Raw genomic sequence first — 72,089 nt, 5'->3', positions numbered from 1 at the left:
TAGAATTGCAGTAGCAGCAGCGACATCAGTTAAGAAAGTTAACCTGCTGCTGTATCCACCTTTATTCGATTAAACCACTAAGAAACACAATTTCTTTGTAGAGCCAGCTAAAGCCTTGTAGCTAACATACCTTACATAGAATTCTCCTAATAGAAAAAGCTGCTATAATATGCTACACTTTTAGAATGCAAAATAGATCTTGTTTCATTTTCATATTTGAAAACCATGAAATTCTAAATCAATTGGTAGATTCTTTGCCACATAGTATAATATGTAAGTATTTAATAATATATAAATACTACAATATATTATAATATATGTTAATATATTCATAATACAAATAGCACATTTTTGGAGGTGATAAGGATGTAGGGAGTCCTACTTGGGCACAAGCTGAGTACATGAGAATTCCCATCACTAGCTTCCATTACAAAAATGGCATTGAAAACAAAATGTTTTCAAAACATTATATTTGTAAAGACAACCCCAGCCCTTCGTGTTTATCATTGCCTTAGTGTAACTACAAATAGTATACATTTTTATTGAGCTTTTGTACTTACTAAAAGCAAAGCTGTAGATTCTTGGAAGACAATCTTCAGCATCCTGGGAAGAACATCCTTCAAATAAATGTGACTTTCCTTTTACTACACTATAACACAAAGCAAAGATTGTACAATTGTTTCATAAAACAGCTTCTGAATGAATCGGTAGAATTTCTATAAAATCAGCCTGTTTTTAGATTTATTCTTTATAGCAAATCATGCATGTAAACCATTTCTTAGATTCTGGCAGATTAAAACTTACCTGCAATCTGATGAAAATCTTTACGGTAACATTGCTTGCATCTACACTTTCTATTTTACTCTTCAGTATATTAAAATGGCAGATAATTGCGCAGATTTCAGAAGTGTTACAGAGAAAGCTGTCCTTTGATTCTGAGAATTGAACAGGCCTACTGTGAGCTCATCTCTGAGTCATTGAAAAAAAGTGTTGTTTTTGCCCTTATGACACATCTTTAAACAGTGTGAACCTCCTGTGTTGCCTCAGAACATGTGTCAATTCACAAATATTCCCCAAGCTTTGCACATTCCTACTTCTCCATAACAGCATTTGTAAGGAAATGAATTTTATTTTCAGGTCTCCAATAAAGAAATTACAAAAAAGGAAAGTATTTCTTAATTGAGGCAAGAACATGGCAGTGCTCTTAACCCCCAAATGGAAATTGCTGATGTATTCAAGGAAAATTAATCTACAGATTAAAAATCTGGAAAGCAAAATCGCATTCCTGATAAAAATGTGTATTTTCATATACTTATATAGTTTAAAGAATGTGTATGCCTTTGCAATATATTGATCCATTATCTTGCTTTTGAAAAAGCTAGATATTCTTCTGTCTAAAGCACGTATCTCTAAAATAATGACACAGTACTAGAAATAATATATATGGAGCAAAAATGCAGACAGTTACTTTGTTTGACAATAGCAAGTTCAATTTTTGTGAGTCATCTCACAGGTCTTGGATATTTAATACTGATGCTTACACAGGAGGTGGAAGTCTTATTAAAAAAAAAGGTTTACTACTCTAGGCCAAATGGAACACTGATATGGGAGTTACAATGATTATAAATACGTGCCTCAAAAACAGACGATTTCAGAACACAGTGATTTCAGCTTTTTTCCTGACAGTCCTTCTACTCGTCTCTCATGGTTGAAGACTCCCTGCCACATAACTGTTTGCCACTCTCATGTTTTTAGTTTATTTGCTGGCTGTACCATATGAAACCGATTCCAAGTATCAAAATGAAATATTTTTGAAAGGAGAAATCAGTCACAAGTTTTATGTGCTTAGAAGAATTATAATTCTTCTATTTACAAAAATACATATTACAATGACAAATATATGCATGGTCCAGAGGGGAGTGCTGAGAATGAAGGCTCCGAGGTTCTAGGCCTTATCTAACTACAAGCTTCTAATAACACTAAAATAGCTGTTTTTCACTCTCCTCATCTCTAAAAAGGAACTAACACTAAGCAACTTCATAGGAATGCTGTAAGTTTTGATCACCTGATATTCTAAAAATCTTCAGGATTCTTAAAAGTGGCAAAATGTTCTGATTTCTTTTTAGATTAAAATTTTTGTTTTTCTTTAAGAATGTATTTTTCGCCAGTGCACTAACTGGCTCCATATGGGTAAAGCCTGTGCGAGAGGCAGTGAAGACAATAGCATAAATCAGGGGTAACGTTAAGGAACCTTACAGATGATTCCAAAATTGTTAACAAATGTGATCTTTTGCTGTGGGATATTTTCTATGGTGTGTTTCCACTTAGCAGTCGGATAGTTTACTGCACTCGAGCATATGAAGTTCTATGGATGTGCGTTTCCTGAGAGGCCTGACACTGAGAGCAGAACTTTGCCTAGATTAGAGACAGTTGCATCAGCAAATGCTCTGCTACACTTCACTCCAGCACGTTGCACTAGACAGTTGCACAAGATTACATGAATATAATTATATGAGAACAAATACCTCTAATTCAAGCACAGCTGGAAACCTCCCGCCATGTCAGCTTCATTTGGTTCCCTTATAGAAGCATTCCTCAACCTTCTTAATCAGACCACCTAGCTTCTTTAAAACACATATACACACACCCACACACATGCACCCACCCTTCTACTGTTAAGCAGCAGACAAGGGAGCTCAGAACTGCTGTGTGTCATGTAAGTAAAAGTTATTGTTATACAAAATTGTGTATTATTTCAAAATTAGAAACAATGAAGTATAGAATACAGATAAAATAGAATGGTACATTTGGCCTGGGATGCCAGAAGATACTGGCAGCAATCATGAACTGGCTCCTAACCTTCCCTCAGGGCACTTACTATTTCTTTGATTGCAATATTTTTATGAACTATCTTCTGCTGTCTTTTGAGTAATTTATAACTCACGGGTAATGTGCTAAATGACACTGCCAATGTACTAATGAGCTCCCACTAGTAGAAAAGAAATATACTTAACACCTGATATTGAGTTGGAGTAGAGAGAGGGCTTTAAGCCCTCAGGGGTGTGAGGGAAGGAAGACGTACACAGTCTATGCCCAGATCCTTAGAAGGGTCCATACTGGCCTCCTCGTACAATCAGTAAGATACTCAGCTGACAGCAGTTTCAGGACATGTTGTCTTATGCTTCCTTCAAGGGGAATCGGTAGTTTCAGAGAAAGATCTAAAGGCGCAGAATGCAAATCTTATTGGTTTGTAAGAGATACAGGACTCAGTTCTCTAGATCCTCAGGGATCTTGGAGGCAAGTCCACTGTGACATAAAATGCGCTTCTATCATGCTAGCACAGAAAATATATGATTGAAATCTTTAAAAGAAAAAGGAATCGTTGTCAGACATGTTTTTTCTGTTAAATGAGCAAGTGACTCCCTACGTGGATTCACAAAAGCTGCTGTTTAACCTGGAAAAGGAAATAAGAGACAGGGCTTTTTCATTTTTTCCTTTTCGCCCATGAAGGAAAGGAGCCATATGTGCTGTCACTTTGGGAATCATAGAATCATAAAAGAAGGTATGTCATTTGTTTGAAAAGAATTACATATACAAATGTCTGTTTTTGTTTGTCCCCTCCATCCTTTGCCATATTTGCATGAAAATAAAGAGCTTACAAGAATGTTTGCAGTAAAATCTTTATCAAGCCCCTTGCTGAAGGGGTCCCATGAAGGAGAATACTTCTAACTGGATCCTCAAAAAGCCCATCAGTTTTCATACAGGGATAAAGCATTATTATTATTCACACGCTTTTTGAAAACATATTTAACTATTATGACTGGCTATATGTAAATAGCAAGTGTGAGGGGGAACATGCTGTGCAAAATGACTGCTCTTCCTGTCCGTCCCTTATAGTCATGCAAAATATAGAGAACTCCAACTTTGTATGAAAGGAAAGAGGCTTCTAAACTGACTTAAAAATGCGCTTATACTCTAGCAGTTCTAGGACTGCTTTGTTTTTTTTAATGCTTTCTGAAGCTCTGAAGGTAAAATCCAAGGTTTGATATTAAAAATAAATACAAAAAAAACCTATAAAAGAACCATAAAGTAAAGCCAAATAATTGTCCAAGAGAGAATTCTGAAAAATGGTGCAGGTGTAAACACAGCTGCAAGGGAAACAACTGATTCTATTAAACTTTAACATGCTGTGTACTGGAGGCAGATGTTCATAACTTCTAACTTTCTCAGAAAAGGCCTTAATTGGCTATATACCACCATAATTCACAATTTCTCTGTACCTGTAATTTATAGCGATATGCTGATTGAGTATGCTGTGAGCATATATATTCATTTTCATTAATTACCTTGGCTTTTTAAAGTGCTACTTTGTTAATCACTAGCTATTAGTGATAGCTTTTGACCAGTATATATTTTAGGATGCTTTTCTTCAAATTGAAAGGGATATTCAAAATAACAAGTAATTTATAGAATGATATTAATATTCCCGTAAAAAAAGATGAAGCTATTTCTCATCATGCACTGCAAACTGACAACTGGAGCTAGTTTTTTTCTGAATGGAAGACCCTCATGGGAAATACGAGTCCCAGGGCAAGCAGTGGTGATGGTGATGACCACCCTGTTGCAGGAAGCCACTAAACACAGCTTGTAATGTTTGGCAGTACGTGAATATACCAGCCAAAGAGAAGTGCTGGAAGTGTTTACAGAGAAATGGTGGGATAGCTCACGTGACTGGAATGCTGTCATGGATGGCTATGTGCTTTTTAGGAAAGACAGGCCAGGAAGGCGAGGTGGTGGAGTTGCTCTTTATGTGAGAGAGCAACTGGAATGCATCGAGCTCTGCCTAGGGGCAGAGGAGGAGGAGGCAGTCAAGAGCTTACCGGTAAAGATCAAAGGGCAGGCTAGCATGGGGTACACTGTTGTAGGTATCTACTACAGGCCACCTGACCAGGAAGAGGAACTTGATGAGGCCTTCTACAGACAGCTGGAAGTAGCCTCACAATCACAGGCCTAGTTCTCATGGGAGACTTCATCCACCCTGACATCTGCTGGAAGAACAACACAGCTAGGCACATACAGTCCAGGAGGCTCCTGCAGTGCATTGTTGATAACTTCTTGTCACAGGTGATGGAGGAGCCTACGAGGAAGGAGGTCCCTCTGGACCTTGTCCTAACCAACAAAGGACTGGTTGGAGAGGTGAAGGTTGGGGTCAGCCTTGGCTGCAGTGACCAAGAGATGGCGGCGTTCAGGATCCTGCAGGAAAGAAGTAAGGCAACAAGCAGGATTGCAACCCTGGACTTCAGGAGAGCGGACTTTGGGCTTTTCAGAGGCCTACTTGGAGGAATCCCATAGGTTAAGGCCGTAGAAGGAAGGGGGGTCCAGGAGAGCTGGCTAGTATTCAAGCATCACTTCCTTCAAGCTCAAGAGCAGTGTATCCCAAGGAGAAAGAAGTGCAGCAAAGGGGGCAGGAGACCTGCATGGATGAGGAAGGAGCTCCTGGCAAAACGCCAACAGAAGAAGAAAGTACACAGAATGTGGAAGAGGGGACAAGCTGGGAGAATTATAGGAATGCAGTTACAGTATGTAGAGATGCGGCGAGGAAGGCTAAGGCCCACTTGGAATTAAGTCTGGCAAGGGATGTTAAGGACAACAAGAAGGGCTTCTTCAAATACGTCAGTAGCAAGAGGAAGACTGGGGAGAAAATGTGCACCCACTACTAAATGGCGTGGGGGTTCTGGTGATAAAGAATACAGAGAAGGCAGAATTACTGAATACTCCTAAGGGCAGGAGTCTTCACTCCTAAGGCAGCCCCCAGGAATCCCAGAGCCTGGAGACAAGGGAGAAAGTCTGGAGAAAGGAAGACTTTCCTTTGGTTGAGGGGGATAGGATTAGAGACCTTCTGGGCAGGCTAGACATCCACAAATCCATGGGCCCGGATGGGATGCACCCAGAGGTACTGAGGGAGCTGACGGATGTTGTTGCCAGGCCACTCTCCATCATCAGGTCCTGGAGAACTGGAAAGGTGCCTGAGGACTGGAAGAAAGCCAATGTCACTCCCATCTTCAAAAAGGGCAAGAAGAAGGACCAACGAAACTAAAGGCTGGTTAGCCTCACATTCATCCCTGGAAAGGTGATGGAACAGCTCATTCTGGATGTCATCTCCAGGTATATGGAGGAAAAGAAGGTGATGGGGAGTAGTCAGCATGGCTTCCCCAAAGGGGAATCCTGCTTAACCAATCTGATAGCCTTCTCTGATGGAATGACTGGCTGGGTAGATGAGGGGAGAGCAGTGGATGTTGGGTACCTTGACTTCAGCAAGGCTTTTGACACTGTCTCCCATAATGTCCTCAAAGCTCAGGAAGCTAGATGAGTGGACAGTGAGGTGGATTGGGAACTGGCTGAATGGCACAGATCAGAGGGTCGTCATCAGTGGCATAGAGTCTAACTGCAGGCCCGTGGTTAATGGAGTTCCCCAGGGCTCAGTACTGGGTCTCATCCCATTCAACTTTTTCATCAATGACCTGGATGAGGGGACAGAGTGCCTCCTCAGCAAGTTTGCTGATGATACCAAGCTAAGAGGAGTGGCTGACACACCTGAGGGCTGTGCTGCCATTCAGAGAGACCTGGACAGGCTGGAGAGCTGGGCGGAGAGGAACCTCATGAGGTTCAATAAGGGCAAGTGCAGAGTCCTACACCTAGGGAAAAATAACCGTAGACACCAGTCCAGGCTGGGAGCTGACCTTCTGGAAAGCAGCTCTGCAGAGAAGGACTTGGGAGTGCTGGTGGATGACAAGTTGACCATGAGCCAGCAATGTGCCCTTGTGGCCAAGAAGGCCAATGGTATCCTGGAGTGCGTTAGGAAGAGTGTTGCCAGCAGGTGGAGGGAGGTGATCCTGCCCCTCTACTCAGCTCTTGTGAGGCCACATCTCGAGTGCTGTGTCCAGTTCTGGGCTCCCCAGTACAAGAGCGACATGTAGCTACTGGAGAGAGTTCAGCACAGGGCTACAAGGATGATCAGAGGGCTGGAGCACCTGCCCTATGAGGAACGGCTGCGAGAGCTGGGCCCAGCTTAGGGCCTGTCTTTAGCCTGAGGAAGAGAAGCCTGAGGGGGCATCTCATCAATGTCTACAAGTACCTGAAGGGAGGGTGTCAAGGGGATGGGGACAAACTCTTTTCAGTTGTCCCATGTGACAGGACAAGAGGCAATGGGCAGAAACTGAACCACAGGAAGTTCTGCCTGAACGTGAGGGGGGATTTCTTCTCTGTGAGTGTGGCAGGGGACCAGGTTGCCCAGAGAGGTTGTGGAGCCTCCTTCTCTGGAGATTTTCAAAGCCCACCTGGATGTAATCCTGTCTAACATGCTCTAGGTGACCCTTCTTGAGCAGGGGGGGTTTGACTGGATGATATCCAGCAGTCCCTTCCAGCCTTACCGATTCTAGGATGCTGTGATTCTATGTTTCAGCCTCTATGCTCTTTTGCATCTAACACCTTAAATCACTGTTATAGTTCAGGTTCTATTCTTTTACTAAATGTAGTACATAGAAAGTGAAAACTGAATCCTTTCCCTTTAAGTGGTGGAATATGTGATGTTTAAGGTCAGGGGTATAGGCCACTAATCACAACAATCAAAGCTTTTCTACTGCCCAAGTACCAGGCCTGAGACCAGGTTATGGCTCAAAAACCTTTGGTTTCACACCAGAGAAGTGAAGGAACAGTAGTATTAGCAGTAGATAGACTTAATTGGTAAAGACAACATTAGCTGAAATTCCAATACAGAAAAGATCTTGTTTGCAGCTATATACATTGGAATCTTTCATATTTACATTTCTTCTCTTGAGTAAATTCAAATTTAAGTAAATATGTTCTGCCTTCTTGACCTTTCTCAGTATTTCGAATTGCCTACACTATATTCTTTATCTCATCTGTTAAATTATGCATTCTGTTGTAAACTGTTAAACTACAACTATCTGCAGTTCAGTGATTAAGTGATTCTTGTAATAAAACATGGGTAAGTAGTGCCCACTACAGTTAAGTCTGAGTTCCTATTTCCATTGCTTAGGTGTGTAGTAAATAAATTCATTTAGGGATTACCTTAAACAAAGTAGGTTCTGTGTTTATAGAAGTCAAATATCATCTTTGTTTTTTCTTGTTTAAGTTGAACTCTTGCATTTGGGTTGCTGGCACCTGTAACTATTTACAGGTTAAATCTGCAATTTTCTGTCGACAAGGATTATTCAGTATTTTAACTTAGAGATTTTTTGTCAATAATTTCTACAGCTAAAACCCACTAAGAAAGCAGAAGAGATGCGTATATATATAAAGCAAAGGGAATTTAAAAATATGGAACAGTATTAATCAGACTTGTCCCATATTTGTCCAAATCTGGATCTCACTCAGTTGGTAAAGCCAAATTTTGATAATAATATAATTTTCACAGCAATGTTTCTTTTCCTTCGATTATCTACTTGTCCTGAAATGTAAACACAAGCAAAAGCCTAGCAAAGAGATAGAAGTGTGAGTGCCTTGGAAACAGAGCATAAGGTCAACTTTGCTGCATGCCTGCAGCATTGTTGAACAGTAAGTCCTGCCTCAATCATTTCAGAATAACTGAGGACAGTAGAACCTTGTGAAACTATCTTCTTTATAAGTCCTCTCCCATCAGAAACCAGCTGAAGGGGTTACTGGGTCTTAAACAGTGATCCAGACTTTTTTAATCACTGCTGTTAGTCAATAAGGTTTCCCATAATGCCTGTGTATGCATTCTCCTTAATGCTGACATCCCTTTTCAGAATGAAAGCAGATTATGTTTTGAGTTCTGCATAGGTGTCCTGCTTCCTTTAATCCTCCAAGACCCTAATATGGGCTTACTTTCAACATTCCATATTCCATAGCTTTGGTAGACTGCATATTATGAACAGAATCAGCATGTTCCTTAATAATAAGGATATTCAGTGAACCTCTGTGTCTCATCCTTAATAAGATGATGTGTGGCTATGTAGGAAGTATTTTAATTAAATAAGACTTCTAGGGCTCCAGGCTCTTAATTTAAAGACAGCTGTAGATAAGTTTTTTTTAAACTACATATGCCTACTGTATAGGCTCCACATCCCACCCGTGTCCTTGTCCTGACATGTTCTCAGCATCTGTGGTTCTCATTACAGCTGAAGGTGATGGAGGTCACTGACCTGCCTATTTCTCTGACAATGTCAAAGGGTGCCCAGCACAGCTGAAAATTTGGCTATTCACTTTAAGGTAATCATTTTTAGATAATCAGCTTTGAAAAATTTTGGCCTGTTTGTTTGCTAATACATGCCCTATTACACAGCCCATACATCCTCTGTGTTGCTGAATGTATCAATATCTTAATTTCTGAAATTCATAAATCCATAAATATTCCTGTACTTTTCAAGTAGGAGTGTAGGGCTATACAGTATACTTCTTTCTACAACACTTAACTAGTAGAACCCTCTGCTATAAGTAGAGAGACCCCCCCCCCCAAAAAAGGTGTTTTTAAAGGAATTTGAGCATAGAATGGTCAGTTTTGAGTTATAGGGATAAAGCTTTTGAAACTCCTACAGTGGGTTAGGAAATTAATTGGCTTAATCTTTTTCTTCTGACAGATAAACCACTACATAACTATCAGTCCTTTATATGAATTCCAAAGTAACTGATGCAAAAGACTGTCAGGTGCTGGACCTGACCATGTTTTTTTTTTTAAAAAAATTGAGTAACTGGATACAGTTTTAACAGGTCTCATTTTTCTTTTATATTGATTTTCCATGATCCTAGCATTCCCAATTAGAATGTAATTTGTGACTGTATTAAAAAGCAGGCATTTTTCATTGCATATTTAGATCTTGAGTTTGAACACAGATACATCTAAGCTGGCTGTACTTGAATTAACATGGAAGCAGAATTTGCTATTTAAAACAGACATATCATTGAGTGCCACGCTCGATCTGATGTATAACTCTTGATTATCAGATGGGGTACTGTAATATGTATGTACATAAAAATATGTATCATTCTCTAACTGTCTGTGGTTTTTGTGAAGTCAACACTGCTGTTTTTATTTCATCTGTAATAGCATCTGTGAAGATACTGTGCCTATATGGAAAGGGCAAAGCTGTCCAGCATGGAATGGCTACTTTTCCACAGAAAACATTGATCCAGAATATTTGTATGTTCAGTCAGTTATACAAAACAAGTTCTTGAACCCTAATTCTCCATTAGATTCCAACTATATGGTCCTCCATTATTCTTGCTCTTTGAATGAATTTCAGAGATTACTTTAGCAGTTCTACTGAGTCAGTGACCAGACACCGCATATCTGTAACCAACATTAACTGGAGCTCTTGTTTGTCCTATGTGTTGCAATACAGAGTTGACATACCAAGCAACTGTTCTCTAACTGATACAGAAGCTGAAATAGGCAGTACTCCAGAGGAAGATGCATGTTCAGCTGACTTTTCCTTGTCCCTTTCCCAACTATGAAGCAATTTCACATCGAACAGCAGAGAAAAACACTCAAGCCAACTAGTCTTTACAATTAATCAGAAAAAACAATCTTTTAAAATGTTTGCATGCTAATCTGCCAGGTCTTCTTTGACTACACTAACAACTCAATAATAAGCCTTGTTATTCATTAGCAATGAAACTTTGTTTTTAAAAGGATGTCTATCGAGGTTTGGTTAAATCAGCTATCGTATTTCCATACACTTAACAGTAAAGCACCCCATAAAGAAGTATTTTGAGCAGAAAACCTGACTGGAGGTCTACCCCCAGATGAATTGTATAAAATACAAAAATAAAATGTGCCTTCTACCTTCTACAGTTCACACAAGAGCAACACTTTGTTCCCTGAATGACTATTGACTATCGTACTTACATATGACCTACTTGACAGATATCAATAGATATAATGGAAATGAAGTCTTTATCATTGCTCAGATAAATCTAAAGTAAATTCACTTAAAAACTCAAATTCTCACACATTTTTTAATGTACCGCTCTTACAGCTGCACACAAACTAAAGCCAAACCAAATTGAAATTTGCTTCCACAACTGCTTATCAAAAGTGGGAAATTATCCCATATCCTGCAGCTGTGGAATACAGAACTACATGAACTTTCCTTTAAGTATGTTGGCCTGCAACTTACCACTCATGGGCATTTACATGATACAAGCAGTTCCAGTTGATGCATTTATATATATCTCATGGATAAATGCTTTCACTTCCGTCACTAGCTTTTGCTGTATATTTTTGTATGTCACAAAGTACATCCATAACAACATTCTGTAATGCTAGATGTAATAACTAATTTTGACCTTTGCAACTTTTGCCTGAGAATTAAGCAGACGGCTGTAACAGCTCAGTACTTCACATCTTGCTTTTTAATACTTCCTTGATATATTCAATATTTAAAAGTTGAATATAAATATTTAAAATATTTAAAAATTCTGCTTTTCAACAATTTTCCTGAAAAGGACAGAAATATTTTTTCTTATATTGAACACACTGCATCCTGTAGTATAGGATGTAGACGTAGATGCTTCTGGTAAGGAAGTGAACTATTCATCTTCTAGGAAGAAAAACATCATGAGCCTATAGTTCAATGTCCCTCCTTCCTGTCTTTTCCAAAACAAGTCAAGTTTCTCTGCAACAGTCTTGCAGAAAAATCTAAAATTCAGTTATATTTTAAAGAAGGGATTATGAAAAAGGCATTCGATATGCTAGATATCTAGCAGCAACAATAAACTGTTCTAGTAACAGTTTATTCTGTTACAGACAGAAATATTTCTAGATGTACCTACAAACAGCAGATTAGCAAATAATGATTGTAAAATATATCTAAACAAACTATCATATGGAGAGAGCAGATGCTAACTGATCACATGAAATAAACTAAAAAACACAGGAAATTATAATTATGCAGCTTTTATTTCTATATACACATGAAGCCGCAGAATAAAAAAATTTTGTAATTTTTAAATGGTTGTTAAACCATTTCAATCTTGCTCTCAGTAACACTTCACCATTTCTATGGTGATAACACTTTATATACAGCACAAATGATTGTCCTATTATTGTGAAATATGTTGAAAGCCAGAGAGAGAAATAAATCTGAGTACTTTGCCAGCTAGAAAAGATTAATAATATCTCACTTGTCAACAAGTATAAGTCACTGAAATATGTTGGCTGATCATCCTGGCGCAGAGAGATAGATAGATAGAGATTGAAGTTGATATTTTTATTTAGGAGACATTAATAACGACACCATAGTAAGGACTGTTTTTTAAATTAAAGAGGTGTTTAAGATATCACAAGTGACTGGCACAAGAAATAAAACATAAATTGTTACCAAGGGAGTGGGTGAAGAACAGGAATACACAGCAGCACATGATGTATGGAATCCCTCTACAATGACTAGTAAATATTCAGATCAGAAAAAAGAAATCTAGTAGTACTGAAGACTGAAAACAAGACTTTAAAGTATATCACTGAATACAGTTTAAAGCAAATCTAATAAAGTATAACAAATCTAAAATAGTCATACTTACATAGATGCTATAAATGGAACAGCTTCCAAACATGATTACTGTGTTGCCTGCCACTGCCAAAGCATGTCCATGCCTAAGCTGAAAAAGAAGATGGAGAATAACATGGCTTGCTTAATTAAGGGCAAAAAATGTGAATAAGCTGAAGGTATAACTTAGGATGCCTGAGTGGTAGACGAGATGGATTTGAACATCCAGTCTGAGTAGGGAACTGAACTCAAATCAGTAGTTTCTGAGAAGTGCTCTGTTAGGTGTTAGTTAAAATGATGTGTTGCCACCACTATTCTAAAGAGGAGTCTGTCAAGTTAGCTGCCTGCCAATAGAAAGGATTCATCTCTCTACGTTCTCAGTGAGTGGCTGCATCTCAAGTGACTGCATCTCTGTGAGCAGTAAAAGATCACATGCTCTTCTTTACATAGCGACCCCTCCTAGATAATTCTACGTACATCCTTGTTTAGAACAAGGGAAGCCTGTGCTGCCATTTGGAAGTTTAATTTCTCCTGTTGAAAGCACAGAAAACCTCCATGACCAAAAGAGGTACTTGGAATCACCTTTCTGAATGACTCCCAGAAAATTCTTAATTTTCAAGGTCTCACCTTAAATTCTTCTGCAGTTCTAGCGCTTGTCTTTCTGAAAGCTCATGGCCTGGTCCAGTGAACATATCTGAAAGTTTCTGCTGAGTGGCATCTCCTTGATCTCAGTTTGGCTGTAAGAGTACTCTGGTGGGAAACGGACCTCTACGTCCCAGTGTGGCAAAAGAGCCAGGCATAAGTAGAAGATAGGCATAAATTCTTTATTCAAGGAAAAAGATGGTAAACTTTTGGTGAGTTTTTAGCTTTTTATTTGTACAGAAGCCAATTCAGTAGTTCTAAACCAATCAAACATACACATTCAAAGTGGCTAAGCCAACAGAAAGAAAAATTGTTAGTGAGAAAGGTGCTTCTGTATACTTTCACTATTAAAACATAAAGATCTTCACATATGCTAAGCACCTGCTAAACACCATGTCTATTGTATAAAAAGTAGATATAAAAATAGCTAAAAAGAAGTTTTGCAGAATTTTCCTGGAGGCTAGCAAAGCTATTCTGTTGCAACCTATGAAGCAGAATAATATCTGCCTATGGCATTCTTCATCTGGAGGGGTCCCGAACCACTCTGCTGACTGTTTATACATTCAAGATTATTCCAAATATGTACTTATACATTATTTTAATATGTTACATTTGAGTGTCACTGAATAGTGGTAAGAACAGGTAAATTTTTGGAAACAAACAAAATCAGATTTTGATCAAACCATGATGCTAAACTCCTTAGTTGCATAATAACTATAGTATATGTGTGATCTCAAAAATAACTGTAAATGATCAGAATAACAACTTATTTCTCATGTAAGAGCCAAGAGATTTTTAATTAATGTTAAATTTAATCTTAGGTTGAAACAAGTGCAACAACACAAACAAAAGTCAAAGCTGAATTATAATGTACATGCAGACATACAATGGGAAGGCATTTGACAAGCAAAGGGTAAATAACTATAATACACTTATGGCTAGGAGGGTCTCCAATGACCTCTTTTGTAATTGAGTGTCCACTTGCTAATGCCACCTTTGAACTAGGGGAAAAACACATATTATTAAAAAGGTTCCACAAGAACATTCTGAAATTCATTCAGTGGATGAATCAATGACCTTGATTATTTTATTTAAAAGGGGATTTAAAAGAAAGCAACCATTGTTTCTTTACTATGTCTGTGGCTATTCTTTCAGACATTAAAGCACTGTATTTATGACAGTTTTCAAGATCAAAAATAAAAAGTTTAAAGACTGGCAATCAGCAAGTCAGAAGTCAAGTCAAAAATAACCTCTTTTGTTATTTTTCTCTTTTCCTTCAACTCATATTCCACCCACGTTTTGAGCCTGTTTTTTTCACTCATAGTGTAATTACTTTCTGTAGGTTCAATGTATTGCCAGAAACTCAATGCTAGTCTGATTTATCCAGCTCCAGTTCATTCTTTATCTGCCTTAGTAGCAGTTGCTATAACACAAGGTACACTGAACAAAGATGCACACTTGCTGGATGATGTAGCACTATTTACAGGTTACTGGAACACATGGCAAATTACACAGATATCTGAGACCTCTGTGTTCATGTTGATATGTCTGTAGCATGGCACTACAGTAAACAAAAGTATTTTATATTATTATTAGATTGCACTAGAGAAAAGTTGCATCAGTTGATTGGTAGCTATACTCGCTGTTAATTTTAAGAGTAATTAATCTTATCTACTATATACAATTGATGATCCCCATTATCAGTTAACTGTATCACCATATTTGGGATTTCTACAAAGGAGCAAAACTGAAATTTGGGCCTAAGCCCAGGAATTTACTGAAAATGAAAGAGTAATATACTGAAACAGTTTGGGATTTTAATTCCAACACAGTATAATTGTTCCAGCAGAAGCATGTTGGCTATAAATGGATTATACTAAACTTAATTGTTCCTTTGAAATACAGTTCCAATTTTGAAAAGGAATTCAGACTACAGAAATTGAACATAAAATCATGTTTGTTTCTTCATAATACTAGAAACTCAGTTCTCCAATATAGCCCTCTCTTTGTTTTCCTATACAAATGAGACTGACTGGCAATTTGGGACCCTCAGATATTTATTAGAACTTGATCGATAAATATGGATAGTCATCAAGAGATGCCTCCGCTATTGCATGCATATGGAAAGACCCTGAGAGTACATAATTTACATTAAGGCTTTGCACCATTTCAGCTTCAGTATTTATACTAAATGAAAGCTCATACTCTGACTAGGGAAGCTACATGTCAAAGCATTTTGTGCAGGGTTTTGATATGTTTTAGATCATAAAAAAAATATATTTTTCCATTACCTCTTACAGTTGGTGCAAATCACGACATCAAGCTTATCACTAGATTACTTTTAATTTCCGTGTCTTCCTGTCCCTTTCCATTCCTTCTCACCTTTTTGCTGTCCTTGTAAAGGATAATTTCATTTGGTATTCTTTGTTTTAAAAGTTTTAGATATGGGTGGTTTAGCACTAATTAATTTCAAATAACTTCATCAGATGAAGAGTGGGAATGACCCTTGAGATGTCTGTCATCATTCTTAAAGCAAAAATTCAAAGGCATTAGTATAATTATTACTTAGATTGATATAAAAAAGTAAGTGTGCCAGCACAATAACAACATCACCCCCATGCTAACCAGTCTTTGTTCATAAAAACAAATAAAAAAAATAAAATCTTTCTTCCAAATATATCATGGTATTGACTATGTTACTAATTCCAAATAAAGATGACTTGTGCTGGGATTTTTTTCTAAATGATGTATGGGAAGCGTATAAAATAAGGACTAGTACTAGAGCAGTGCTGGGCTAAACCATGCTAAACAAAAATATACTCTAGTTTGGCCACTGAAGTGGGAAGACTGCTCAGAACACTTCAATAATTTACTCAATTAAGCCTCAAATAACTTATGCTGAAAGACTATGAAATAATTAAGAAAGCTCAAAAAATTTGAGTTTATAAACTGAAGAGATAAAAACAAGCTAGTCTTCACAGAATTAGGTAGATAACTTGAACAAAATAAGAAACAAATCTGTTCTCAAGCCAGATTAAAAAAAATCCTTTTAATTTGAAACTATAACCCCATCTAGTGGGACTCCTTTTTAATAGCTATGCGATAGGATTTGACCTGTTTCTTACTATTACTCTGAATATTTTCTGTTAGTAAACACCACAACAAAAAAGCTGGAAATCTTTGGGTTTTGCTAGCAGTATTTTTTTCCTTTCCATCAAAGTTGTCTGTGGTCATGGAAATTAATAAATTGTAAGTGGGGGGCAAGATTATAAAGGAAAATCTCACTGCAGCATGTTACCTGCTTAGCATCCTTGCCTGGGAACAGTGAGTGGTGCAGCCTAATTTGAGTTTGTCTGTGTACACAGGTAAATTGCATTACTAGCACCTTCCACTGGCTTTGTTCCTCCTGCTTTTTATAACAATGAAGAAATTGAAGAGGAAAGATGACTCCTCAATTCTAAACTCTTTTTGCCAGGGGCACTGTAATGTATGAAGCAAGCAGAGGGTAACTGGTTTTTCAGGTGTGTAATATTTATAGCTCACTTTATTGTAATACATAGCTGGGACTAAATGCAGAAGCCACGGTGTCTAACCTGCAGAACAAAGTGGCATGCACTACTGCTTCACTGATAGAAACCCTCAAGCTGTTTTTGCTGACAGCTCATTTAGTAAGAGCATCTTCACCAGCATCCTGCCAAGACAGCTTGTACACAGCATTTTCTCACAGGCTGCACAGAGTACTTTCCTCAAGCTCCACACAGCTGGGCCCAAACAATATTGTTACTTTCTGAAGACTGTGCAGATCATTACATGATCTTTCATATTTCTTTGATCAGTAGTTATGGCTATCAGTGTTGACACACAAATTATCTCCAATTAACTAGAGAGCATACACCCATTGACACAAATGAGGCAGTCATAGTTCTCTCAGATCTGTCGCTGGATACTGCAAATTTAGCCAGACAGTGCTATTGTGATTTCTGTTTCAAAGACTTCTGGTCTGTTGAGACTGGCAAGACTTGAGCCTTAAAATGTAAGAACAGATACACAAGCCATACCAAACTTCCACCCATCCCAATATCCCGCCGCTGTGATATTAGTGAATACAGAAAGAGTGGAAAAAATGATCAACAGCAGAGTGATCTTTCTTCCAATAAACTCACCGAGCTTGCAGCAATCTGGAGCTTAGGGATTTTCTTTTGCTTAATAGCCTTTAATGGTGTTTTCTTCCATGAATTTGTCTAACTGCCTTTCAAATCACTTATGCTTTTGAAAAAAAAAATGGCGGAAATGAGTTTCAGAATTTAATTACACTTCGCCTGAAAAAAAAATTTGCTTCTGTTGTTTTAAACTTGTTACCTGATCATTTTATTTAGGACATGCACTTCTGCATAACAAGAAAATAGCAAGTAATGGTAACTTAGTCACTTTCTCCACATCAGTCACAATTTTATATACTTCTGTCATATTCTTCCCTTCCCTCAGTGTATCTTCCACATACTGCAGTTATTCAGTAGACTCTGCTCATCCTTGTCTCCGTGTTTTACATTTATTTTAGTTTTATTATTTTTTGAGGATTTTACACCACAGAGAACTCACAGATTCTTGATATGTTGACATAGCAACATTTTCTTTTTTTTCCTCATCTACCTGTTTCCTCATATCTCCTATAGTCTTTTCTGAACACTGATGAGCAGTCAAAAAAGTATTTACAAGGTTTCTAATATTTCCTAAATAGGAATAATGAATTCAGAGGTTTACATACCCAATGGCTAATTAGAATCCCTTTCTCCTAGATGAATGATCTTCATTCATCAACAGTTAATTTCAGCTGACATTTTCCCATTCACTCAAGTTCATGATATTCTTCTACCACTCCTTATTGTTCTGATGACACGGAATAGCATTCTGTAATAAACTTAATCTCTTCATTATTAATCTTCGCTTCTAGATCACTTAAGAATATTGCTTAAGAATATTACAAACTACTAGTATGGAGCACAGAATCTAGGGGAACTCTACTGATAAATTTTTCTTCATAAACTGACTACTTATTCCTTTTCTTTCCAATTATTTGTTTTAAAATTCTTAACAAATATTATATACTTCGCTCAAGATGGTTGACAAATAAAAAATATGGGACTCATGCTGAATCAAAAACAAAAAAAAAAGACAATTTTTCACCTCACATTTTACTCTATTATGATATGGCTAATAAATCTAGATTTGAGCATACATGAGTTGAAGACAAACTGCTTTTCATGAGAGGAGTTTGCTCATGGAATGAACAGAACTTTTTGACTAAACTGCAAATATCCGTAACAAATCTCTTCTATTGTAAACAAAACACCAACTTTATATATTATTCACAGAACTTCCTGGAAGATCTTGCATGGCTGAATGAACAAATAGCAGGACAATTTAGAAAGCCCTCTGCAGAATTCATTGTTGTGCAGCTCTAAATTTATCGTACTTTATCTTGGGCCAGACTCCTTTCAGTGGTGTCCAGTGATAGGATGAGAGGCAATGGACACAAACTGAAGTACAGGAACTTCCAGTTGAACACGAGGAAGAACTTCTTTCCTGTAAAAGTGACTGAGCACTGGAAGAGTTGCCCTGAGAGGCTGTGTGAAGTCTCCATCCTTGGAGATATTCAAAAGCTATCCAGACACAGTCCTGAGTGACATGCTCTAGGTGACCCTGCTTGAGCAGGGGGGTCGGACTAGATGATCTCCATGGGTCTCTTCCAACTTCAACCATTCTGTGATACTCCAGTGACAAGCCTTATGGGTAGTTTATATCCTTATATAAACAGATAGATCTTGACTCTACAAGCTGCTGAATAATTTGGCCATAATTTAAAGATGAACAGTATGTACTTAACTTGTGCTATACCAAAGACAAAAGATAAAGCTCTAGTGTGTTTAAATCAATGACAAAATTCTAACCTCTTTCAATGAAACCAGATTTCATTTAGAAAGCTCAAGCATTAGTAAGTCCACTGTATAAGAAATACACAAGGAAATAAGGCAAATGCAAAAATCTTCTGTGAGAAAACCTAACTTTAAATTCTGTGTTATGTTACAGCCTTCTCTGAGAAGAAATTACTAGTAGTTGTCTTTATGAGACCTGAATCAATAGCCATCAAAGATGATGGAGTATCTTCTATTGATCTGGATCCAGATTGGATTAAGTACATAACAGAGACTAACGCTGACGTTCTCAAAATACAACAGTGACTTCAAGTAATTCTTCTTATATAAATCTGAGGCAGTAGATTAAAACCTGTGATCAGGTTACAGAAGCTGATGTATTAGACTTATAAATTCATACCTTGCTACCTAAGAAAGCTGTTAGAATGCCCTCCCCCCCCAAAAAAAAGAGTATCTTGCAGCCTGTTAGAAAAAAACGTAAGGAATGAAATCTTTGTTTTCAGGTCAACAGAAAATTTGTCATGAGTTCAAAGGACCCAAGATACTACCTGTATTTCATAGTACTGCCTACTCTTAAAGAAATGAAAGGTTTTCTAAAAGCCTGTAGTCTGTAGGAATAAAAAAGTGGAAGGAAAGCATGAAACTCTACACAGAGATTGGCTTGGGTAGGCTGTGAAAAATCATTTTAAAGAGTATATGCTGGTTTATTAATCTCTATGCAATAAAGGATTAAATTTTGAATATCTATTCAGTTCATGGTCCAGCATTCCTCTTAAAATGCTGATGTCTAGTTTGAACAAAATGTACAGCTTTAAGAAAGGTCACATAAAGAAGAGAAATATAATTTTTCAAATCAATACTTGCAACTTTGCTAGAAGAGAATGTTTGTTGAACTGTAGCATACTGTAGAAGACAAATTTGCACAGCATGCTACACTTAGCAAGTGTAGTTTGTTATATACTCCAAAAATAGATATAAAAAATGAAATACAAAAAGGCCTTTAAAAGTAGTAATTATTGTAGTAGCAAACAAACAAAACTGATTCTGTAAATACTTTTGTACTTAGCTGCGAGCCAACCAGGTGAGAGCAAACAGAGCTCCCTATTACACCTTCGCGGTGATAAAACGCCGGGATCCAAGACGGTTTAATGAAGCTAACATCAGAGCGCGTGACTCTGGCCTTAGGCACACTCTTATTTCCCTCTTCAGAAGGGAAGAACCATAACTGAATGCGTCTCTCCCGGGACCTGTTGGACAGGTAGGGGCCCCTCAGTCCGGAGCCCAACGCCTCAGCCGCGGCCGTTAACCGCCCCTCCCCAGCAGGGGGCGGAGCCGGCGCCGAAACCCCGCCCACCCGGCGCGCGCCTCTATTTATGCTCCGGCGTTGCCACGCCCCCCCCCCCCCCCCCCACGCCCCCTTCCCGCGTGCGCGCGCGGGCGCTCGGCTTCCGGCAAGTTCCGGGGCCGCGGCGTGGTGTAGTTCCGCCGAGGGGAACGGGGCGCGGGCGGTCACGTGGGCCCGGCGGCGCGGCGGAGCCCCGCCCACGCGGCGGAGGCGGGCGCGGGCGCGGGCGGGAGGCCGCCGCCGCTAGCCCGCTCCGCTGCTCCGCCGGCCCGGCCTCTCCGCGACCATGGTGGGAGCGAAATGAGCCCCGAGCCGGAGCCGCCGCCAGGCTCGGCGCGGGAGGGAGAAGAGGAGGAGGAGGAGGAGGAGGCGGCGGCGGCGGCGGCGGCGCCGAGAGAAGGCGGCGGCGCCAGGCGGGGCGGCTGCATCATGCTGGTGAAGAGGGTCTGCCTGAAGGCGGGCGGCGGCGGCGCGGTGAGTCGGGGCGGGAGGAGAGGAGCCGGCCGCGCTCTGCGGGGCCGCGCTGGTGCCCGGCGGCGGGCGAGCCGCGCGGGACGCTGCTCGCCGCGGGAGGTGCCCTGATGCCCGGGGGAAGCTTGGCAGATGCGGCTGCCGTCGCGTGCCGTCCGCCCCCCCTCCCCCCGGGCCTGGGGGCCGTTAACGGCCGGCGCTGAGGGGGCAGCGCGCGCCGGTTGCTGCTGCCTTCCCTGCCGGCGCGGGCGGGCCTGGGTGAGGTTGTTACCGAAGGCATCTGTAGGAAGGACTACTTTCGCGTTTGTAAGCGATGCGTGAGGAATTTCTAGCAGAAGCGTATTTCAGATGGCTTGAGCTTTTCCTTCGTACATCCTTGCTCATAGGCTATCTTAAAAACAAACCTGAGATCGCACCAGCTGAGCTTTGTGTCGTTGAGGCCAGGTGACTTATTCCAGGGTGGGTGGGCCGGGCTGAGAGGATATAACGTGCTCCTGCTTGTAGCAGGTGAACCCAGGGCAAAGAACGGGAGCAGAGGAGTTTAGGGAAATGCATAAGGTAACAAAATAGATGATTATGTCATTGACAGCTTTTAAAGGGGCCCAAATACAAAAATGGGCAAAGATGATAACTCATTTCACTTTCTATGGTATGTAATTCCAACCTTACAAAAGAGATTTAAACTTACTTGAAACCTGACTTACTAGCTCTTAATATATGTGTGTATTTATATATTTAGACTCCTTTCATGTTCAGGTGTCCTGAATAATGTATTTAGTGCTCGTTTACTCACCAAATTAGATGTGCTGAAAACATCATTTATGCTGAAAGTTTTTTTTTTAACATCCGTACATTTTGTCGGATGGCTGACCTCTGCTACTCGTGTTGTTTCCTCTGTCCTTCCATGTTCCATGTGTAATGATCCCTTTCCCCTGCCCCCAACCCCAAACACACGCTTGTGCCCTTAAGAGAGTTTGTGTTCTTGTAATGCATCTCCTACAAGACAGGAAGATATCAGGCTCTAGCCCTATCTTCTGTACATTGTTATAGCTGTAATAAAGTTATCCTTGCATCAGTTTAGGGCCTGCTTTATGATTTCTGACTAAATTGCCTATTTCTGTTTTGTTACTGCAGTTCATATACCTCCCTGTGACACTCACGTGGTTGTCATATTGTTAGAACACTTGCTAAGGCTTTGAATGAGCTTGTTCATTCTAAAATACTAGGGGCCAGATCATGGCTTTAGATATGAATGTAGAGATCTCTGAAACTTGTGGGAATGCAGCTCTGGCATTTGAAAGTGGAAACTTGCCCTTGGCCTGCTGATGAAGAAATAACAGAAATGAAATTTTGGTGATCTACTTTGGTCTATAAAAGATACTTCATGTAGGACAGAAGAATTCGAACAAAAATTAAGCTAACTTGATGTGACAAAGTGAAAATAATTATGAAGTTATCTGTCAGGTTGCACAAGGCTTTCTCTCCACTCTCCTCCCAGCTTGAGAAGAACAGGTTTCTGTTTCAGTTTTTCTGTAATTAACTTCTTCATGTTGAAGTCTTCTCTGGCATTGACTTTCTCGAGTGGAAGAACTAAAGAATAAATGCTGCACAGTGACTTTTCACAAAAGTCAATCATTGGCTCAAAAAATAATAAGGCAAAAACTGTGTTTAAGTAAATTCCATTGGAATTAAATCAGTTTCTGTTGGATGTATTACTTAGATTTCAGCAAGCTTCAAAACTTGAAGTAAATGATGCCATGGTCATTGTGTTACTGGTTATGCAATGTTGTTCCAACTAGATTTTGAACACTGATAGTATAAAACTTGGTATGGGTATTTTAAACTTTATGCCATGTACTTAATTTTTATACAGACTATCAGTAGCATGCTGCCATGCTAAAGAAGCTTTTTAGCAAAATACAATGCCATACTGTTCAAATAACTTTATTTTATAGGAGAAAACTTCAAATGGAATATGTAAGGAGAAAAAAATACTTGTGTATCTTTTTGTAAATCAAAACAGTCTCTGTTTTCAGACACTACAAAATGACACAGCTATTGTGGAGACAAAGACCTCTGGTCAACAAAATGAAATGTTTAGCAACAAAATAAAAAGTTTCTGAACCTTAAAACTGTGTGTCTTCAAAGAAAATTTACTAGTCATTATTCGTTAAACTCTGCTTTACAGAGTGATATGCATTCAGTGCATACCCAAAGAATTGCAGATTTTTATTCTTAGTTTTACAGTTTTTCTAATATTTCATAAAAGAATATAGCATCATAAGATTGATAAAGCACTATTTAAGGGTTAGGAAATTCTTCTGATATGCCTTTCAGTCCAGTGAGCTGGCTTCTTTCTTGCATGTAGGATTTAGAGACTTGCTAGTAGTAAATAGGTGAGTTGAATCAGCAGTTTGGTTATGTAGTTCCTTATATGGATCACATTTTAATCCTACAAAAAGAGTCATTTTTCATAGACTGTTAAATTTGAATAGTCAGAGATAAACTGTTCTGTCTTCTCAAGGTTGTTAATGCCACTCTGAATTTTCACACCATGTTAAATAAAAATAACACTGCTTCTGGACTTTGAATCATTGCAAGGAGTAATTAAGCTACTGTCTTAAATACAAATCATTCTCGTTTCTGTTCATATTGAGAGGTCACTTTCACTCTTTCAAGTTTTCTGTTGTCAGAGCCTAGATGATTAGCAATCAGTAACATTTTGAGTTGGGGGAGAAGTATGCTAGACTAGAGCAGTGAAAACTTGACTGTGTAACTGAGATTTGATTCTTTAGTACTGAAGTTCCAAGCTTACACTCATTGCCCAGTGGCTATTGGCTATCTGGTGGAGAAGCATGTGAGGTATATAAGTATGTTATGCCTTTGAACTAGCACCTGTACTTTTGAGAGAAAATTCTCCATGCCTTATGTGTGCCTATATTTTGTGAGGAAAGTTAAAGTTCAACACTTGGTAAATCAGCTGGCAGTTTTATATAGTGTAGAATGTTTGTGTATTTCTAGAAGTATTTTATTTTGACAATATGGTAGTGTCTAAAGCAGAGCTTTTACAATGTGGCATGCCTACGGTCATTATTATGTTGGATACTCTTCCTATTGCCCAATGACTTGGCTAAAAGACTGAACCAGGTAAGTGTTTTAATGTTTACCGATCCTCAGAGGTTTTCTGTTAACCAGGCTTCTCTCTTGTACATTTAAATGCAAATATGTTCCCAGTATCCCCAAAAAGGACATGGCAGGACATTTTATGCTTTGAGAGTAAATGATGTGAAATGCCACCTCACTTTTTAAAACCTAATGTCTCAGTTTTGCTTAATTCTCGATATTTAATATCATAAGGCAATGACAATTGATTTCTCTTCATCTTATTCAAGTTGCTCTCAGTTTAATAAGTTGCAGTTACATCTTTGCTCAGACGTTTCTGTTGCAGCTTGGACAATCCTACTTCATGATTCTTCCATACCTTTAACAGCCTTTTTCACCCTTTAATGGGCCTCTTCCACTTGTGCTTCTATAAAATATACTGTTCAACAATGTGCATTGTTTCAGACTCTGAACAAAATCAGCAGTCATGGGATAAGAGGAAAGATCCTTACAAACGAAAATGGGTAAAAGCTCCGGAAGCAGACAGTAAGAACAATCATGCAGGCACATCACATGCTTATGCAATAATGTAATGTTTTTCTTTCTAATAATGCTTATCACTAAATATACTTTAATCACTGCTGGATTATTAAGGTGGTGTTTTCCATGGTCCAAGGTGATCCAGGATAACATTCCTGAGTGGTAATCATTCTGTATGTGAGGCTAAAATTGTTTCTTCATATTTGCGTACATTAAAGTTACCTGCATTAATTTACTTGCCATTCAATTTCCCTGTCATTGACTCAATCAGCTTTGACTGTTTTTCATAATTGTCCTTTACCTTTTCTATCCTGAACTGCATTATATCAACCATGCCACACTGTAGTTCACACTTCTTACAGCTCATCTATGAATATATTGAACAAAGATTCTAGAACAGAATGCGAGGATTCATTTAATGTAACTTCTCTCTCCTATAAAATTTTTCTTAAACTTGCCTTGCTTCTTAAGTGAGTTTTTTTAACCCCCTGCAAGAACTTTGCTTCATTCTCTTTTCTTTAAGAGCCTTTGGTGAGGGACCTTGAGTAGTTTACTTGAATTTTCAGAAAGCTTATTAACTTGATCTGCCTTATCTATACATACATTTTATTCTTTCAAGCTTCTAAAGCATGTTTTCCCTTTAAAAAATCTGCATGGAATTTTTCCATTTCAGATGAGTTGTGGTTCTGATACTGTAGAGTTCTAGAATATGATTTATCTTATCTTTTTCTTGAGAGAGTGCATCACAATCCTAAGCATGTCCAGATACAGATTTATTGAAAGTATTTCTTTTGATGATGGAAACACGAATTTGATCAAAGTACAAACTGAATTAGTTGTGATCTATATTCCAGCTTGTATGCCATTTTTAAAAGTTTGCGCTTGAGTTTGAGTGAATTTTTGCCAGTTCTAACAAATGCAAAAAGATCACAAGACTTCTGTAGGGACCAGGGTATAATTAAGGTGACTTCTAAATAGTCCTTTTTGAATGCTAGACACTAGAATCTAGGAAGGGGGGAGGGGAGCAAGATAAGCAAATAATCTGCCTAGAGAGCTAGCTGGGTAATACAGGCAGAGAAAAGAGCCTCTATAACTACAAATTTAGTAAAAACTAAAATACAGTGGTACCATAATGCTTGTGCCAGAGTAAAAATGAATAATGAACCAATGATGCCGTACCAAAAACTGTTTGCTTTTTATCATTGGTCTTGAAACCATTGAAGTTCTTGGCGGGAGGGGGAAGGTGAGGAGGGAGAGAGGCGAGGGAGACTGAGGAAGTAATAGTGAAGATGTATGTGAAAATGGAATGTGCTTGATAATTTGGTATCACCTTCAAGGTCAAAATGATTCATACAAGAAAGTATGCTTCTGAATAAAAATTTACTTTTGTTCAACTGTTTAGTTTCTTGAAAATACAACAGTTGACCTTAGAGTACAGTGCAGGTGCTGTGCTAAAAGTTTTACTTGTAGCAGTTAATATTTGTAGGGGGAGAATGTTTCTACAGGCTTTTTTTTAAGGCTTTTTCCTTAAATAAAGTAACAATACTCTTAGTTATGCATTTAAGTGTTGGTTTAAAGTGCTGTGGAAACACTCAATACCCTTTGCCAAATCTCATCCACACTGAGATCTTACTATTTGATGGGAAAAAATTTGGGGTAGGGGAAGGAGGGAAAAGGAAAGTTTCTGTAATTATTAGTTCAGAAGTTCAGCTTCAATTTGATGTTGTATTATCCCTGAGATAACAGGATAATTCAGGTTAGAAGGTTCTTCAAGAGGTCCACCTTCTGACTCACAGCAGGATCAGCTCTGAGGCCAGATCAGGTTTCTCAGGGTTTTTATCCATTTGGAGCTTGAAAGCCTCCAAAGACAGAGCCTGCACAACCTCTCTGGGTGACCTGTTCCACTGCTTGATTGCCCTCAAGGAGGGGGAAAAAGTATGGTGTATTCATCTAATTAAAGCAAGTTTTTTTCTTAATCTGCCTAGTCCTCATTCTCATGCAAATTTGAAAAGTTTGAAAAGGAACTTTGGAGGGCTTCCTCATTCAAAAAGTGAGAAGTGGTTTTGTTCTGGCATAAGCAGATTACTCACAGATGCAAAACAGTAGTGAAATGTTTGAAATTTGCTATTGACATTCGGGGTGCTTTTGCAGCCAGTTTGAGCAATGAATGTAAGTAAAGTACAAGCTTGATTTTTGTATAGGTAAACAGTTGGCCTAAAACTTACCATAGAATCATAGAATTGGTAAGGTTGGAAGGGACCTCTGGAGATCATCTAGTTCAACCCTCGAATGAGTGTCCCATACGGGGATCAAACCCACAACCTTGGAGTTATTAGCACCATGCTCTAACCAACTGGGCTAAACCTAACCCCGTAATATTCATATACAATTACTATAAATTTGAACTTTGTCCTGAAGATTTAGAGTAAAGCTAGCTTTAAAACCTTACCTTAATGTGAAATATTTTAGGGTGAGCTGTAGTTGTTTTCCTTTAAAATCACTAAGAGAAGGTATACTTGCTGCTGCAACATAATAATTTCTTTTGCTTTGTCTGTGAGCAGTGCCTCACCAGCTGGCTTTATAATCTTGATATCTTCTCATGGATTTGTTCATGTTCAACAGCTGTGTTCTAACTTAAGTTTTTCACATCCCGGTAGTTCTTGCTATTGTCCTCAAATTAACATGTGGATTTTTATCCAGCTTCTTAGAATTGGATGTAGGGGGAAAATAAGCTTAAAAGGAGGAAAAACATTGCAAAATTGGAAAAATAATAGCTATTTTGTTAACTTGTGTGACATCTGGCACTCATTTCATAGTGATGGCTTAAATTTTTCCTGTTAAGCATTTGAGATTGTGTAATATTTTGCTTGTTATTGATTATGCAAGTGTAATAGTTTTACCAACAGCTGCATTTGAAAATGAGCATAATGTTCATACATAATTTCTCAGCCCACACACTAGGCAGTTGTAGGAAAGTCTGCATGGACAGAAAGTAATCCTGTAATAAATTTTAAAGCATTAACATGTTAGAAATGGGGTGGCCCCAGAAAAGTTACTAAGAGTGAGTGGAGGGAGGAAAAGAAAGCAGTTTGTAAATTGACCAGATCCCTGCTACTTCTATTTATATTTTTGTTAAAAAATTTATTTTGCCCCCTCCATATTTTCTAGTTCAAGAATCCTAATGTTCTTTGTGCTTCAAATTGCTACCCATTGTGCATCTGTAGGTCTCAGATTCTCTCTATGCAATTTGCATACAGTTGTCTTCTGTTGCAAAACGCTTTCTCAGTACAGAAATGGACCCTACCCATTTCTTTTGGATAGATTCTTCTTAAAAGGCCATGTCAAGAGACTTGCTTTTGGGAAACTCCTGAAGCTCTTTTTTGAACCTAGTAGAGGCATTTTTGCCCATTTTAATTAACAGTTTTGGTTGTGTACCTGTTCAGTTGTAAACTTCTTCTTTCAAATATCTTGACACAGATTTACAAAAAAAAATAAAAATTTGTGATGAGAGTTTTTAGAGCCTACTGAAAAGATACCTGCCCTCTGGATGTCTATCTGCATTAGTCTGTTGGACAAAATCAGTGAATTTTTCTTGTTTTCATTATTGTAGTTATCTGATAGTCACTTGCCTGAGTGTTCTTCAGGTAGTCTAGATGGCTAAAGCTCTATAAAGAAAACTGAAAATCATCAGTTACAGTCTATGCAGATCACTGACATTGGTATATCTTAAACTATTTTTATGTCTGTTTTGGAATGCTTGACTTGATTTTCACAGGCATATATTCCTTTCAGGATTTAAATTTTACTTTTCCAGGTTATCTTCTAATTCCAAAAGGGTATAGAGATACTTGCTTTCTTACAGTTCAGTATAACTATCTGCTGCATAACACTGCCAAAAGATGACACTGCCAAATTTCTTTTCATCTCCAAGAAATATTCATTTGGGATCATGGCATTTCTTTCACAGAAGGATCTACGTGGCTACTGAAAAATAGGCAAATATTTTTGAATATGGAAGTGCATCTTTTTGTTCAACCATCTAAGTCTCAGATGAAGTCCCCATGCAATAAAAACTTTTGGTTTTGTTATGCTCTAAGTCTGGTGCTTAAAAAAGCAGCAACAAAACCCCATAATATTTAGTGTCATTGGAACTGTTTGTGGGAATGTAAAATACCATTGTGTACGGTCCAGCATCACACTTAGTAATGTAGAGGTTGGGGGAAGTAGAATAGGAGGGAGTAGAATAGAGGTGGGGGAAAGTTGGGGAGTCCTTTACTAGTCTCTACTGTAAAGTGTGCTTTTTTCTGAGGGGAGAAAAGTGAGAAGTGGTGAGAAGGTTCTTCAAACTGAAGCATCATCTGTCTTAAACAATATCCTTACTGACAGACATCTTGGCAAAAAATATACTCTTAAAATTATTACCCTATTTGATTATCCAGAAGTACTTGTAGACTTCTTATATGAATAAAATATATGTGATCTTTAAAAACTTGGCTATTTTGAGATTAAAAACTGCATGGTAACATTTTGCAGAAATGGTAATGTTTGAAAGTTATCAGTGTCTCAGCGACAGTCTTTGATCTAGGACATGATATTTTCCTAGAGAGGTAAATATTTTCCTTAAAATTGTAGCTTTTAAGCAGGCTAGATATATATATATATATATATAAATCGCATTAGTTGGAAAAGTACCATCTGCATTAGCTTGAGTTTGCTACTACAGACTTTGAAATCTGGAAAGTGTAAAATTATTAGAAGTAGGCACCTAAACTGTCTTGGCAATAGGGATTTCTTTAAAAAAAAATCTTTAATATAGGCAGCAGACTTGAATCTTGTTAAAAGTGCTTTCTAATCCTATCATGACTAGTAATTGAGACGAAAGATACTGGACAGGAAAAACTAAGTGTATGATTGTGCTCTGCCTTTTGTAGTAGGCTGTCTGACTTCTTCAGATTTAGTGGGAGATCCCAAGATTCATGTTCTCTTTGTTCTCCAGCTACCCAAATGTGGTGATATAGCTGACGTGTCACTAGGTGGTGTCTCTTGAACTGCACCCAGCGTTGTTTTATTGTGCAATTTGCAAGAAAGCATCCTTTCATCTATTGGGTAAACTTGAGATTTTTATGGGAGTACTAGATGAGAACACTCTACTATTCCTTTCTAAGAGTTACTGATTTCTTGAGTGGAATGGCTTTGAATCAGCTGGAAACCCCGAAAAATCAAGCTTCTACAGGGCAAATATTAATGTAAAGGGAAAAATAAGTTTAGATCTTGAAAACTTATTAAAATGATTGCTATGGTTAAGGATAGATACAGAAACAAAAGAAAACAACTATTCTGTTGCACGAAGGGTTTTGTGTAGTTCAGCTAAAGAAAATGCTCCTAGATCTGTCAGCTAGGATCCAGTCCTTGCGTGTTGCATGGCTGTGTGTTCACAAGCAGCATGAACATTTCTGTGCTAGTTCTTCCTGGGAACTATATATTGACTGGCAGAGTAGCTCCTGGATCTGTAGTCTGTGGGCATAATTGGTCAACAGAAAACTTTACAGAGTGCATAAGCTGCCAGTTCTTATACTTTGGCAGTTTCATATACAAAATTCTGTTCTCTTCTGCTTATGCATGTTGTCATAGTTTTGTCGTAGTAGTGACATAGCCTTCATAAAAGACTACAAAATAGACTAAGGTGTATTTCATTGCCACTGGTTTGAACCTTATGGAGTTAGCAAGGAGAATTACAAAGCCTGTAGCACTACTGCAGAGGGTTGGGAATCCTTCAAGGAGAAGGGAACCCAAATACAGACTGAAGGGGAGAATAGTGTAAGGCAATGTCAGGAATGGATAAATAGTTCTCTTCGGGCAGCAAGAGACTGAGGGAACAATCTTTGCAAAGTTTCTTGGAGATCTTTAGTCATTTTGTAATAATTCTTCACCCTTGTTTGGTTTATTATTGTTTCCAAGGGCCTGGCAGTAGGTCATCTTGAAAGCTGATTATGTTCTCAGAATACGCTTGTAGAACATCTTTGCACATATAATGGACTAGATGTGTATAGCCACTGCAAATGTTTTTCTTTTTTAGCAACAAGGTATTGGTCGGCCAAGCGTATACCATGCGGTGGTGGTCATATTTCTAGAATTCTTTGCCTGGGGACTGTTGACAACTCCAATGCTAACAGTAAGTATCACTGGTCTGTCTAAAAGTAATGACAAAGGCTAATTTGTTACTTACAAAAAATAATACTTTTTTTTTGTTTTATACTTTCTGCTGAAATCTGAAATTCAGAAGTGGTCTCTTTTAACATTCACCACTGTAAAGTGGTAGTATTCTAAAGCTGAGATCTGGACTGCTGGAAGACTAAAAGATGGTCTGAAATATATTACTATATTTTAAGTATTTTTTTTCACCTTTTAAAGGAGCTGAATATGTGTAAGGTTCTCTGTAGATTTTTTTTAAGACTTCATAGCCCATTTCATCAGCTAATCTTAACCATTGAATAATCAACACTTTCCATAATTTTGTACTCTAGTGTGGGCTGGTTGTTGTGTCAGCATATAACTTGAAGTAAAATATAAAGGCTTTCATGTAAGAAATGGATTTTACAAGTATTTCATCTGATCTGGATTGCAGGTATGTTCTAGATGAATAGGTAATTTGAATGTTTGGTAATAAGATATGAAGCCTTTCATCTGAACATATGGATCTTATTTGTTGAAATCAGATGTGCCTAAGTTTAGTTATCAAAAGTCTGTTAGCCCAGTTTTTCACCAGGTGATACGAGGATGTTTTGAATACATGAGTGGCATGGTTTTTGGGACAGGAGACTGTTATTTCCAATGTTCCTTCCCCAATCTCCAGGTAAAATCAGCTACATTGCTCTTAAAAGGTGTTTGTGTAACCTTCTTAAAGATACTTGATGATCTCTTTATGATAGTCTAATAATAGAGCACATATAATTGGTTAACAGATTTCCATAAAGTAGATGTCTCGCTGGATTGCTGTCCTGTCTTGCCAGAGTGAAAGTATAAGGAAGATTGATGGGTGTTCATTATTTTATTTTTTAAACCAGAGTGCTTAACTTCACTTTGTGCTTGATTAGCACCTACAATTTCAAGGGATGATGTTCTGACAGTATTTCTTGCTTAGTCTTCAAAAATTCTGTAGTAAAACTGTATTTTATATTAGGTGGGTATCTTCTTTAGTGTTGTATGCAGTTTAAAAAGTTCCGTGTAGATTTGTGCTGTCAGTCATATGCAGCTATAATTGTAATTTTTGAAATTAATATTTCTCAGCGCACTGTATTTAATGGGAGTGTTATAAAGTGCTTCTAACATAAATGAAAATTATTATTTAGACTTAAGTATTTGGATTTTACACTTTTAGAAATAAGTGGTGGTCTTGAATGTCTTCCTGTATTTTGAATGTTGTACCTCTACACAATCTTAAATACTTACGAGGCTGTTGCATTTGATTGAAAAGTAAATGTGAAGCACTAACTTAAATATAATGGTGTAACATGACACAGGCGACTTCTGTATGCTTGTGGCTTGTCTTTATATTTAATCAGCTCTTCAGAACGCATGGTGCTTGTTTTAAGCTGTTTCAGATCTGGTTTGATATTTGCACCCCTCTCCTTCATTACATGGTCGTGATAACTTAGGTTGGCATGCTGATCGGCCAGTAGCACTAGAGGTCACAGAGAGCCTTCTTAAGAACAGGTCCAGCCTTTGAACTGCCAGCTGCCCATTTGTGTTCAGCTTTGTCTACTAGCAAGAAAAGGGCAGAACTGTGCTGATCAAAATTCCTGATCACTCAGGTTTTGGTTGTTGTTTTTCAGATACGCCGGGTCATGCTCAACACTCAGATTAAAATGTTTTGTTGTCTATTACCAAAATAAATTGCAGGCAGTTCATCATAGCTGAGATTATTTAATGTATTCTAGAGTTCTTTTCACCTTCTTTTGGCATCTGTTTGTCAAAGAAGCTGTAGTGCTTGTATGTCATACTATACTTGGATAAGAAAAGATTTAAAGTGTTTACAAAACATACACAAAGGAGGTATTGCTTACAGAATGGCCAGTACTCGTGCCCATTACTCTGTGAGCTTGTAAGTGAATATTGGTGAATTACCATAAATGGTATTAATCACTTAATGTCTTCAATATTGTATTTTTTATAAATAGATAAATATCTAATATCAAATGCTTTACTCCATGGCAATTCTCTCTATTAATTTCTTGGTTTTTGTCTTTTGAAAGTAATTTACTGACACAAACTAGAACCTATACCAGCGCTGGTAGCTTTCTAGCAGAATACTGGAAAATGCTTACAGAAAGATAATTAGACCTGAGCTTCCTGCTTCCCATTTTTGCTAAGACTTGCAAGACATCTGCTTTCTAGAGTACCTGTATTGATCTCTAGCTTTTTCTTCCACTTGCATCAGAAGATCAATGGCCGAACAGGTGCAGAATTGTTTTCAATATCTACACAAATGGAAATATCAGTAGGAAAAGAGGTGTATGTAAGCACCCCTTATAAGCAGATATTCTAACATAACAAGAATTAATCTGAGCTTTTTTTTTTTAAAAAAAACCTATGGTTTGGCTATCTTGCCCATTCCTGAAAAGATGATGCTGATGTCTTTCAGTGACACTGAAGTTTTCTTCAAGTTAGCGAATTTCTCAATATACACATCTACAATTTTTGTAGATGTTGTCACTTCTATTCATAGATAAAAGCAGCAAGCCAGTTTGAAGACATCCTTTAAGAGCTTGAATAAATGGCTAGTTTATGTAGGCATTACTTACTTACCATCCATTTTTGAAAAGTTTGTGTATACGTACTTTGATTATATCCATATATATATTTTTTAAAATCATTATCACCTGCAAGCCTTTTAACTCTCTTCGACCTTTATGGACAATCTCTTTATTATAGATTAGTCTTAATTCAATGGCAAGCTTGTTAAAGCCCCTTAAGTGAACTCATAGCAGTATTTAAAGACTGTATTAACCACTCAGAACTGTTGCTAGTATTCATAAATGTTAATTTTTTGTCAAAACTGTTTCTAATTGTGGTCATTGGAAATCTGCAGTTTGTGCTCATAACAGTAAGTTGGCTGTCATACTTTTCTTTCTTCCTCTTTTCCATCCCTAAGTCCAGTTTAAGGTTGTGATAATTCTCTTAAGTGGGGACTAATGTAATGTGAAGAGGGACAGGAAAAGGTGGAGTCTATGGATGCATACAGTTCAGGAAGTTTGCACAGTACCTTTTCAGGTACTGAGAATTGTGAATATAGCATGTGTTTTTTTCTAGGTATATGGGGGATTTTTCTGGTTTCATTTCTTATTTGGCAGACTAACAGTTACTTGAACCTCATTTTCACTCCTACTTAGTAACAGTAGTCCAATCAACCGTATGAAGAAATCATCTGCTAAAGGTCTGATTTGTATGATATGGACACTTTTTCCTTATATTAATACCCTTTCTGAGCAAAATATCCCAGACAAAAATATCTGTTCATTTCCCATGTGTGCACACAGAAGCATTTATGCTGGTAAATCGGTATTAAAACTTACATATTTTTTTCACAAAATGTTGATAAAAAATATAACATATAATCATGGGATAAAATATTTTTTTAAAAAAGTCACAGTTGAGCTATCCTGTTTTACAAATCAAATCTAAACCTTGAATTCATTTTTCTCCTGTCTCTCCTGATTCTTTTTTTTTTCTCCTTCAGGTCTTACATGAAACATTCTCTCATCATACATTTTTAATGAATGGTCTTATTCAAGGAGTTAAGGTAAGATAGCTTAGAAACACACTGAGCTAAATATTCTTTCTGCTATTGCTTTCTTTCTAGTGCAGCATAACACTTGTGAGTAACATTTAAAAGCAATGAGTGGAGGGTTCCCTAGCATCAGAGGCTAACTAAAATTGGCTGGAGTAAACTTCAGTGTAAGTACATACCTTAGGTACTTGCAGAACCATGTTTTTCTAATTTTTGGACTTTTGGCAGATCTGGATCGTTGTGAGAACACTGCTATTTAGGAGGTAGATACCTCTCTTCTGGAGGTTTTGCAGAGCTCAGATCTGTGAAAGAGCTTGTTTTAATTCTGCACTGTAGTACAAAACAAATGAGTCCTAGATTCTAGGGCTTTATGAACTGTTTTGTTACCTAAATGTAGTAATCTCACGATTAATGCAATGGAGAGAACATACTACTTGCAAATATGTTGTATGTTCGTTTGGACTTGCCCTTTGATCTCTAGTTAGAGATGCCTAGACACTATTGCATAACTTGAAAAATCTAGTGTTTGAGAATCAAACACTTTATTCATGGCCACTTCACATGTAGTTCTGTGTTTTGCCACCAGAACGTCAGTAGTATGATGTATTGCTGTCTCAAGTCTGAGCTCAAGTGGTCTGCATAGTTGTTGCAATGTACAAACGTCCTGTATGTGATAAAAGTATAGTATAAAGCAGAAATCAATGTTTTCATACTTCTGTTTTATTTGTTTCAGAGAACAGTTAATTTATCTGAAACCCTGTCTTAGGACAATCTTGTTTAAGTTAGAGGGTGTTTGGCTTGGGACTCAGTACTGAGAAGCCTTTCTAAAGTAAGGCTGAGAAGTTTTCCTTTGTGCAACTTGGCTGTAGATTTTGGATGTCTTAAAGATGCTTTTGCCATCTGTGATAATTCTGTATTGAATCAAATTGAGGTTGAAAAATTTCTCCCCCCTGTCTTTTTAAATCCATTCAGGATTAATAAATTTAAAACAAAAAGATCTAAATCACAGAGAAAAGCAGACTGTGGAAGAAACTGCAGTCTACATTAATTTTTTGTAAGTTTTTTTGTATTTAATTTCTTTGTTGCAGTTAAAGTGAAACTTGAAAATATAAATGAAGATATTAATTTTGTTTTTCTTCTGTCACAGGGCTTTTTATCCTTTCTCAGTGCTCCACTAATAGGTGCTCTGTCAGATGCATGGGGAAGAAAATATTTTCTTTTTCTCACGGTTTTCTTCACTTGTGTCCCAATTCCATTAATGAGAATAAGTCCATGGTAAGTGGTACAGATTGCAGTAGGGAACTTGTTGGTATAGCAGAAAATTCAATTGCAGGAGTAATAGTTTGGGGAAGTGGGAGAGGGACAATAAGGCAAGAGGAAAAAACTTCTTTTAAGATGTGATTACATTATTCTGGAGATTTTTTGTTCAAGGGCTGTTAAAAGTATTGGTCTTAAAAGGTTTTTTTTGTGGAAGGCAGTAATTGAAATGGTTTGATAGCACTATCTAATTTGTAGCTGTAAGCTCAACTGAATTTTTCTCTGAGGCCTCGTAAGATGCTGTAATAACTGTATTAAGATGATTGAATCTTAGTATTTATTTGACCACATTCAGAGTTTCATAATCAAAATGTTTAAACTTAACTGACTGGAATAGACTTCAATTTCATTTACTTAGTTGTGAAATTAAAGATGGTAACACAAGAACTTTGTATACATTGAGTGCATTCAGACTTCAGCTTCTGAAGCATTAATATGTGACTGTTTATTCTTTAACTGGCTGATAAATGGCCCTAGAATAGATTCTGAAGTTAATCCTAAGATGATTCCTCCCATCTTTAACTTGTTTCAGCTTTGACAGTGTGAAAATGTATAATTAATGTCCCTAAGGGGACACATCTCCTTTCACATTGATGTAAAGAGTATCAAAAAGTAAAGTGACAATTTCCAGTATTTAAACTAGACTACACAATACTGGACTTCTTTTATTCATCTCCTGTAGAGCTCTGAGTGGTTCTAGGTGAACTACTTTCATAGGCTAGATAGAAACTCACTTGGTTAGTAAGAGAACTAAAGGTCTTTCTCAGCTTAAATTTTCTAATTGTTGCTTTTAAATCATTAGGTGGTACTTCGCTATGATTTCAGTATCTGGAATCTTTTCTGTTACCTTTTCTGTAATATTTGCCTATGTAGCTGATGTAACACAAGAACATGAAAGAATTACAGCCTATGGACTGGTAAGAAATACTAAACTTAAATTTGGAAAAAAAAGGTCAAATTGTGACCTTTTTATTGAACTTGTGTTTTAGTACACAGATTGTTTCTCAATACATGTATCAAGGCTGATAAAGGAATGAACCATGCATCAAGGCATTGCATTAGAATTTGGGAGGTCTAATTCAATTTTTCTGTTGCTGCATAACCACTTTGTGCTCATAGCAAAGCAGAATCGATGTTTGACAACTCTGCCTGTACCTAGGGTGTATTTAGCAAAACATGTTGTTTTAGGCTTTGCGGTCAGAATAAGCAGTGATTTTTGACAGCAGTACAAATTATTTGATGCTGGTTCAGCCATTTCTTCCCCACTTTGATTTGTACTTCTGCATATATATGGCTACTTTTTATTATAGAATAGAACTGTATAGAATGGCTTTTCTATAGCCATATATAGGGAGGAAGGAGGGGAAAACACATTATGCAGTCTTTCTATTAACTTATGACCTTTATTACTTTGCAAGAGGGTGAGGAAAATGCTTTAGTTTATACAAACTGTCTTTTCCAGAAATAATGGAATTCTTGCCTAGCTTGCTCTTGTGAGTAGCTGCATTGGTTTAGATTTTATGCAACCAGAGACTTATTGGTAGGTGCCTTTAATCTTTCAACATTATTTATCCCTGCATCTTTTGTGCATTTGTTTTCATTATACAATTTTTCATGGACTTGACTCTTGACTGACAGTACTGTATTCTGTTGTCCTTTGAGCTGTTAAGGGGTAATCTAAAAATAATGGAAAACTTCAGGAATTAATTATTCTCAGGTGTTGATTTCAGAGTTAAGAAAATAAAGAACTTAGTTCTCTTGCATCAAACTTATGCGTGTTGTAGCAGAGTACAAAATAGGATTACAAGTTCTGAAACTTCCATTTTTTCCTCCTGCCTGCAAAGGGCTGTAAGTGTAGTTGGAGGATCCATTCACCTGCCTTTAAACCATGAAAGTGTGGGATTTTCAGGGTTTTTTTGCTACCCCATTTTTCTCCCTAAAAATCTATAAAGCAATAGATCCTAAGGTGCAGTTGTTTCAATGGGGTCTGTGTCTGGTTGGTTCATCTGTTATACCTTCTTTTTCTTAAGATTTTTCCTAGGTGTAAAACTAAACTTCTAGCTTAAGTTGCTATTTTTTTTTTTTACAGAATAGTCACGCAGAGGATTTTTGTTTTGGTGTGGAAAAAAAGTAGGAATTGTTTTTTTTTAAAAAATCCAACTTTTTCTAACACTTTCTGATTGATTTCTGTAGTGAAATTAAACAGCATCTCAGACCTTCCAGGAGGTTACTCTGTATGTGAATATAAGTGATTTGTTAGTAGTTGTGTGTCCTTACAACATAATATGAAGCAGTACTGTTGTTATTGAACTTCTTGTCATAGTAATGGTCTCCTAATTTGCTGTGCTGTCCAGTACAGTTGTAGCTATATGTATTTATAATTCAAAATGCTGACAAAAGTATTATCTGTTACTCTGTTCATCAGAGTTCTGAGGCTTAAGGTCATTTATGTAAGCATTTAAATATACTGACAACTTTTTTCAATCAAATCTTGTCAGATTCTTAATTGGAAAACTTTCATTTGGACTAAACAGTAAGAACTGTTTTCCTTTCATCAGCCAAATTCAATTTTCAGTCTTTGACTGTAAATCCCATCTTCCTTGTGTATAGGAGGGTGGAGAAACTTCTTATTTGGACTCATATTCCCAGCTATATATGACTTCTGAATGAAATCAGTTTAAATTTGAATGCTGGACTGCTGGTGTTTTCATTAGCAAGTTAGTCTATTACCATGCAATGACAGAGTAACCAATTTGACAACTCTGTGAACTATGCTTGTGCGTAGGTATCTGCCACCTTTGCTGCGAGTTTGGTAACTAGTCCTGCCATTGGTGCATATCTGTCTGCCAGCTATGGAGATAATCTTGTTGTGCTGGTGGCCACAGTGGTGGCTGTTCTGGACATCTGTTTTATCCTGCTAGTTGTACCAGAATCTCTACCTGAAAAAATGAGGCCTGCTTCATGGGGAGCTTCTATATCATGGGAACAAGCAGACCCTTTTGCAGTAAGACACACTTTCATAAATATTTAAATAATTGTTTTTTGTAAATGTTTAATTGGTAGCTTCAATACACCATAATCTCTGCTCTTGTACAAGAAGGTCCAGCTAAATAATAAAGTACTTTAAATATTCTTTATGTTGGAAAAAAGTTTTGATGTGAAATTCAAAGGGAAATACTTTATTCTTCTAACCTACTTTCTCTGTCGTGATAAGAGAAATGCTGAATTCTTATACTGCTGCAGACCCAACAATTGATACTACAAGACTTTCTATATGAATTTTATGCTTTCTGCTTTCATAGGGAAGTTTATCTCTGTTTGTATTCCTGGTATCCGAAGAAGAGAATGAATTGTTCTTAGGGCAGATCACTCTGCTGGGACTTCTTGTGAGTGTTAAGAGATGAGTGACATGCCTGAAAGACTGCAGTTAAATTTGTTTTCTAAGGAACATTCAGAGTAACGATGAGGTTATAATGTTTGCTAGCATCATCCAGAACAGACTAATAGATAAGTTGGATGTTATGTATTTCCCTTTATATTATATAATGCTGCTTACAGCAAATACTTGAAATCTGTCACTAAACTATGGCTTCAAATATTAAACGGGAAACTTAGCAGAAGTTTCAGATATCAGGAACAGTATGGAACAAATAGCTGTTTTAATTTAATGTTTAGCTTACCTATTTCTTTAACAATTTTATTTTCTCAGTATTTGACTAGTATGTGTGGGTAAAAGTGGATAAAAGGAAGCTGAATCCATCTTCAGCTTTTTTATGCTTTTCTTAGACTTTGTATTCATGTTTTAATATTTATTTTGCTTGTTTGTCTTTCAGTCTCTAAAGAAGGTTAGAAAAGATTCTACAGTTCTTCTGATCTGTATTACAGTGTTTCTCTCCTATCTGCCTGAGGCTGGCCAATATTCTAGCTTTTTTCTATACTTGCGCCAGGTAAGTGTTGGTCATTTCTTATCTTGATAATGATGTTTAAAAAGGAGTTCCCTGAGACTTGTTTCTTGTGGAAGACTCTTAGAAAACTGCACTGTGGCAAAATAGTTTTTAAAAAATAAAGGCAAGGTCCTTCACTAGGTCAAGAACTGAATGAAACAGGAAATTTGACTTGAAGCATAAAGCCTGCCATAGCTTAAGCATTTGTTAATGAGTTAGGCAGATCTTTGTTCCAATTCAGTGTATGTCAAGTTGGGATCTTGTCTCAGGTTGGCATATTGCCTGTTACAGAGCTACTGTTGTGGCCATGGGAAGGGTTGGGACCTTTAATTTCCAAATATATAGTTTTGTCTCACTTTTTTTATTGGGGGGGGGGAGGAGAGGAGAGGAAAAACAATTGCTTCTCCTTCTGTGGGTTTCTTGGCAAGCAATAAAGTTAATGGGAAGTACTCATATGATTGAGAATAATTCAGATTACAAGCAGGGATCAATATTTTCTTTTAAGGAGAAATCTTCTTTGCTAGCGCTTCTCCTAGAGTGTTTAGCATTTGTTTTATGCATTTCCTGTTTCTCTTCAGGTTATAGGGTTTGGATCTGCTAGCATTGCAGCATTTATAGCTGTGGTAGGAATTCTGTCTATAATAGCTCAGGTAAGCTTTATTTTTTCTTCAGGCTTTAGAAGGCATTAGAAAACTTAATCAAAACTCACCAAACCTGGATCAGCAAAGTTATTGAAAACTGACATCAAATGATTAATATGGTATAGGAGATTAGTTTAAAAATATTCAGTGCGAAAGGCCTTCTGAAAAGGGACGGTGAATTTTGTTTACTTGCACCAACGCTCATAGATTTCACTGGCTTATGCTGTCAAACTCATAAAAAAGATGCCTGTGTCTAAGTGGTCCAGCCAAGGCTACCTGGGTCAGCATGGTGATTGAGGGACTTTTGAGGTGTTGGTACATTGTTTTCTTTCTTCTTAATTGGCAACAGTAAGCTGGTTTTTGGACAAGTCTTTTAGGCCTTTTAGGAGTCAGATGGTCATCATAGTGTGATCTTATGTCTCTCTTTGTCTTCATCCTCATAAATCTTGTTGCCCACTGTCTCTTATTTCCTTGTTTAAGTGTCTTAATGTCTACAGTTCTGTCTTCCAGTTGTTGATAACAGGAAGCAAAATGGCACGTGACATGTAACCTCGTTGCTGTCCTCCTATAAGCAGAATGGAGGTCTTTTTTTTTTTTTTTTTTTTTTTAATGTAAACATATTTCTGAGTATTTCCTGGTTTTTACTAGTGTCAGTTATATCCTTGATTATTAATACAAGCCATGCTTTTAACCCTTGCTCTGTTTCTTCTGGATGATTTTGTGTACACTTACATTTTCCAGTTGTACTTTTTTCAGAGCAATCCTGATATTTTTGCTAAACACCTCTACAATTGTTGACATTCTGCTTCATGGTTTTTAATATTAAAATGCAGAAAACTATGCATTGATCTTTTTGAACTCTGAAGACTGCAAATCATTGAAATAAATACTGATTTGCAAATTGGCATGTTGGATATACCCAGAAAGGATTGATTCACATGTAGAGATAATTATTTTTGTTATTTAGTTTTCAAATTAGCTGAGACTAAAACTAAGCATGGGAACACAAAAAAACTAAGATCTGTAAGATGGACATGAGAGAAAGTGTGCTTTGCTCTGCAGTCAATCTCATTCTTCCCTTGGCTTTTCATAAGGTTCTTATGTTAAAGAAGAGTGTGTGTACTGTTAACTCCGTATGGCTGTCTGTTTGGATTTTACCTTATTGGGAACAATCTGCTTCTTGCCATGAGGCTATTGCTGTTGTACCTGAATTGGGGCTTCCTTTCCCTTCAGTAGTAACATCCCTACTAACAGATGAAAAACTGGTCTTCAGGGTTTGTTACCATGTGCAAATAAAAAGGTCAAATGACTGATGTAAAGAGTAAGTAGAATATATAGTAAAAGTTGCATAAAAACGGAGTTTGCCAAATTTTGATGTGTGTTGTGCAGTAATGGAAGCAGCAGAGTTTGCTCATTGATTTTAATTGTAAATATGTTGTCCTCCACCCTGAGAAAAAAATCCTAAGGTAACTTTTTTCCTCTAGTATTTGTAGATGCTCCTAAATTTAATCTGTACTTCCTTAACATCAGCTTTATTGCGGAACTTTCTGAGAAGGCAATACATACACTGCAGAGTCCATAAGCAGAAGCAGAAACCCTTTAATAATTAATCTGATATGACAGCTTACATTGTAGTTTTAATAGAGGAAAGGTAATAGCATGAATAGTGCGAGTTTCTTCAGCTGTTGAAAGGTCTGAATTTGTGTAGAGATTGTTTTAACAAAGAATTTTTTTAAAATAACTTTCTTGAATGAACCAATTTCTCTTGCAGACTGTGTTTCTCAGTATCTTGATGAGGTCAATAGGGAACAAAAATACAGTTCTCCTTGGCCTTGGCTTTCAGATCTTTCAGTTGGCTTGGTATGGTTTTGGATCTCAGTCTTGGTAAGTGTGCATTTTCACATCTGCATACTTGTTACGAAACTGCCTTTTTTTTTTCTTTTCTTTTCCCAAGGAATCCTACCATTTTATTTCTGTCATCATGAGTAATTGTCTTTGTATAAAACATTTTGATCTTCATTACACTGTGGAATTTTGGTCTGGATTTCACAAATTTAAGAATGATGGAACTTTCAGGGTATATAGTGTAAGTCACAGAGTAGCAGCTCTTCTGAAAAAGGAATCTTTGTACTGTTTTAGTACACTGATTTGTTTTATGTCTTCATTACTAAAGTATTTTTAAGCTTTTTAAATTCACAAACTAATAAGTAGTATGTTCTCCAGTAATTCCATTAGGCTCATCCTGTCAGTTAGTTACAAGACCTTATTTTTATTTTTACCATGTCATTCTCCTACAAAATTATTTTTGGTCTTAGAAGCTATACAAGCTGCTTTATTGGAAGTACAGTGAACTAAAATAGGAAGCTGTAACAGCCTTTCCCTTTAAAAAAAGGTTCGTCCTACAACTCAGTGAGGAATGTGTATTCTTCATCAGAGCGCTGCTTACTGCATTTTACAAATTAGAACTGTGTCAACAGGAGACCCTCTGAAACTGTTTCTCAGGTACAGTCTTTGGCAAGTCAGTACAGCATTTGACTTGTACTCCCTTTTTCCCTACTTTAATAGCTAGCTTAGAATCAAAAGCTTTTGTTTCAGCAAGCTTTTTACAAGAGTAAATTGGAGAAAAGGAGGCATAGGAAGGTCCTGACTAGATAACTGCTACCTTTGTTTTCCTAAGGGTACTTTTGAAAGAGGGTTAAGCCCTAATGAGCCTAAGGTTAAGCCCTTGTTACCTTTCTGAGGTGGAGGAAGGAGAGTGAAGGCAAATTACAGGCATTGTTTTCAAATTCAAATCATGTACTTAAAACAGGATGATGTGGGCAGCAGGAGCTGTTGCAGCTATGTCAAGCATTACATTCCCAGCAGTCAGTGCTCTGGTTTCACGAAATGCAGAGTCAGATCAACAAGGTGAGTATTAAATGAACTTGTGTTTGAGCCTCAAAGCAAGCTTTCCTGGATGATTCTTCTTTCCAGAAAGCAGAATACTTACCTAGTCATACTTCTCAATTAGGCTAATGAGTAAGGAGTTTCTGTGGTACTAGCTGTGTAAGTCTGCCAATATATGTAGAAAAAAAGGAGGTGCACACATCTGCCAGATTTGCTTTGCAAAATGTATAGCTTTTACCAGTTCCTCTTCTAACTTCCTCTAAAACTATAAAAGTGACAAAAAATGTGGCAACTTTCATGCTTTTTCCTTCCCCTTTTACTAGAAGTAAGATTCTAAGTAGATAACCAATATTAATGTAACAGTACTATCTTTTAAAGCAAACTAAAAGCACAACATAATAGATTAAAATAAACCATTTATTCATAATAAAATGCTCTATTCTGTGTGGGGAATGATGGCCCTACTTGCTATACTACTTCAAAACTTCAAGAAATAGAAAAAGGAACTTAAGTAAATGCTTGATCTGAACAGATAAGAAAATTTTAAGGATAAATGACATGCAATTGTCTTTAAAGGAGAATAAACATATCAAAAATAATATTTTGTTTAAAATAGTATGGGGAAGGAGTCAAAGTACTAAGTTTTAATGTTGGCATATAAGAGCTGGATTTAGTGTTCTATTTTAGTCCTATACATGTGATATAAATATTTTAATGTTGTACAGTGAGAAGCTACATAATTGAGGCTAATATGGGAGAAACAAAGGAAATGCAGTTCTAGAAGACAGATTACTGTTGAGTTTAAAGGTGCCAAAGAATATTTTGCAAATTTTTAATCTTCTCCCTTCCTGAAAACTTTTGTTTCTAAAACTTTTGTATCTAAAAGACCAATTGTCTACTCGTGTCATGAAATGAATAGTTTAATTAGCAGGTTTACAGAAGTCGTTGATCTTTCTTTTTACACTGAAGAAAACTATTGTTAATAGCTTAAGTATACAGTAGTTTCTAGAGTGAAGTTCTGCCACCTAGTGGCAGGCAGAGTTTTAAGCTTATTGGTCAACCAATGAAAAAATCTTGGATGGCAAACAGACCAAAAAGGAAATTGACCATCTGTCTTACAAGCTGCTGGCACAAGAAGAGTACTTGGACTGCTAATATCAAAAATAATGTGCTGCAGCATCTTAGTGTAAGATCATCAAATTATTGTAGTTATGTTGCTATCATAATCAATTAGATTGAAGTAAAAATATACCCACAGAGCTTTGATTAATCAACCTTCTTAAATGCTTTAATCCAAAACTGCAGCTAAGCTAGTATTGTGAATTTACTGCTTTTCCATCCCAAATGATGATACATAGATCTTAGTTTGATACTTAGATAAATCCTAGTTTAAACTGGAGAAGGGAGGCCAACTTACAGTTTGGCCATGTCTTGCCAGTAACATTATTTAATACGTAATATATTAGTCTAACTCTCACTTGCAAATAAACTGAGTAAGTGCCCTATATAACCTCTGTTTGCTCATTTTAGGCATTAAATGAGAGTGGAAGAAGAGTCATAGAGAGGATTAGACTCCATTCCATGCTTGGAATACTTAATTTCTAGTTTAGCTGCAAAGTTTCAAAACTCAAGTAGCTGATGATGGTAGCATGCATGGTAATATTGTGATGGAACTATGGTCAGGCAGAGGATTATTTTAATCCAGCAAAGTTGTCTTGAAAGTATTTCTTAACAACTTAGTACATAGGAATAATTATATGTGGTATTTTGAAACAACCATTAGAAAAATTTTGGTCTGTTAAATTTATGTTCTTGATTAATCCAACAACCCCCCTCCCCATACTGGCTTTTTTCCTTTTCTCAGGTGTAGTCCAAGGAATAATAACTGGAATAAGAGGTCTGTGCAATGGTCTGGGACCGGCGTTGTATGGCTTCATTTTCTTTCTCTTTCATGTGGAGCTCAATGAATTGCCACCCGATCAGAGTTCTGGAAGAAAAACAATGCAGGATCCCAGTGATGAGGTAAGTGTAAAACATGTGAAGTTCACAGTGCATAACTCTTTAGGGTAAAAATCTTATTTTTCACTGATTAAAATCTTGATGTCTAATTCCTGAAGTATCTGTTTTCCAATTGTCAACTTATTGAAATGTTAAAATAGCTTATAATTAAAATTTGATCGTAAACTTTTAAGTTCACACTAAGTAGCAGTTTTGACTTCAACTGTTCTAATGGAACTGGTTAACGTTTTTTTTAAGTCTACTCAAAACACAGCTATAATCCTGAATCACAGCAAAATATGAATTTTTGGCAAATAGGAAAGTCATTCTTTAAGTTAGCAAATTATAGCAATTTTATTTCTGAACCTCATAGTACCAGGCTAACTATTCACATATACAGTGATTCAGTACACAGTTGAGGTGCAGATGTTATTAATGGCAGTAGTACTACTATTCATGACACTTAACTTCTGATGCTTTTTGCTTTTGTCTCTTGTTCCATCCAAAGTATAGTCATCTCTGTACAACATTTCTGTGAAACTCAGTCGTATTATTCATTCCACATGTACTCTTTTTGGTCTGCTTTTTCTTTCCTATTTGGACCAAACACCAAATCCATGATTGCTAAAACTAGGAGAATCTGATCTCTTGCGGACCTTTCGTCTTTTTAGCCTGATCTCCTTGAGCTTTTCAGCTACAACTTCATTGCTTTTTCAAACAACTGGACTTTTCAGAGATCTTATCTCTCTGCTTCTCATTCAGCTGATCAGCTGAAAAATATTACTTTGATATATAAGTGACAGGTTGAAGCTGTTGCTTGCAAACAACCATTTGTTGTCCATCCCTCAATCTATGCATCTTTCCAGATATACACTGTAACCAGAGCTTGAACATGTTGCTCCTTTTTTTAATGCATGGTGAAGAACTCTAATTTGCATAAGCAAACTAGAGCTTTTATAATGGCACAAAGACCTCTGTCTTTGTTAATACTGTACAAAAAGGAAACGATAATCAATTGTGAATATACCTTTATAACCTCAAATTTGACTTTTCAGGAGTTTTGGCATGCTTCCATTAGTTTCTCAAAGCATCAAAATGCACCAAGCTTTTCTGAATTGGCAGGTGGGGGTGGGGGGAGTGTTTTGGCTTGTTGGCTTTGTACATTTATTATAAAAACTTTCAACATTTCCTGTTACTTACAGAAAAATCATGTATTCTCACTCTTCTACATCTGTAGTTCAGATGTATTACAGCGCATTGACTCCAAAAAAGTATAGTTAAGTCAGCTTCTGTTTTAAGATTCTTTAATGATTGTGTTTTTTTAAAAAAACTACACTAATACCTAATGTATGAACCTCCTTATAAAATGATGATTTTCCTATGCTGAAAGTGTAAAAGCATAGTGTCACACTTCCTTGGTTTTTGAATCTTAGAAGTAGACATTTTATAGCAGTACAGCAGAATAGTTAAATATTTGCATAACTCACATTACTCATATTCTAATTTCAGTGGGAACAGCTCTTATGTTTAATTGTGTATGCACTCATAAACTGTGCTGAATGTCTATAATTGCTTTTTCCCCCCTTGTTTGTAGTAACCAGACACCTAAAAGATTAAACTACCATCCAGGAAAATGTTTTTTGTTTTTGTTTTTTTCTTTAAACTAATTCTTCAGTCTGATGTAACAGTGGGAAAGAACTCCTTCTTTTAAATTATATGTTAACTTAAAAATTTTATAAGTAAAATGACTGTAAGACAAGCAAGTAGGTCAATGTGTACAAGCCAGCTTAGAACCTTGGTGCTAAGTGCCTTGGATTTGAAGGGCCCAAATGCAAGTCACATGTACCTTGATTTTTTTTTCCCTTCTCCCCGTGTTTTACCTTGATGGCTAGGAGTTACCACCTAATTCTGCTAAGTGTGTGGGGTTCTTTTTGTTTTTTGATTTTTTGTCAAGAAGAGTTTTAATAACAAGCTTGGATGCTCTGGTTCTCTTGTTTTAACAAATGTCTTTGGACATTTGGACATGGAGTAGATGAGTTTTAGTGTGTGCTAAGCATGGATAAGCCTTGTTAAATACTGTTTGTTGATATTTGAGCTCATGTTTTACCACTGCTTTTGTCAAGAGCCATGAGTCTACAAGAACTGAATTGAGAATGCACTGTTACTGGGCTGAACCTAGATAAAATCCAAGATGTTGTCAAGCTGAATTTAAAAATAGTTCTTCCTCCTTTTTTTCCATTACTGTAATACTAGTTGTTCCTGTAACTACAGGAAAAGGTTTTCTAATTATCAACATTAATAGGCTATTTATATAGCTATTGTTGAAATGCTTAATGTTAAGACTAACTTGTTTATGTAACTTTTGACATCATGTGGGAAAGCTGTATTTTGTCACATTTTTTTAAAAAAACTAAACTTAGCTTGACTAGAAAAATCTAGAAGTTGTCATAATGTAGTGTTGTATATTTTTTATACAAAGTTTTCTCTGAGCAGCATTCTAAAACTGTCAGATTTAATATTTTGATAGACCTTCATATTCAAACAGTTATTTGACAGGAAAGTGCAGATTTCAATTATTTAATAGGTCTAGTTGAATGAAAAACAAATCCTAGTGGTCCTTTCAAAATCATAGAATCAGTAAGGTTGGAAGGGACCTCTGGAGATCATCTCAAGCAGGGGCATCTAGAACATGTTAGACAGGGTTGCATACAGGTGGGCCTTGAAGATCTCCAGAGGAGACTCCACAACCTCTCTGGGCAACCTGGTCCCCTGCTATGTCACTCTCACAGGGAAGAAATTCCCCCTCACGTTCAGGAGGAACTTCCTGTACTTCAGGTTTTTGCCCTTTGCTCTTGTCCTGTCACATGGGACAACTGAAAGAGTTTGTCCCTGTCCCCTTGACACCCTCCCTTCAGGTGCTTGTACACATTGATAAGATCCCCCCCTCAGGCTTCTCTTCCCCAGGCTGAAGAGGCCCAGCTCTCGCAGCCGTTCCTCCTAGGGCAGATGCTCCAGCTCTCGGATCATCTTTGTAGCCCTACGCTGGACTCTGTCCAATAGCTCCATGTCTCTCTTGTAGTGGGGAGCCCAGAACTGGACACAGTCCTCGAGATGAGGCCTCCCCAGGGCTGAGTAGAGGGGCAGGATCACCTCCCTCCACCTGCTGGCAACACTCTTCCCAGTGCACCTCAGGATGCCATTGGCCTTTCTGGCCACAAGGGCACATTGCTGGCTCATGGTCAACTTGTCATCCACTAGCACTCCCAGGTCCTTCTCTGCAGAGCTGCTCTCCAGCAGGTCAGCTCCCAGCCTGGACTGGTGCCGAGGGTTATTTCTGCCTAGGTGCAGGACTCTGCACTTGCCCTTGTTGAACCTCATGAGGTTCCTCTCCGCCCAGCTCTCCAGCCTGTCCAGGTCTCTCTGAATGGCAGCACAGCCCTCAGGTGTGTCAGCCACTCCTCCCAGCTTGGTATCATCAGCAAACTTGCTGAGGAGACACTCTGTCCCCTCATCCAGGTCACTGATGAATAAGTTGAATGGGATGAGACCCAGTACTGAGCCCTGGGAGACTCAACTAGCCACAGGCCTCCAATTGGACTCCACACCACTGATGACGACCCTCTGAGCTCTGCCTTTCAGCCAGTTCCCAATCCACCTCACTGTGCACGCATCTAACCCACACTTCCTGAGCTTATCTAGGAGGATGTTATGGGAGACAGTGTCAAAAGCCTTGCTGAAGTCAAGGTACCCAACGTCCACTGCTCTCCCCTCATCTACCCAGCCAGTCATTCCACCATAGAAGGCTATCAGATTGGTTAAGCAGGATTCCCCTTTGGGGAAGCCATGCTGACTACTCCTCATCACCTTCTTTTCTTCCATATGCCTGGAGATGACATCCAGAATGAGCTGTTCCATCACCTTTCCAAGGATAGAGGTGAGGCTGACCAACCTTTAGTTTCGTTGGTCCTCCTTCTTGCCCTTTTTGAAGATGGGAGTGACATTGGCTTTCTTCCAGTCCTCAGGCATCTCTCCAGTTCTCCAGGACCTTTCAAAGATGATGGAGAGTGGCCTGGCAACAACATCCGTCAGCTCCCTCAGTACCTCTGGGTGCATCCCATCCGGGCCCATGGATTTGTGGATGTCTAGCCTGCCTAGAATATCTCTAATCCTGTCCTGCTCAACCGGAGGAAAGTCTTCCTTTCTCCAGACTTTCTCCCTTGTCTCCAGGCTCTGGGATTCTTGAGGGCTGTCTTTACCAGTGAAGAGCCACTAAGAGGGTTTTTTTTTAAATCAGTTCAGATTTAAGTTTGTGTTTCCCTTTTTCTTAACTTGTCTTTACTCTTTTCTCTAGCTACAGGACTTAATATTCAGCAGAATTCTACTTTTACCTTTTTCATCTTTGAAGTAGGAGAGCTGCAGTGAGGTCACACTTATCATCTTCTGTTAGGAAAAATTATCGGAAGTTTATATAATATTATTAACATAAATTTTAATATATGTAGAACTTAAATTTGACACACTCAGCTGAGAATTAGTCCTCTGCTTGCCACAAGTTGAAGCAAGATAAATACTGTATTACTATATTTTCAATTTCAGCTTTCCCACTTTATGCTGGGCTGATTTTCTCCAGTTTTTCTGGCAAAAAACAAATACTGTGGACTGACTGGTTTCGCCTTCTGATTTTTATATTTAATTGCTGAAAATACAGGAATGATGTTTAAGGCTTAAGTAAAGTAGCAGGATTGCTGCAGTCTTCTATGGAGTTCAATTAAATTTATCTAGCTTAAAATTAGTCTTAAATTTCTGGTGCTTGTTTTTAAGCATAGTTATGGAATGTGGATAAGTATTTTGTCTTTTAAATTGAACCGCCTGTGAACAAGCGGAGTACTCTAAATACCAAGTTATCATACATGCCAGCAATCTATCCTTGCAGTGAGAGAGGGTATGTATTACCTGAATTGAATAGCCTGACATTATTCTCTGCAGGTAGCTCAGTTTGGGGAACGTTTGTATGTCTAGCTAACTTGACATTCTTTAATGTCAGGTTTGGAAGCAAGTGAAAATGTGAAGTGATAAAATTAAAGATTTATTGAGCATTTTTACTTCTGGTTGTTAAAACTTTATCCCATTTATCTTCAGGGGAGTTTTTCTGATTTAACAGCTTTGTTGCCTAAAGTGTTTACTAAGAAACATTAGTCAATGCCTGTTTCATCTGTGAGGTAATCTTATTACAAACTGATAGTTCTGTGCATATTTGTGTGTTTTAGATCAGTGTGCAGATCAGGTGAGGAATTCCTAAGAATTGTAGATGCATAAAATTTTTTTTCAGTGCATATGTGAACTTGTTTGTATACCATTTGTAGACCATGTAAATATCCTCATTATCTCCTGCTTTAATGGTATAGTTCTTAACGCAGAAGTCTATCTAAAATTTCATGAATTCTTTCTGATATGCTTGTTTGCTTGCAGAGAGCAATCGTTCCTGGTCCACCCTTCCTGGTTGGAGCATGTATTGTTCTTCTGGCTGTACTAGTAGCCTTATTCATTCCTGAGCACAGTAAAGCCAGCAGTACCAGAAAACACAGCAACAGCATCAGCAGTACACTGAGCAACAACCTAGACAGAGGTAGTGAAGAGGACATTGAACCACTGCTGCAAGATAGCAGTGTATGAAGGCTAACTTCTGAGGAGAGTCTGGAAGAAATTCATACACTGAATTGCAGATCTGGAAGCTGGGTAGGATGTGCTGAGTATCTGTCCTCCAGTAGGAAGGTAGCAATGTGCAAAGCAGGGTATATGCTGTATGAATACTCAAATCTGTACTTGAGGCTGATTCCACACTTGCAAGAGGGATTATCACAGAATCAAAGAATTGGTGAAGTGGGAAGGGACCTCTGGAGACCAACTAATCCACCCCCCTGCTCAAGCAAGGTCACCTAGAGCATGTTAGGGTTGCATCCAGGCAGGCCTTGAAGATCTCCAGAGAAGGAGACTCCACCACCTCTCTGGGCAACCTGGTCCAGGGCTCCGTCACTCTCACAGGGAAGAAATTCCCCCTCACGTTCAGGCGGAACTTCCTGTGGTTCAGTTTCTGCCCATTGCCTCTTGTCCTGTCACATAGGACAACTGAAAAGAGTTTGTCCCTGTCCCCTTGACACCCTCCCTTCAGGTGCTTGTACACATTGATAAGATCCCCCCCAAGACTACTCTTCCCCAGGCTAAACTGGCCTAGCTCTCGCAGCCGTTCCTCCTAGGGCAGATGCTCCAGCCCTCGGATCATCTTTGTAGCCCTACGCTGGACTCTCTCCAATAGCTCCATGTCTCTCTTGTAGTGGGGAGCCCAGAACTGGACACAGTACTCGAGATGAGGCCTCCCCAGGGCTGAGTAGAGGGGCAGGATCACCTCCCTCCACCTGCTGGCAACACTCTTCCCAGTGCACCTCAGGATGCCATTGGCCTTCTTGGCCACAAGGGCACATTGCTGGCTCATGGTCAACCTGTCATCCACCAGCACTCCCAGGTCCTTCTCTGCAGAGCTGCTCTCCAGCAGGTCAGCTCCCAGCCTGGACTGGTGCCTAGGGTTATTTCTGCCTAGGTGTAGGACTCTGCACTTGCCCTTATTGAGCCTCATGAGGTTCCTCTCCGCCCAGCTCTCCAGCCTGTCCAGGTGTCTCTGGCAGCACAGCAAACTTGCTGAGGAGATTGCTATACTATCTAGCATAGGAGGTCACAACTAGATGTGATTTGATTTCCAGTACCCAGTAAGTGACTGCAAATGCATGTCAAATCCTGATACTGGGTAAAAACCTCAATATACAGACATAGTGGAAAGTCTGAATGTGCAGTTCCCAAAGTAATATGCAAAATAATCAGGTTTGAGGCAGAACACAATTTCTGTCACCACTGTTAATGATTGTTTTGCCGTTTTTATGCCTTTTTTTCTGCATGCATGCCCCCATGTAGTCCTCATGGATATGAGAGGGACTGATCTGTATAGTTCTGGTATGTGAAATACTGTTTATCCATAAAAGCCATTTTGAATTTCCTGAATATGTATTTTCAACTATTACTTACTAACCTGAAATCCAGTAGTTACCAGAAGACATTGATAAAAACTGAGATGACTTCAGAGGATGAATGACTACACATAACAGTCATGCCCCCTAAATGAAGATTATATCTAAATCTTAAACCCACATTTTAGAACAATCTGTGCTGAGCAATTAAAGCAGATCCAGAAGGCACCTGAAAGCACTGGTCATAAATGTTTTACTAATAGGAAAATAAAATTTCAGTGATGTAATGTATAGTGTCTGAAATGTGGACAATCCTAATTTCTGAGGAAGGAAAATCAGTGTGTACCAGAGAAGTTTACATCAAGAAACGTGTATATTTATTGCATTTTGTCACTTTATCTGCCATATGAAACAATCTTTTCTATTAATTCTTTTCATCCCTGCCTTAACTGCTAATTAGTGTTCAGTTATTAATCCTATTTAGCCTTCATATTACTGTGTCACCTGCTAAATCTCATGGATGTATTCATATCAAACTTCCTTTTTAGAAGATGCTTTAAAGAAGTTACAGATGGCTACAAATATGCTAATTTTTAGAGACATTTTATGAAAAATACAGATTTATATGTATTTTGCTGCAGTGTAAATGGACCATTAAACCTGACTTTAACAAAGTGCTCCTATGAATGTTTTATATGTATGCAATATATGTAGATATTTGTAAGGAGTTTTAATTTTTCCAGATGGGGTGCTGTGTAAATCATGTATTTGTAAATTTAATGAGGGTACTGACAGATATACAGCTTTTTTAAAAAGATTGTGTATTGACTGAAGAAACTTTACAAATATATATTTTGAAACTTGTTCCACATGAGCAGAGATAACAAACCTTTTTGTACTATGCAGTTTAGTTTTTAAGTTAATAAGCTTCCTAATGCATAATAAATCTGCATCTTAAGCTTTCTAGGTTTCATGTGTGTGTTCTTCCAAGTTCACTGTGCCTTCTCTGCTTCAGAGTGAAAGTGGTTTAATCCTGGTACTGTATTTCAATATCTGAATTTCCTTTGTCTTGTTATTTTTTGTCTGTATCATAAAGCATGATGAAATATGTGCTTTGTCCATATGATGAAGCTGGCATGCTGTCCATTGGAGCAGAGGAGGAAAAAGCAGGAGTGAGTTTGGGGAAAAAAAAAAAATCAGATGCATATCTGATGGGATTTAGCTGTTCCTTTTTTATTTTGAGCACTCCTTTGCCCTGTTTGTAATTCAAAATATCCATCATTGAAAATGGACTTTTTTTGATGCAGGCTAGACTGCAGTCAAACTCCTATTTTAAAAATGAATGTAGAATGCCTGCAGGTTTCCAAGATGAGTGGTGTTATGCTTTGTCATAATTTGATTTTTGGATGGTCCCAGCATGGAATGCCTTAAACTTGACAAGTAATGTCAGATCATACACTTCAATATTAAAGACAGCAGCCAAATTTACTACTGTTAATAGTATTCCAGCAATTGACCTGTGAATATGAAACAGATCTGAACAGATTGGTATGGCCAATGCAGATCCATCTCTCAGATGCTGTGGTCTTCCAGAGCATGTTTTATTATAATGCAAGAATGTACAATAATATTAAGACAATGTATTATTTCCTGTTCTGGTGCAATATACTTGTCTGTTACTTTCATTTGGAGAAAACAGTCATTGCCTTACCCACAAAAAAATTTGGGGAGCAGAGAAGGGAAGTGAAAAATCTGGAGAATTATGTTTAGGATAGTTGTTCCTGTTCCCCTTTTCTTCACTTACTCTGATTTTTACAGAAGGTAAACAGTACAGAGATTTTGCACTGCTGTGTACATGCATTTGTCACAGAAGTATCATGCTACTGTATTTACAATAACATACTGGAAAACATTAAGAAAACCTTGAGCTATGACTTGTATTTTGAAAAGTGCTAACCAGCCATATGCATAATGGCATCAAATTGTCTTTTAACAAGAACAGAACTTAATTTAGACTTGGTTCATGTGACTATGTTTTATGATAAAACAAGAAGAATGACCTAGTTTTTATATTATGGAGGAAAATAAACATAATTTCCAGCCATTGGTTTATTTGCGTGGTGGCTTGGGTTCAATAGAATGTGTTGTTTTGGGAAGTTTGACAGCAAGGATGATAATGGAAGAGTAGAGATGAAGGCTTGAACTCCATGAGTCTAAAGAACTATCTGAAAACAGGTTTTTATTTTCTAGACAAACTCTGAATAAGTGCTGTGAAAAAAAAAATTGTTTTCTCAAGTATCCTCAAAGGTACTCAATTCTGTAAAGGAACAGTTGGAAGTGATCTCAATCCTGGATGCTATGGGGATGGAAGATACTGGGCAGAGTTTAAGATGCACTGTCTGGCTAGCATATCTGCTTGCTGGCCCTTATGACATGCCTGTTTTGCCTGTAGTACGGAGGTGTCCAGTGTATTGTATATGCAGCCTGAGGGCTTAGAAGTTGAAGTACCAAGAGCCTTACTTGGACTTACATTAGCTTTAAAGTAGATGCTGGATCAGCTGCTGAATCCCTGAGAAGTGTAGAGTTGGGTAGCGTAAATACAGTAAACTGAATTAAGCCCTAACAATTTTTGAATTCAGATTTTTAAGTGCCTGGTTTTGTTGGCAGAAAATGATAAATTTGTATTTGCATATCCACATGAGAATTTAGGCTTATGGCTTTCAGAAAGTTTTTGTTCCTCAAGTGCACCTTACTTGCCACTTTGGAATCTTAACCTTAATGCATGTGTATCATTATAGCTGTGGACAGGAGTGGTACTGGAAAGCAACCGTGCTGCTAGCTTTGCTTAATCTGAAAGAAGGTAAAACATGTCAAATGATTTTTCTACACTTGTTTAGCATTTGCTGGTGTTGATGCTTTTCTAAACTGGACTGTTGTGTGTTCTGTGCAAGAACACTTAAGTCAGTGTTATGGGCAAATTCTTCTCCCCACAGTTTTGATCTTGAGTTATACTTGGAGGCTTCACATTTTCAGTGAAATACTGTGGTGGTTCTGGAAAAAGAGGTGTCCTCCTTTGTTAGAGATACTTGATCATGTACTGGCGAGGTGTCTGCCCTGTGGCTTGTAAATGTGACTCTTGACAATTTGATGCTTTCTGCCAGAGTGATTCTAAACACCACTGTGAAAAGTAGGAAATACCAGTGACTGAATCCTTTAGTATCAGAGACTGAAGTGTTTATTTGCAAGAAAAAAAAAAGGTATATTCAAGTCTAAGTGTCCTTGCATGTTGCTTATGCCTCCAGAACAGTGTTTTCTAGCTATGTGTATTTCATTACATTTGTTATGTCCTTCTATCTTACTGCTTTATCCTTTCATGATCTACTGAAATGTATTTTGTAATCATTGGCTGTAACTGGCATATACACAACTGCAACAGTAGACTTCTGCAATGGGGCTTCTAGTCTGCACAGTTCATGCTTATGCTTCAATGCATTGGAGGTTCTAATTCAATGGAACTAGTGATTTTAGCAGATTTTAAATGCACATTTAAGTACTAGTATAGAACTTTAAATAGATATTTAAACTCTTTTATATGTATATGTATATGTTATGTATAACTCTCTTATGTCTTTTAACATTGTATAAAACTGAAATGGAGAGCGAGGAATATGAATATTCACTAGACTGTACCATCTAAGTGCAGTTGTGTTCTGCCAATCCTTGCCAGACACAAATTTTGACCTCTGAAATCAGCTGTAAGTTTTTAAGCTTAGAGGGAAAAGCTTTTCAGAACTGTTAATTTAAGATCTCAAGAGTGGTTAAAGATTTAATGTACTTGGACAAGAAGAAAGCTTTCCTTACCAATGAGTTATACTTTCATTCCTTAAACTTCATGGCATGTTGAGACAAATATATTGGAAACTATGGGACACTGAAAACTTGTAATGATTACAGGACTACAAAATCCCAAATAAATCCATTTTTTTGAGTGCTAATACAAGTCATATGAAAGGAGATGTGGCAAGATAAACAGACTTCAATTTTTAGTGTTTCAATATAATTCTGAAGTTATTTATCTGTATATGAAGTATATCAATACAACCTGCCCTTCCTGGAGGTGAAAGAAAAATTTGATAAAGGCCCAAATGCCAGGCAGTAAACTACAACTAAAACATTTTCCTAGGTTTAAGTCACGAGTGAGCTAGTGCTACCCTGAAGTTACAGCATCTGTCAAAAGAAAACAACTTATGACTAGGCAATAACTGAAGGAAATAAAACAACCCATTTTCCCTATTTCCCTCATCTTGTGGAGTGTCAGGGGTAAATGTCAAAATACCATGTAGCAATAATGTCAAAAAGTTCTGCACAGGCGCCTCAAGCAGCTGCTTAAGGTCTTGGTCTTTTGTAAGGAAATATACAATGGTAAAAACTTACCTCTGAGTTTGTGGAAGGTGCCAAGAGCAAAGAATTCTGAATGTCTTTGCTCTTGCTCAGTGTTGGCTATAGCTATATTTGGAAAAGGGACTTGGGAAAGATTCTACATGCATCTTTAAGTCGTATGTTCTTAAAGATATAAATTTTTCCTTGATTTCCAAGACTGCGAAGTTAACCTGGTATTTGCAGTCATGCTATTATATTTCTAACATAATTATGGGAAATGCTAACCCACCTAAGGTGTAGAGTAAGTGTAACAGAAGTACATTTGAAATAGCACAGGGTTACTGAAGACAGAAGAGAAGAAAGCAGTTTGACTTTCCTACCCAACGGAGTTTTCAGCTTTGATTAGAAAAAACAAAAAAAGTGAAGCAAGAAAACTTTATCTAGAAGTTGAGACAATAATGATTATTTCTGACTGAAAGGAAGTTTTGTTCAAATTTGTTGATTAAAAAGTGTTTTATCTGTACTAAGACCTAGCTTTGAAATGGAATATTTTGACATCTCATTGATTAATAATTTTGGCCAAGGTTACATCTGAAAGATCCCTAGATTTTTTTTTAATCAATCCGATGAATCAAAAGCATATAGAAGAACCTGCACAACAAATTTGGTCTCTGAAAACTGTAAAACTTAGCCTTCAAAGAAGAAGATTTGACCTGATCTCCCAGAGTCATTTTCCTTTGATTACTTGGTTGCTACAAGCCTTTCAAGTATTAATTAATTCATCCTTTCAAGTGGCCTTTTACATATCCAGGTACCTTGTTCTTTATCGCTGGAAGAGTCCCATCTGCTTCAATCTTAGGTGGCCATTTTGCCACTACCATAATTTTTTTATCTGTTCATGTTCCAATTTTCTGATAAGAATATGATCCTAAGCTAATTTCTGACCATGTCACTTTTGAGAAGACTTCTATAGATATATACACAAGAATGTTTAAAAGCAAATAGCTGAGTTTGAATCAGAGTTCAGAAATTTGTTGTTAGGATAATGCTAGTTTAATCTTTCTGTGTCCTTTTGTCCTGCATAAAAAAACCCCTAAATGTCAAGAGTCATGCAGCAGTGTTATTGAGAGCACTGCATGCATTTATCACTTCAGCTTTGACTGCATTTTTTTTTTTTTGACTAGCCAAGGTTCAGCTGATTAGTCCATTTGACAGCTGGGACTGGTACTCCTTGACGCTCTGCTAGGTTGCAGCTGTCTAACAAACCTACAATTAGTATTAAAAAAGCCCCAGGAAATCCTGACTTTTTCTGCTACAGCATTAGCCCCGGCAGCTTGATCTTGGGAGTAGTTTAAGGCATAGATGTCTCTGTAAAAAGATTACAGCACTTCATTACTAAGTAGAATTAATCATAGGGGGAAAATCTCATCTGAGAAAGTGGTACATCCATCCGCAAAAGCCAGCATGTTGGTTGAGTTAGAATGTGCCTTAAGGCACTGACCTTCAAATATTAAGATAAAACATCAAGTGCTTTTTGGATGTTAGACTGTCTGTCTTGTCACTTTTGAGAAAATGGCTACATTAAAGTGAAAAGCTACTGAACTACCTAATGATCCATATCTAGCATTCACCAATCAACCCAAAGAACCAAAAAGAGCTTTACCAACATGCCTTACCAATATGGACGCATTGCTTTTGATGCTACTTAACCCCCGATAACAGGGACATGGAGCAGAAAGGGTGGTTTTGTGTTATTCTCTTTGAAAGTGTCACTGGTGTAAACAGATCAATTTCAATTCACCTGCACATCTACAGTGCCCCTATTGTCCATGTATCCTGTAAGTTTTTATGGGCATGACCAGTTGTGTCTGTGCCTAGATTAGTTTGGGCTTCACTGAACTTAAAAATATATTTCCATAATGCTTACTGTCTGTTCAATAGGAATTCATATGCCAAAGCAAGTGATGGGAAATGGAATGTTCTTTACTCTTTTACAACTAAATGTGGGAAATAGCAGGAATACCTTTACCAAAGTTAGCTGTTGTGTTAAATGGGCTTGTGATTCAAAGAAGTTGGATATGGGTGGAGCCATTCCTTTGTGGGATAACAGCTCAATAACTGAGCAAATTGAGGCCAACTAAGAATATCATCTAAATGAAATGATGTGTAGAGATTTGTAGCAAAAATATTAAAATTGATATGAATAAACTATGAATGGAAAATGTTTGAAACCTTAGAAACAGCAGAATAAGGAAATAGTGCATATACATAACACATACTATTTGCTACTAATTGATGCATAACACTCCAGAGACTGTCTCATTCCTATGACCTAATAGCAAGATGATGAAACCTGAAATCCTAGTGATAAGATGGCAAGATGACAAGCCTGGAGCCATAACATACGCAACCAGTTGAAAACAGAACCACGAACCTCAGGAATTTTGTGTAAGATTTTAAAGGTACTAGACAAGCTACTGAAGTGAAAGATCCCAAGCAGTGTCTACAATGCAGAAGTATAAAAAGCAAATCCCCAAATCAGTTTGTCATCTGGGTATCTGAAATCATTTTGTAAAATGAAATCTACTTCCTGCATTGAATTTTGTTATAATAACTTTCCAGAAATGGAGGAGTGAGTTAAAAGTCCTGTTGTGACTGACAGCACTCTTGCAGCCTGGGAGATGGCTGGAGAGTGCTTTCTTCTCTATCTGCAAAGCAAGAGGTGCCACCAGACATGAAGATGTCAGAAGATAATTTAATTGGTGACAGCAGCTGGGTTTGAAATGCTTGTTTTTAGTCTTTCCTAGTTATTTCTGAGCTAGCTGAGGAACTGCTTTACAGAAAATTTAGGAATGCTGCTCTAGGCCAAAGTGAAGCCTGCACAGAGGAAAGTTCTTAAACTATACAAAAGAAGCAAACTAAATGTTTATGTATTGACAATGTTTATTGATGAAAGGAGGAAAACAAGTCCCTAATCAAGTATTGATAAGGGTAGAGTAAGAAACAGAAGCTGAGATCAATGAGTATTTGATATGCAAAAAAGCCTTCATGCTGTTGAGAGTGAAAACTGTGGAGGGGATTTCCAGCACAGTGGGCACAATGTGGTTCAAGAGGTGACAAACAGGCTCTTTGTAGAGATAGACACCACTGCATCAGGAAAGGTGTGACTGTCAGCCTGAAAGCAGACTTCTGAAAGCAGACTTCTGAAAGCTGCTCATTGTTCTTCAAGCTAGACATTTGAGACTTCTAGCACCTCTCTACTCCCATACTTGGTTTGTATACAAAGAGCATACTGCAGTTCTGCCAGCGGAAAAGGTACTAAGAACATACCAAACTTTTGTGCTAGTCCTGAAGCTGGAAAGGCAGAGGACAGAACAATATGAAGAGGATTAAGCCTTCCAAAAGAAAAGGAAGCTCTTGATGCAGGACAGAATAAAGCTTGAAGAGTCTGGCGACCCTACTCTGTACATCATAAGCTTGCCTTAGGGTAGAAACTGAAAGAGAATCAGGAAAGGCTCATTTCTCAAAAGGAGCAGGTTGAATTAATTCAGTCACTATTGTAGGAAGAAAGGAAGAAAAAACTGTTTATATATAGTTGGACCTTGTTAAAGTAGAGCACATCTATTTCTTCTGGGGAAATTCAAACCTTGAAACTGTCATTTGAGTTTCACCAGAAAATCCAATAGCCTCTAGAGCATTTTAGACTCTGTAAACATTTTTCTGAGCTACAGAAAAAAACACTGGAAAAGCACTGCTAACATATTCTTAACAAACAAACAAAACCAAACTTCCTGTAATTGAAAGCAGGGGAAAAACATAAGGCAAACAGCTAAGCCACCTTGTCTGACCCAAGAGAGGAGTTAGCACTACAGAGAATCCTTGGAGGAAGAACAATATATGTGGGGGACTGATTTAACTGCTTGGAAACTAACTTCAAAATATGCATTTCCCAGCAGCTGGATACCTTTGTAAATATTTAAGAAGAATCTCAGAAGCTGAACAAATTAGACAGGCTCCACAGGGTACTGTGACAGTAAGCACAAAATGATAATAATAATAATAAGGAAGTCAACCCTAGGCACTTCCCAATATGGCAATGGCCTAGCTACAATTATTAACTTTACTGCTCAACATTAAAGCTGCTTGTGTCTTGAGAGGTTTACAGATGAACTTCACAGTACACGACACTGCTGAAGCTAATTAAAATATGTTAACGAACAATGTTTGCGTGTGCCTGAAAATATGTTCTGTTAGCACTAACAACAGCACAAATGGTTAACACCATTTGGAAGGCGAAGTCATAGGGATCCGTATCTTCAATGGATTTTGTCTTAAGTTAGGCATACTTGCATTGTACAGAAGTTTATGTCACTTGTTGATTCATGTTAGACCTCCAGCACTAACAAAGACCACCAAAGTCTTGGCTTGACCTTGGCTTTGAGTTGTCTATTCGATAACTTTGCTTCATCCATATCAGGAAATAATTTGGCATGATAGAAGGGGATCAGCTGATGTAGACTATTGCTGTGACTTCAGCTGCTGTTCGTATGTGGTTCAGGAGAATTACTTTGAATTATGCTTAGTCTTGTCCTCTGGGCCAGAAGTCTCCATCATGCATGTGGTTTGGAGATATCTAAAGGTTTAAGTACAAACTGGATGATCTTGTAACAGTGGGATCTGCATAAAGGCCCAGGAAATCTGTTCTGCACATATGAAAACCATTTGGAGAACAGCACCTGTGTGGTAAGTAGAGAAAACTGGGGGCATGTTTCCCAACTGCACCACTGCTCTGAACTGAGTCACTGGTGCAGGTTCTGTCTGAAAGGAATGTGTTTTCCATGACAGTTTTAATTGCTATTGCAGGGTTCAAGGTCTTCTCTCTCTCTCTTTAATAAAAGCTCCTAAATGAAGGCTTCTTCCATCATAGATAGTGGATAATTATAAAGGGTCCTGTGTTGAGACCAAATATATATATATATATATATATATTTGTAATAACTGTGAAAACTTGTTTCTTTAGGGAAACTCCTCACATAAATTTTAGTGGCTGTATCAGATTCAAGACAAGTGTTGGTTCATCCCTCAGACTTCGTATCTCCTTCCCCACCTTATATTTTTTTTCCTATGTATTAGCATCACATCTGCAAAGGGGCCTGCTGTGTTTGTATTTATCCATGCTGAGCAGTCCTGCTGAAGTCAGAATAAAATTGAGCAAGTATGTAAATCTTTGCAGGACTGGATCACAAGGCTGGAGGTCCTTACAGCAGGGACTATTTCTTAAGATGTGTCTGCCTGATCCTTTACGGGCAAAAGCAGGTAGGTCCTGCTGGTGCTCCCTGCTGCTATGAGCTTGCTGTTCCTACCCTATTCCACAGCTAGCTCAGAAATGGACCCTAAACAGCAATCCTTGCTGCAATATAAGCTGAATTAACTCAGATTTATTGTCACACAAAGGTAGCTCCCAACTGCAGGTGGCTCAGAGTGTGAACAGAGTAAGTCTAGACCTGCTAGCAAAAGATGTAGTAGCTATAGCACACTGAGCTATCTCAACAGTGCCCTAATCAGAAATAGAAACTGTTTGGTGATAACAGTTTATAGAGCCATATTAATGCCTTAAATTTGCATCAGTTGTAATTTCCTATATATTTTCCTAAAAGTTCCATTTTTCTTCCATTAATCTCTAGGAAATGTCCATTTCCAAAATGTCTGTTCTTCTCCACAGCCTTTACATCCTGACTTGAAAGTGCTGATCAACTTAATTTTTACACAGCAAATGAACCAATGAAACCAACTACAAAAGTAAAGTTAAGCCCATATGTGTTTTTGTAGGATCTGACATTTACCTTAGGATGAGGTCTTTCCATTCCTTTACTCTCTTTTTCCATATATTTTGCATTACTTGGTGATTATGTTTCTTTATATTCTACTTCAAAAGAACAGCATGTTTGCAGCTAGGCCTTAGATTACAGAGAGGATCTAGAGAACAAGTTGTCTGTCTTACTAGTACTGTAAGTGTACTTCTAAATGTGTGCCTTATTATAAATGCACTCTCCTGCATTTTCCTTGCCCTGTTAGTACCTCTTTCATGTTCTGCAGACATCTGTGCATTTTTGGAAGTTTGCTTTTAATTGTGTAGTATTTTTCAGCAACAATCATAATTGAAATCAATATTAATATCCAGGTGTCAGAATATGTAGAGCTGGTACAAACAACAAAATTAAATAACATTGAACTGTAATAGTTTCTTGTGCTGTGGGAGTTGCTACTGTTATAGTCTTAAAATGTCCATGTGTTATTGAATTGGAAGACTGAACATAAATGCAGGACTAACATATTTATGAACTAAAGGCTACCTTCATGCAGATTTTTAGCTTCTGAGAGCTAAGTTACAGAAATATGTTTGCAATTTATTTGTCATCTTCTTAAACTACAGCTATAAAAGATTTTATTACATTTTTACATTTCAAAAATATTAAAGCTGTGATAGAATTGAGTTATTGTGTTTTGAAGTCAAATGACCACTAGCTGGCAATGTTATACAGCTCTTCCTGTTGCAGATTCATTGCATAATATATCATGGTTTGACTCAAGACCTTTAATTTTAAAAATAGAAAAAGAAATTGGATTTCAGTGGGGCTGGACACTTTTGAATATTTCACAGCTAAGGCTCCTGTGTAGCTTAGCAAGAAAATAGAAAGGACAGTGAACAGGAATAGTTTCTGAAGTAATAAACTTTGCTTATAGGATTTCTTTTGTTTCTCCAGTTCTATGTGCTTAGTTTTAACTTCAATTTGAAATGTCTTTTATTCACTTCAAACCATCAAGTATGTCAAAAATGAAGCTTGTATAATAATTTAATCTGTCAGTAGTCTGGACTATACTTTAAAATCTCTGTATGGTTCCTTCCCTTCATTGCGCTAATTTCAAATATACTATCCTCACCTTCAAATGCTTTAAAACTTCACCTTCTCCTGCCTATCCACTCTTGTTTGTTTCCTATTTCATCATTTCAGCCTTCAACAAGGGGCAAAAATATTCAAAAGCTCAGGGCAACAACAGTGGGTAAAAATGAAACCGCAAGCTGCCTGTATTTCTATCCTCATGCACCAGATACTCTTCAAATCCCATTATTCAGTATATTCTTTGTTACATCCATCAGGTCTCTTCCTTGCAAGTAGGTGGAGACATGCACTTACATGAAGCTCAATGTTTAGAGTTTGTTATTTCTTAATATGAAGAAAAATGTAAAAGAATAAAACACAAACAAATTAGCTTACAGTCTAGAATACTGCAACCAATTTTTTAAAGTCATGTTTTATCCTGGCAAAAGGATGGTGTAGAGAAAAAAAAAGATAGGATAAAATCTAGCTTTTAATTATAAAGTGACTCTAAAAAAGGAATCATATTGAAGATGTTTTGTCTGTTGTTGCTATATGAAAAGTTTTAAGCTTCTTATAACAGATATTTGGAAATAGGCCTGTTCCCATTTGTTTGATTAGCATATCTAGAAGCATATATGAGTTTATTTTTCATTCCATAGTCAGTGCTTTTTTTGTGGTCCCTTCAGCAATAAGTAGAAGAACACAGTGCTGATGGTGAGAAAGCTATTACAAAAAAAAGTGGCATAAATCACCAGAACAGGGGTATGTAGGAGACACAGGGGGGATATTTCTAATTCACATTCAGCATAGGTACAGCATGGACAGCTGACCATGTTTTTTGCTGATGCAGGATGGTGGCAGAACACCCCAAAAAAGCCAGGCAGAAATCTGGGCAGTGGTTACTGAAGGCCACTATTGAAATGCTGTTTGATACAAGAAGATTCCCTTGGGAAAACTGCTACCTTTGGAGTTAAAGGATATATGAAGAGCACAACTGTAGATGTAGTATCCTTTTATCTAAAAATAATAAAAAAAAATGGCTTCCAGCCAGCTGTTTGAGTAGTGAAGTTTGGCTGTAATTTGGATGCTAGCAAAAAGGTGGAGCATTTGGTATGTAATCACCTCCTGTATCTCTTAGGTTTTTGCGTTATTGCTATTTGCCTTCTAGTCTTTAATATGAAAACCCTTTTGATCATGTACCCTACTTTGGTGTTCTTTTATCCAAAACTTACTTTCTCTCTTGGGAGAAACTGTTCACTTTAGAAAGGTTAATGAAATGTTTATTTCAAGAAACTGTTTAGTGACTACATGTCTTTTTGTGCTGGATAGTTTCAGATGGTGCTCACTGGCAAACAAAGGGAACAAGTTGGAGCTCAAGTCATGTGCAAACTACTCTCATTTTCCTTAATAAGCATTCTTAATGCTTTTAAGTGCAGTGCTAGAAATAAACAACTTGCTCACTAGTGGAAGGTAATCATATATAATCTAAAAATGTGCTTAATTCATAGTAATTACAAAGATTATTCTGACACAAGGATAATCCTGAGGGAAAGAAAAATCCTCTTGATTTCTGTGGCTTGATGTGATTTGTCATATAATCTTCTGAGTGTGTCCAAGAAAATCTGCATTAATGACCTCAAGTTGCAGGAATGATTTACAAAACAACACCCAAAATTGAGATGTATCCTTCAGCTTTTTTGAAGTTAAAAAAAATCCCATCTATTCTCTTGAAAAGACCACATACAGATCAAGCCAAACCACATTGTGCCAGCTTACAGTCTCCAAGTAATGAATTTGGTAAAAAATGTTATTATGGAATAGAGGAATTTTGTATCAGCATGAAGTGACAGGTTTATACATCTTTTAATATCTACCTTCTAATTCTTGCTTTCTCTTCAGGTCACTACAGCTGGCAAAGAAAACAAGTGACCACAGACTGCTATGTGGGTTTTCCATTTTGACTTCTCTGCCAACTCCGTATGGCAGCACGTTCTCTGAAACTGCTATTAAAAAATCAGTTTTGATGGATTTCTACAGGAAATTCACCAGAAGTTCACCAGAGGTGTCTAAGCAGAGATTAAATACTCAGTTTTGCAAAGAGCTGGGCTAATAGATATAATTGACTGGGTGGAATTGTGATGATAAATATGTATTCCTATTTTGACACCAGCTGTACCACTCTGCATTTCTGTGGATCTCCATCAGCCTTTCTGAGAAAAATGGATGAAACTGTGGCAATGGGGATTTTCTTCATTTGTCCAATAACGTGTTAACAATTGTTAATTTGAAAAATTATCAAAATCAGAGGTAGAAGACTTCAAATGAGCCCATGCTCTTAGTCTGGTTTTATCTTCATACATTGGTGTATTTGGTCAGTCTTCTTTATTAATTGGACTTATTATTATTCAACATTATGGCAAGCATTGTCTTTGACAAAGTGTATGGTGGAAGGAAAGCAAAAAGCACAATTCTCTTCTGCACATACCTCTAACCTTTTTTCTTTCACCACCACCACAATTTAAACAGATGCAAAAATTACATTATAATCCAGCAAGGCAGCATCCACTGTGATGTACAGCTCTGTAACTTGGTGAAAGACTGTCTTCTAGCAGGAACCATGTCAGTTGCATATTTACTTTGTTCAGATACAGACGTTAGTGTTAGTCAGAGGTTACGTAAAGCAAACTAGTTTGAATGTAGGAAATGATGTGGCAGTTGTCATTTCTGTGAAAGGTAAAATGTAATATGTTCAGATGGTCTTGTAAGTTCCCTAACATGCTTGACTGCATGTCTGATCACTTTCTGGACAGTAAAGATTTTAGTAAAATAAAATTTTTAGTAAAATAAAATCTTATTTTAAAGTTTTCCTTTATATCTCCTCTGCAGTTAAACTGTTTGCTATACCCAGTAAAAAAAGATTCTTTTTGTTCTTCCCATTTTGAACTTAAAAATTCAAGACCTGAAGAGTAAAATCTTCTTGACTTGAGCAGAAGACCTAATAGCTAATAAATACTGGATGTTTTTTAATGATTTCTTCAGGTATGACTACTTGGTTTCTCTTTATTTTTTTCCCTATTTACTATCTCATAAGAATTACATATTGCTTTCATTCTCGTGCATTCCTAAGGACTGTACGTTGTGTTTTGCTGCACACTTGCAGCTAAGCACTCTGCGCAGTAAGACAGTTTTTTCATTACTTTATACAATACATCAGATTATCTTGTAAAGGTCAAGAGTCATATTATGTTAATGATAGAGGTGTTTTGAGACTAGCTGATTCATTCTGTTCTTAGTAAGGCTATTTCCACAAAATTTAGTCTCCAAAGTCCTGGGCCTATTTTTAACATTTTTGGCCTATTATTCTTTTACTATTAGCTATGAGATTTGAACATGAACAAGTTATTAGATAATTATAGTGTAAAACATCATTTTAATGCCACCTATGAAGTATAGTTCATCCTGATTCTGCATCAAATTAGTATGGAGACTTCCAATTATATTCACGTAATTATCTAAACTAAAACACAAAGTATATCTGGGATTTTTTTAGCAGAAAGACAGAACATGTTAGTTCTGTATTTGTCTCTAGTGTGGCTTTTCTCAGAATCATGGCTCATTTACAACTGTTCAAAACTCAAGGATAAGTCTGAGGAGATTCAGTGAAGAGCGACAAGAGTAAAGAATCTGTTGTAAAGTAAGAGACTTCAGGGAAAAATAGACTTGGCTTATCAAAGAGAAAGGGAAGAATTATAATTTACTGGCATCTTCAGAGGGACAGAGATCTGCTAACAAGGTCTGTTGGAAATATGAGAAGTATAGAGTGAAGTGTACAAGAAGACCCAAAGGATGGAAGTTGAAGCTAGACAAATCCAGATTTAAAGGTAAGAGTGCCACCAATGGTAACAGAGTACTTGAACAACATTAATAACTGTTGTGGTGGATCTTCTGTCTGTTTGTTCGAGATTTTTTCTCATGTTCTTTAATTCAAATAGGAGTTTAGTCATTACGACCTGTGTTGTGATGTAGAAGTCAGAGCACAGCAGTACCTTTGCAGTAGTTCCTTCTGCCCTTCTATGCTGTAAAACTTCGGATGAATAAAACCACTATTCCTCTCCTCAGAGAGATTTAATATGCCATTATCTTCAGATTTTTTGCTGTAATACAGTATATTTAGTGCTGAATTTAAAAAGGCTGATATTGATTGGGCTTTCAAAAATACATTTTCACATAGTATGATATACAGAATAAAGAAAAGAGCCTATATTCTGTGCTGTGTGGGGATAAGATGTATTTTAATGAGCTGCACTGAAATTTTTTTTGCAGCTTAATTAGAAAATCTGTGTCAGCAAGTTGAGACTGTAAGAATGCAAACCATATGAAGGAAGAGTGGTTATTTTGTTATTCAATGTAATTTTCTGGTTTTCCCGGACCTCTGCTGTTGTCACCTCTGACAAGAAGAGTTACAAGAAGAGACCTGCCCCAGACCTGACCCTCTGAGGTGCTGCAGTGAGCAGTAATGAACTTTCTTGAAACTGTGCCCATTTGATGTGATGGAAAGCAGAGGAAAGCACAGGGTAACATATTTTCTCTAAGGTAACTCTGGATAGACTGACAGGTCCTCTACAGGGGGCTGTCAGAGACAAAGTTTTTGCTCTGAAGTGCAGGAGTTTTCCCTCCATGAATTCCCCCAACAGTTAGAAAATTGTTGGATGCATAAGCTCCTTGACCCTTATCCAAACCTTGTGCTTGGGTGGGGTTCTGGGGCAAAGTCATCCTATTTTAGGAGCCTGATTTCCTTGTTTAACATAAAACTTAGTAAAATATCAGTTTATTCATGCTTTTTTCTATTATGTATGCCTTTGTGACAAGCAAAATCTACAGACCTGGGCTTCCTGATAGGCCAGGAAGTACAATTCTAAAAGAACAAGGGATGGGAGAAGTCATGAACTTCAATGTATCTAGGATGGAGACAAATTGCTATGTTTTAATGACAGGGAGGGGCAAAAATTTTTATCTCCACATGAAAATGTCACCTTTGGCAATTTTGTTTTGAAGATCTGGATGAGATTTCCTGTTTCAGATTTATTACTTGCTTGCATCTATGTTACTGCTTAAATTTCATTTGCTGAATTTATTAAAGCAACCAAAAGTGACTTGAATTTATGATTAAAACCCCAATTTTTTACATTAAAAACATCTCTGTTTTCTCATGTATATTCCCTGTGGTATTAATCTGTCAAGCATTAGAGATCTTCACTGCAATTATTTCAGGGTTATTGTAGAAATCAGATTTTCAGGAGTACCCATTTTAAATTGACCACTCCTTCCATGCAAGTTAATGGTGAAGTCAGCACTGATTTATTTGGGAGCAACTGGGGAGATATTCTGTACATTTGATAATCCCACAGTTAAAGTCTGTAATCTGTAAACCCCATGACATGTGAAATTGGTGCTTACAAAATACCTGGTACTCTTTATGGCCTGTTTTTCAAAAGCTGATTCTGGACTGTACCTGCAGAAGTGCAAGCAGGTATTTGCAGATGAAATGAATAAAAAAGTCAAACCTATTTGCCTAATTACTTAAGGGTAAATTTTGTGCAAACAATGTTTTATTGAAAATTCGAGCTTTTGGAGTGATTAACTTGGGTGAAAGTATGACTATTTTAGGACTCTTGTCTGTCAGTATGCATACTTATTTATTTTTTTTAACTTCTCCAGATAAAAGTTTCACACTGCTCCTGCAAGACAGCGAGGTGAAATTCATCTTTAAATGAAATAGTAACTAGTTTTGTGTATTTTGATGCATTTTTGCTGTTTATTATAGCTTTGAATGTTAATCCTCTGTTTTTGCAATGTAAAAGTAATAATTGTTTTGCTTTTGATTGCATCTTACATAGTTTTGGCAGTTAAAAGGAAAATGAATTCTTTATCTACAATGCACTCATTTGACATTTCTCCAGGAAGATAGTTCTAAAAAGTGCTACAGGGACCACAGTCATCCCTCATGAGATTTCACTGCAGTCAGGGATGAATTTAGTCAGTGTGATGTAAGTTTTTAAAGGCAATATATTCAGAGTGGCACGTCCCCTTTGTTCCTAGTGATTTTCCCTTTTAGATCAGGGAAAATATCCTTTCTTCCAAAATAATTTCAGCAAAGAAAGATCTCTTGTCAAATTATTGATCACACTTTCTAGAAGTGCAATTCTAAATCTACAGGGTAGCTTTTCTGGTAGTATTGCTATGACATTTGAGAGAGATTGTTATCAATCTTTACGAACACAGAAGCTGCAAAAATAGCTCTTTGTGCCTACATTAAGGTCTGGTCTGTTCAACCAGACCATCATCAAAGATTAGGAAAACCAATTATTCCTTGAGCTTTTTTGCTCAAACTAGGATCTGTGAAAGAACATAAAGCAAATTTGCTGAATTGACAACACAATGGAAGGAAGTTTTCTCATATTTCTACTCATATAAATCACATTTATTGTATTGATTATTGTGGAGAAGAATGTCTTCAGGCTGAATCATAAAATAAAGAGCCACTGAAATGTATGTAAAATTTTCTCCATCTGGCTCTGAAATTAGATTTTTTCTATAAACTGTTCTTTCTATAATTTTAACACAGACTGCACAATAATACTAAGCAAAGAATACCATTGTTTCCCACATGTACTGAAGAAAACAGTAACTTGACTGACAGCCAGAAAGTTGAGATTTTTTCCAGATCTGAAGAGGCTGTCTTCCAAAGTGACCAGTGAACCGTACATAGTCATTTGCAAGGGCATCAACAGCACTTCTTTTCACTGGATATTTTATTCTTGAACAAGAAGGAATTCACTAGTGAATATATCTCACATCAAACCATCAATCTACACTGTCTTTCCCAGACTGCAGAATATCTTTTCTATTGATTTTCTCTGATTTCTAGAGGAATAAGCTTTTACAGTAGCTATGAAAAACACTGAAACCAGTATATTTTCCTATTCTGCTTTGAGTGCATTAGATTTCTTTTTTTCCCTCTCTGAGAACACATACAAATCTAGAGGGATATTTATTTATTTGTTCTGAGGACAAGAATCCACGTTTCTCATCAATTTCAGCCAACAGTGACTTTTCATTAGCCTGCTCTTTCTAGAGAGCCATGAATTTGGAAAGGAGCTGGAGCTGGTTGAGAAGTAAACAGGAGAACTCTTGCCAGTTGGACATGCTGTTGCTATGGCTCCTGAAGCAACCAAAGAGCGGGAGACCAAGTGGTTTCTTCAGCAACTTCAAATGGCTAGTGTGCTCTTATAGTTGTTGTCTGCAGCTGTTCTCCTGTGGGGCAGTTTGGCTTTTGTGAAACACAGAGGCTGTGACTGCTGAGCTCTCTAGAGAGACCTACTGCTGCAAGTAGTTACTGACTTTGTCTGTGGGCAGAGCCTGCTCTGTTATCTGTAATGTGTTGATGAATCTTTCCCATGACTTCTACTTTTGAGAGGCAAGGAAGAGCATAAAGAAAGCAGTCAGCGTTTTTTTTATCAGCAGAAAGAAAAATGAGATAAGCTTTAATTCTTAACATCTTAATTTGTTACTTATTAGAAAATCTGAGATATTTCTCATTAGTGCTTTTTATTTAGTTACAAAGAAATATGTGCTTTTAAGTTTTTTTTTTCCCCCTTTGGGAATTTCTTTAGCATTTTTGTAGCACACTTTCCTTCCTTTGAGAGTCTCGTTGAGTCTCACAGGTCTCATATCATTGTTATAGAAGTCATTTGGAAAAGCTAAAAATCTTACTAGTAATGAAAACATAAATTCCAGCATAATACGTTTCTTCTCCTGTGGTATGTTTTGGGTTATTTGACACCTATGAAAGCTTCCTCTTCTGGTTTTCAACGTTTTTTTAAAAACTTCCAGTTTTATTCAAAGGTGGCTTTATACTTGCAAAAGATATTAAGAGCCTAAAGAACACCTGAGGGAATGAGCATGAATCATTTGTAAGGAAATGATCTGCACTTCTGCAGTATGGTAAGAGGTTCAGATAATTGTTTCCAAGGTTTTGCCCCTAATCAGGAAAAGTACTGTAAGAATCTCTTTTTGGTTCTGCTTTTAGACTGTGGAGGACTAGCTTCACATGGATTGCTATTCGTAGCACGACTTTCCAAAATCAGTGTGAAATACCTAATAGAAGCTTCCCTGCAAAAGAAAAGCTTCACTTCAGGTATCTCTGTAAGTGAATACACTCACTCCCAAAAGTCTCTTCCATATTCCTTTTGCTATCTAAGGAGGGACAATCATGAAAGCTAAATATCTCTGCAAGGGAGAAAAAACTGCACATTTTGGCTTCATCTCTTAAGTGGAAAATAGACAAAACAGACTATCATTCAGGGAAGCAGAGGAAACACCATGCTGGATTTATCAGACTTTTTTCTCCTCCACAGACCTCTATCTTCACTTCACATCAAGTCCTGCTTTTCCCCTTCACCTATCTTTAGATATCTTTGTGATACACAGCTTAATCACCATGCTTATCAGTTAGAAATGTTTATGACAAAATACATTTTCATGGGACTGTACCAGGTGTTGCTAAACTTCCAGCAGGAGAGTTCAGTCCTCAGGGTATAGTTTCTTATCAAAATCAGAAAAAAACAGAAAGAAGAGAACTTTGTTCAAAGACAGGGTTCAGGTTTAAATCTCAGCTCA

At 37.4% G+C, this 72,089-nt stretch overlaps 1 protein-coding gene across 2 annotated transcripts; it reads left to right on the top strand.

The window, feature by feature from the left end:
* The first annotated feature begins 20,662 nt into the window (after positions 1 to 20,662).
* On the top strand, positions 20,663 to 53,112 carry MFSD14B (major facilitator superfamily domain containing 14B). 2 transcript variants are annotated; one of them, XM_062599823.1, is made up of 13 exons: positions 20,663 to 20,921; positions 30,637 to 30,732; positions 34,297 to 34,359; positions 35,495 to 35,622; positions 36,467 to 36,581; positions 38,450 to 38,668; positions 38,967 to 39,050; positions 39,498 to 39,611; positions 40,187 to 40,258; positions 42,021 to 42,133; positions 43,059 to 43,156; positions 45,000 to 45,157; positions 50,603 to 53,112. In XM_062599823.1, the coding sequence occupies exons 1-13, from the start codon at positions 20,748 to 20,750 to the stop codon at positions 50,804 to 50,806; spliced, it is 1,638 nt and encodes a 545-aa protein (XP_062455807.1). In that variant the 5' UTR covers positions 20,663 to 20,747; the 3' UTR covers positions 50,807 to 53,112. The 2 variants fall into 2 exon arrangements, with proteins under 2 accessions (XP_062455807.1, XP_062455808.1); XM_062599824.1 differs by lacking the exon at positions 38,967 to 39,050.
* The last annotated feature ends 18,977 nt before the right edge of the window (positions 53,113 to 72,089 follow it).

This window comes from Rhea pennata, chromosome Z, assembly GCF_028389875.1.
Source record: "Rhea pennata isolate bPtePen1 chromosome Z, bPtePen1.pri, whole genome shotgun sequence".
NCBI classification, from domain to species: domain Eukaryota; kingdom Metazoa; phylum Chordata; class Aves; order Rheiformes; family Rheidae; genus Rhea; species Rhea pennata.
This window is presented reverse-complemented; position numbering and strand designations above follow the sequence as displayed.

Bases quoted from the DNA above. Each gene is read 5' to 3' on its own strand.
- MFSD14B (XM_062599823.1), top strand. From the start codon at position 20,748: ATGAGCCCCGAGCCGGAGCCGCCGCCAGGCTCGGCGCGGGAGGGAGAA. The intron at 30,733-34,296 runs GTAAGTATCACT...TTTCTCCTTCAG, and splicing joins TGACAACTCCAATGCTAACA to GTCTTACATGAAACATTCTC. The intron at 38,669-38,966 runs GTAAGACACACT...CTGCTTTCATAG, and splicing joins AACAAGCAGACCCTTTTGCA to GGAAGTTTATCTCTGTTTGT.